A 72,089-nucleotide genomic window follows, 5' to 3' on the forward strand; every position below is an offset into this window, starting at 1 on the left:
GGCATTTGACTAGGTACTGTATGACATTCTGATTAAAAAATTAGAATGTTATAAAATTAACATGGCACACATTAAATGGATTAAAAGCTGGCTAACCGTTAGGTCTCAAAATTGTAATTTTAAATGGGGAATCACCATTGAATGGGTGTGTTTCTAGTGGGGTCCCACAAGGAGTGGTTCTTGGCCCTATGTTATTTAAAATTTTTATTAATGACCTGGAAGAAATCACTGATAAAGTTTGCAGATGACAGAAAAATTTGGGGATTGGTAAATAATGAGGATGGGTCACTGATACAGAATGATCTTGATCTCTTGGTCAGCTGCGCACAAGCAAATATGAATTTTAATCAGTTTAATCTAATTTTTCCCACCCATGTGCAGCATGAATTTTGTTATGTGCACCAATATGGAGGTGATGTGTGACACATCACCTCCATTTTGGTGCACATAACAAAATTCTTATGGCAGGAGTGGGGCTGAGGGGCTTGGAGTATGGGAGAGGGATCAGGGCTGGGGCAGGTGCTTGGGGTGTGGGGAGATGAGGGCTCTGGCTGGGGGTGCAGGCTCTGGGGTGGGGCTGGGAATGAGGGATTTGGGGTGCAGGCTACCCCAGGGCTGCGGCGGGAAGAGAGAACTCCTCCCAGCTCTCTCTCCCCACAGCAGCATCCTGGCTGAGACGGAGGGGCACCTCTCCCTTTTGCAGCAGGTACAGGCTGGGATTGGGTTGAGGCCATGGGAGAGGCGTCTCTCCCATGGCCACAGCAGGTCCGGGCCAAGCTGGGTTTGTGCCGGGGGAGGAGCGCGTCTCCCCCAGCCGTGGCAGGTCTGGGCCAGGCTGGGCTGGGGCCAAGGGAGGGGCATGTCTCCCCTGGCTACAGCAGGTCCATGGCTGGACTGGGCTGGGTCTAAGGCTGCGGGAAAGGAATCTCTTCCCACTGCGGCCCTGAGCGCCTGCGTGGTGCTTAATAGGCTGCTGCGAGGCCGCGCAGCTTAGAGGGAACTTAGATTTTAATAGGGCAAAATGTAAATGTGTACATCTAAGAACAAAGACTGAAGGCCATACTTACACAGTGGAAGACTCTAACCTGTATGCTGCAGATTTGGTGGTTGTGGTGGATAATCAGCTCAACCTGAATTCCCCAACGTGACTCTGTGGCTAAGAAGACTATTGCAATCCTTGGATGCATAAAAAGAGGATTCTTGAGTAGCAGCAGAGAGGTTATTTTACCTTTGTATTTGTCACAGGTGTGACCATTGCTGGAATATTGTGTCCAGTTCTGGTGCCCACAATTCAAGAGGGATATTGATAAATTGGCAAGGGTTCAGAGAAGAGCCACAAGAATGATTAAAGGATTAGAAAACATGCCTTATAGTGATAGACTCCAGGAGCTCAATATTTAGCTTAAAAGACAAAGTTAAGGGGCGACTTGATCACAATCTAGAAATACCTGCCTGAGGAATAAATATTAAAGAATGGTCTCTTCAGCCTGGCAAAGAAAGGTATAACACAACCTATTGGCTGGATGTAGAAGCTAGATTAATTCAGAGTGGAAATAAGATGTACATTTTTAACAGAGAGAGCAATTAACCACTGGCAAATTTTAAATCAAGACTGGAAATTTTTTTCAAAAGTTATTCTCTAGGAATTATTTTGGGGAATTTCTAAGGCCTGTGTTATACAGGAGGTCAGACTAGATCAGGGATCGGCAACCTTTGGCACGTGGCCCGTCAGGGAAATCCTCTGGTGGGCCGGGACAGTTTGTTTACCTGCAGCGTCCGCAGGTTCAGCCAGTCACAGCTCCCACTGGCCACAGTTTGCCGTTCCAGGTCAATGGGGGCCGCAGGAAGGATGTGTTGGCCACTGCTTCCAGCAGCTCCCATTGGAACAGTGAACCAGGGCCAGTGGGAGCTGCGATAGGCCGAACCTGCAGACGCTGCAGGTAAACAAACCGCCCCGGCCTGCCAGCGGGTTTCCCTGACGGGCTGCGTGCCAAAGGTTGCTGATTCCTGGACTAGATGATCACAATGGTCCCTACTGGCCTTGGAAACTATGAATGTATGAATTCTTCCGGAAAAAAAAATAGAGGTAGACAAGATTTAAATATCTAATGTTAAAATAAAAAGCAGAAAGCCCCATCCCCCGCAACATTTCATCCACCTTTATACATCATGAAGAAAAAGGGAACAAGCACAGTTTCTTCCCTTTTTGCAAGTCACCTTTAAAATAATTCTGATGGAGTCAAACTATTCAGTACTATAGCCAAGACCAAACATATGCCCAGTCATCACTCCTAACTGCACATAGGCAGCCTGAAATGGAGGAGGTGATGCAGTAAAATTATTGTAGCTGCTGTACACACCATTTCTTTGTCCTCTACTCCTTTATGGATTCCTAACAGATCTTCCTAATCTTTACCTTTCATCAACTTTTCCCACTTCAAATTTAAGACTGCATTGGCTTTTCCAGCCCTCTTAATCTGTTTCTAGCAATAAACTGTTGCTCAGCTAAATATAATACTACTCCACGTTGATTATATTCTTTCAGTAATGTTTTGTTACATAAACTGAGAAAAATCAAAGAAACTTCCTCGTGTTCCCTATCTCTTCTTTCAGGGTGAAGTCTGGTACCATAGGAGAAAATGAGAGCAGCCAGCATCACTGCTTCTTGAAACTTTCAGATTGTACAGTTCTCCCTAGACCGCAGCCTCATGTCAGTGAATTGTGACATTCCTGAGTGGGTCATCAGCAATCGAACACAAGACATTTGGATCTCAAAGCAGGAACCTCTCTTGCCTAAGCTAAAAGAGCCATCTCTTAACTCAAAGCCAGTAGCAGATTCAAACCTCTAGCTGGTGTAGGCACTAGAAGGAAACAGAGAGCCACACTGTATGTGTGGGTTACACAAGGAATGGTTGGGAAGAGAGCTTGTAATATGTCCTTGATCCAGTGTGGAAGCTGAGCTTGCACTTTGCTCTGTTATCCCTTGAGACCAGTTGTGCAGCTTCACTCTGAGATGCCTGCCAGCAGCTGTCCCCAAGTAAAATTATTCAGGATCCAATTCAGAAGTTCAATTAAAGGATATTTTTACTGGCAAATTTACAGAATTAGAGGGCAAACCATGAAATAAAACAATATGCTATAGAAAAATGCTCTATAACACACCACTATGTTAGAGTTTAAGATACATAGGAGGATTTAGGAGATACCTGAAAAATCCCACATGGCAGAACAGAATCTTTTTTCCAGCCTAAGGGATCTCTCTGTTCCCCTTGAGTTTGGTTTCCTGTCCCATGTTGTAGATTGGTGTATTGTCAATATAGCTCCATTTTCCTTATTTGCAATCAGATTGGGAAGGTGCACCATCCATGCAGAACTTTCTCTCCATTCCATGCATAGAGCATTTACAGGGTCAGGTCTTTCATTGGCAGATGAGAGAAGGGACTTGGTGGTAGGACTATAAATAGGATTATTTATGTAGGCCACACACAGACCCTGTATTCCCTTCTGGCTACCTGCATCTCCCAGACTAACTGTGCTGCCTAGTTTCATGACACAGGCCCTCCCTAAGTCCTTGCATCAACTAAGCTATCATGGAAGAAACTATTGACCATGATACAGGACTCACAGCAAACATCTTTTTCCATCCCACCAGACCTCCTTCAGATCCAGCAAGACACACATCCCATCACCTTCCAAAACCCATCCTCACAAGTCTATGCTCTGCTCACAGAGAAAGGGTGACTTCCCTTATTCCTCCTTATCTAGTTTAAAAGCTTTATGTCTGACTTTCACAGGTGCTGAGTACTTGCTACTTAAATGTAAATCAGTGGGAGCTGTGGGTGCTCAGAAATTCTAGAAATAAGGCCCTTAAGAAATGCCAAACAACATCTTTGAGACAGACCGTTTTTTGTCAGGTATCAGATAGTTCCTCCAAGATCAGTCATGAACAATTAACAGGGATTTCTCCCTCCCTCTTCCAGTAGTAAAACAGCCCTTTGAATACAAACTACACTGGTAAGAGATCTCAGGAATATTGAGGCAGGATGGGCTGGTGTGAAGGGTGCTGGCCTAGTTTCTATTCCCGGCTCTGTTGTTAACCTGGTGTAGGACTTTGGGAAAGTCAAGTCACCTCTCTGTACCATGTTTCCCTTCCAATGCATTGTTGGCCTTGTCTATGGAGATTGTAAGTCTGTGGGACAAGGACTGTCTCTCAGAGTGTGCTTGTACAGTATCTCGCACAAACCTTGAGCTGCCACATAATACAAATAATAACACGTAAAGATGATATTGGCTCATAAGTTTAGTCCAACATCAGAAGCGATCCAGTAAGAGTTATCTGTCACAGCCAGTGCTGACCTTCTGTCAGACTCCTGCTGATTAAACTCAGCAGGTGACTAAAGGGTGACCTGCTGATTTCTGCTAAAATAATATCTTCCGTAAATGTGTGTGACGGATCAATTCTAAAAGCTCTTACAGTAAGGAAAAGAAAAAGATAAAGCCCAAACCTTTTTCTTTTTAATGGAACAAATTTTATGATTTCCAATACTGTATTTAATTGGTAAATGTAGTTTAATAGGACATGGGGAGTTGTTAACTTTCATTTCACTTTCAGCATGACAGTCCAGTGTAATTTTCATTCGATGATCCTTTTGCATATTCAGAGGTGAATAGACCCCCTTTGGGCTAGATTATACTTGTTCAGTTCATTTCTAGGCATTTCTCTGATTCTGATCACCATAGTATCTGAGCACCCTAAAGTTATGTCTACACTGCAAAGAAAATCCTATGGTGCCCAGTCTCAGAGCCTAGGTCAATTTACTTGGTTTCATGGGGCTCAGGCTGCACGGATAAAAATAGCACTGACAATATTCCCACTGGGGCTGGAGCCCAGGCTCTGAAACCCAGCAAGTGTGCAATAGGAGATGAAGTCCAGCTGGGGAGACCCGCCCATAGAGAAGAATGCAAGCAGGGGGCAACCAATTAACAACTCCCATGAGATGCTGCAGTAATATTTCAGACTCAAAATATTTCTGGTTTAGGGCATTCCATTTTTTGACAAAAATATCAAAATTTTTCATAGAAAGCAAACACTTTTTATGGAAAATTTTGCTTAGTCAAATACCTAGTTTCCCAATGAAAAACAGTTCTGACAGACATTTTTTTACCAGCCCTATTTTTAAAAGCCCAGTTGGGGGAAAAAGAGAATTGGACCAAGTTTGAAAGATTCCATACATGGGCTGCCGTAAACCTTGGCATTACCATAGAAAACTAGTGGGTGTCAAAATGCTACCATATCAGAGTTCTTCCTTCACATTGGGGACATTTACATCCACTTTCAACTCTCTCTGCATAGGTGTAAGTGACTATGCAAGGTGCAAGACAATGTGGGATCAGAATCTGGGTTGTTGGAAAGATTTTGTGGGGATGCTGAAAGATAGGGAATCAAATGGGAGAAACTGAGATGCAAGACTGCCATGGAGGGCCAGATTCTAATCTTCATCCACAGTAATGGCACTGAAATCCAAGGCATTACTTTGGATTTACACCAGTGTAAACTAAATGAGAGACCGGCTGCTCCTCTCAAGGATGCACTTTTTACTCAAAATCACTTTGCTTTTTATTTTTTCATCTCAAATTGCATCTATTTTTCTGATTGCGCCAATCAGATTATTGACACTGGAGCAGATTTCGTTAGGACAGCATTCATAGCTGTGTTATAAAAACATAGTTCACACTGGTTTCTGAGTACTCATTGGCATCTATGTAAAACCTGTGTTAGGTTTCCATTCCAGGAGAATACTGCTTTACTAGCACACTTGCTAGTATATTCGGCTGATCTCCAAATATCTCTCTGCCTGTGATACATTCTTGCTGGATGCTGCCCTTCTGACACAAAGTGGATAATAAACTTTCAAACAAAAATCAGGATTTTGCTAGAATCCACATATTTACTGAGTCAACTGCCCTTTAATATCTCTCTCCTTTCTTTTAGCATTAAATACTGACACACAGGATCCTCCGGGTAATGAGAAGTAATGTAGTGTTGAATAACCTTTTACTCCTCAAGAATGGAGAGGAGGCAGTCAGGCAACTGAGTGCCTCCAATTCCTTTTTGCTTACTGAGGTGGGAAAAGGGTGTTATTTTTCTTCGGTGAAAGAAAACATCAGCAGGCATTAGCGCACTGAACAGCTGCTTTAGTTGAAACTGAACAATTCTTGCCTGCTAGAACACGTCAGTAGGCAGTTCTGAGCATTCTCTTAGCCTCCTACGGTTTTAATTAATTTACAAACAAATTAAATGTAGAGCTTTTGCTTGAGGTGGGCCAATAAGTGATGGCTGGAAGGGTGCATCACCCATCCTAAAGTCACATTATTATTGCTATGATATTGCCTCAGGGCCAGCTGAACTCCCTGTTGTGTTAAGCATTGTACAGACAGAGGGGGAGACGGTCTCTTCCCTAAAGATCTTACAATCTAAACAGGCCTGGAAGTCAGGGGGAAGGGATATAGCTAAGAGGCAGGAGTGGTGGCTGGCAAATGTTCCTAGTGCATATGGTGAAAAAAACGGTAATGCCGATGATGACAATGTAGTGCCAAATGTAAGTAGTGCCTATGATGGAAAAAAAATATGGGTGGGGGTTTGTTGAGAGGAAATTAGCTAGATGGAAAGACAAAGGGAGGGAAATGGGGAAAGGGTCAACAGCACAGGGGAGAGGAGAGGGAAAAGGAAGGGGGGAGCATGGCGGAGTGAGACTGAGGTGAAGAGAATGTGAGGAAGAGAGTGGGTGGGGCTTGAGGCAAACAGCCAATTAGCACAGGGGAGAGAGAATATACAGAGTCCAAACTACACAATGTTGCCTGAAGACATCAGTGAAAATGGTATCCGAGACATAAACATTGCTTACTATTTAGGCTGCCACTTGCTTTCATTGGGGAAAAGGGCCTATGATTTGGCCTGTTCTCAGAGATTAGGAATATAGAAACTGCCTCACTGGATCAGACTAATGTTCCATCTAGTCCAGGCTCATGTCTAGGCTATGTCTACACAGCCCACCTTACAGCGCTGCAGCCGCAGTGCTATAAGGTGTGCTGTGTAGTCGCTCTTTATCACTGAGAGAGAGCTCTCCCGGCGACAAACCAAAACCACCCCAAACGGGAGGTGGTAGCTTTATCGCCGGGAGATAATGCACTACCTAGACTGGTGCTTTTCAGCGCTAAAACTTTTGTCGCTCAGCGGTGTGTTTGTGCCAGTGTAGACATAGCCAGCACCAGATGCTTCAGAAGAAGATCAAGAACCGCCCCCCCCTTCCCGTAATGGACAAGTATGGACTAATCTGCACATAGGTGAAGTTTCTTTCTGGCCTCAGTCATTAACGTAGCTTTATGCCTTGAAGCCTGACAGTTTATATCCCTTACAAATATTTTTTACATTGTTTGAATGTTATTCCATCAAAATACAGTACCTGGTTCTTTTTGTCACTGGGGCATGAGGAAGAGTCTAGCTTTGGATGTGCTAATGTCTATGGCCATAATCCAAACTCCTTTGACCCCCCTTGCCTCCGTAACCTCAAGCCCTGCAGAGAGGGTTAAGTTTCAAACCCGAAGTTACTATAAGTGAAAGAGAGACACCCAAAACAGACTCTGTATAATATATGAGCTGTAAAATGAGAAAGATGAGTGAAATGATATATGTAAACTTCAGTGTTACAAACTGAACTTCACAGAAAGTTAGCTAGGTTAAGAATCGGGCCACTGTGATGCTAGAAAATTAAAGTGGTGAAAGAACATTCTGGAAGTGACCAGAGGAATGCAAAGTTATTATAAGCAGAGAGAGCTAAAAATTGGTCCTGGAGTTCCCTCCCCCTGTCTCTTTATAGTGGAGTAGTGTTTCTGCAGAGGCTTTCATCCCAAATGAATCAGAAAACATTCTGGAGACAACGCTGCAACAAGTCAGTATCCTGGAAATATCAGATGAAAAAGGGCATGGATAAACCACACCTTACTGTTTCACACTGGTGCATGAACAATGTGAAACTGTCAGCTGTGTCGCCACTTACAATATTCATAGCAACAGATTAGTTTACCTCTGAGCGAAAATGGGATCTCATCCTTCAAACCTTAATCAAAACTTCCACTGGTTTTTATCTGCTTCTGTAAGTGAATGTTGGGAAAATTCCACAAAACTGAGTTGCTATCAACTTCCTGTTTTAGCTTTTGCTGCAAATGTGTGGTCAGTTCTTCTGGCTGGAAATAAGTGCTCTACTGTAGATAGAAATGAATCCAATCTGGCCTCAGCTCTTCCACATCACACCTGTACTGCCTACTACTATCCACTACTGCATGTCTAACTGACTGTCTCTCTAGGAGGCTATCCTGGATAGTCTATTGCAGAGGTTTTCAGCCTGTGCTCCGTGGACCCGTGGGGTCTGCAGACTATGTCTAAGATTTCCAAAGGGGTCCGCACTTCCATTCAAAATTTTTTAGGGGTCTGCAAATGAAAATTTTTTTAAAACCACTGGTGCATTGCCAGCTCAAAATGAATATGGCTGACACCCGGCTTCTTATTTTCCCTCTCCTATCTTCTTTACCACCATTTTTCTCCACTTCTCTTTTCACCGCGATTATCCTTCCTATCACCAATGCTCATAATCTTGGGTCAGCTTGAACTCTTTCCTCCTCCTCTTCCCACATATCCTGGCAGTCACCAAATCTTACTGCTTCATCCTCCAAATCATAGTGACAATCTCTTCCATCTTTGGGGTCCTGCTTGCCAACAAACTTGCCCACACCCTATTCATACCATCGGTCAGTTGATGTAACCTCCTCTTCTTTAGCCTCTCTAATTCTCACATTCCTTCCTTACAGTATATTGTTACCAAAATAATCTTCCTTGGTGGACCACACCACTTGCCTGTTCAAACCCCACCACTAACTCCCCTTTGTCCTTAAGTTTCTTGTCCTCACTTCTATGGGCCTACTAATCTCCATCTTGGCCTAGATCTCTGAACTTGTTCTTGCTACATCCTAACTTCCCACCCTGTTTGTTTCTTTCTCCCGCTCCAATTGCCAAGGCCTTTTCTGTAGTGCCCCTGGTCCCAATTCCTAATGGGTCTGGCCCACATCCTCACCTCATTCAAATCACTTTTAAAGACACTTGTTCCACCATGCCCACAAACACTAACCCACACCAATTAATTATCCTCTCCATCCAATATATGAAAACAAAGGGCCAGATTCTCAGCAGGTTGAATCACATAGCTCCATTGGCTTCAATAGAGCTATGCTGATTTACGCTAGCAGAGGAACTGACAACATGCAAATTAATATTTTCCTACTGATCTCTTACTGTGTCTTGCTTTATCTATCTCTTATCTTCCGGAGGCTTTGTTGTCTTGAACAGCACAATGCACTCTGCCAGCGCTTACAAACTAATAACGAGACACTCATGAAATTCCTAGCGAGATCAGTGGAAATTGCATCTGAATATCTGAGGGCAGAACTGATTTCAGTGCGAGGTTTGCCTGACTAATGTCTTCAGGCAAAGCAGAATAATGTCTCCCTCTCACCCAGGCAAGAAATGGCAGAGTAATTTATCAATCTGTACTGTACAATTACATACTCCTTATATATTATCCACAACTGAAAGAATCTTACAATGGCAAGAACATTACATTCTGCTCTCCTTAGGCTGATCTAATTGAAAATTGACTTGAACCTATTGCAAATCTAGTCCACGTTTCATAAAAACAAACAAACATACAGGGCCAAATTCTGTCCTCATCAAATTTTAATAGTGCAATGCTCTTTCCAGTTGTCAGCTTCTGAACATGGTACCCCTGAACATCAGAAAGTTTCTTCTCCAATAACAAGCCTGTTCATAGAAAAGAGGCTTCCAGCTGAGATGATAGGAGCTCTGGAATGTGCAAATGTTAGGCCCGCGTATGCACTGAGATACGTAAGGGCAACATTGGGACTGTTTTATGTAGAAGCACATGGGCATTTATTTTCAACCACACAACCCATTTTTGGTGAGGGGTTGACAGTCTGACTCAGTAGGTGTAATTGGAATATGGGGATTGCCAAATGGGATAAATGCAGTGGTCCATCTAATCTGATATCCAGTTTCTAACAATGGCCATTACCAGATGTGTGAGAGGAAGGTGCAAGAAACCCATTTGGCACACAATTATGAACTAACCTGCCCACAGGAAAAGTGTCTTTCTAATCCCCATTCAGTTAGCAGTTGGTGTCACAGGCTGTCTGTCCCTTGAAGGCAATCTAAGCTCATCCTTGCCTGTGACCTAGCAACCCCAGTGGTAATCAGTGACTGCAGCTGAATGTGTTAGAGAGATTTAATTATATTAACTGGCCCTATCTGTGAGGAGGGAATTAGGAAGAAACATATACACAGAGCTGAGACTGTAGATGGACAGTAAAGGCCAGGAGCAGCAGGGGAGTACTGATGGAGGCAGCCAGGGTTGCTCCTGAGTTGTGCAGTCTGGCAAGCCTTCAAAGAGCATGACTCTAAAGAGGAGAGAGTGGGGAAACAGCCAGAAAGGCAGAGATTTTGTGTTTAGCTGGTGTGACCCAAGAACATCTTAATGCCAGCTGACAAGAGGGTCTGAAGGAGTAAAGGTACCTCCTGATTCTGGTATGTACATTCTGGTTCACCAAAGATCATCATGTGAGGTCTTAAACGAAAGCTGGTGTTATGCTAGCCATTAATATTGTTGTAAAATGTACGTCTGTATGCGATGCAAGGAGTTATGTGTATATATAAGAAAATATGTTTTAAAGGCACAGGTGGAAAAACAAAAGTTTTCTTCCAGACAGGAGGCAAGATTTGCAGATCTCTGTCCGGATTCTTGAAAGTGGGATCTCAGCCAACCTTAGGGTGAAATAGTCTCTGTCTAAAGAACCTTAACTACTTTGTTAAGTTTAGTGTCTAGAAAGCCCGTTATGACTTGTTTCACATGTAACCCTTCTGCCAGGCGAAGCCAGCAGCAACCAGGGCTGGGTTCAATATCTAGGGGTTCCTTTTCAACAGTATTACACAAAACCAGCTCAAGCCCCCACCCAGTAACCTGGGAAAATTACACACCATCCCGGGATGCCTCTGATAGGCAATACTTCCCCACTCGCAAGTATAGTATTGGAATGAAGAAAAGGAACTTTTAATTAAAGGAGGGAAGTAACTCTGTATTAATTTGGGAAAACACCGCAACCAGGGTTCATAAAAATAAACCATGAGTAAAAGACCCACCCCCAAGTAGGGTGGGCAGTGTCCTTTTCCCCTCAGGTTCTTAAATCCAGCAACACAAAAAGCCCTTTACTGTGCCCGTCCCTTCTCTGCACCCCACTCACAGTTTGTGTCCTTGTCAGTGCAGACCCAGAGTTCAAAGATGCATCTGCAGAGTTCACCTCCCACCCTGGGTGGAGGTAAGGAGGCACCTTACTCGTTGCGCCTCTCCGCCAGCCGTCCTGGTGTCTGCTTGCTGCACCTCTCCACCAGCCACTCTGGTCACTCGCTCTGCTCACTGCCTCACCAGACACTGGCTCATCAACTATCAGTCACCTTCTGCTGCCACCTGCTTCTCTCTGCAGTGACCTCTGCATATCAGTCTCTTAGTGATTTTTTTCAGCTCTTTATAGGCGGGCAGGAACACTGCCCCATCTCAAGCGATTTCAGCTCTGACTATTTAAAATAACAAAGAGGCTTCTAATGAAGCCTATTTAGCTCTACTCTTTGAACGGTGGTGAGGAACAGGTCAACCCAGTCTGAGACTGCTAGGGAGCATCTACACACCTCTTACTAGGGACATCTGTCCCCACCCATCTTACTTTCACAGGGATCTGGCATTTGAGCCCCTGGCTTAATGAGATCCTTTCAGCTGAAGATGACCCCCTCCTCAATTGGGACAGTTTAAGCACAGTCCTGCTTCCCTGTATTCCTACAATAATTACAACATTTTGGTAACAGCATTTCACTACCTCTGCATTCAGTACTAAGGTGATTTGTACCCAACGCCAGCCAAAATTTATTACTTTGACACTGCTCTATGTGCTGAATATCTAAGCAGAGCAGGAGCAAACTGTATTTACATAAACACACCCCAAGTCTATCCCCCTCCCAGGTAGCTGTCAGGGGAGCATTCATTCAGACCCTGCTTACACATATGTAACCATTTGTTTCCAATATCTGTACTCACTATCTCCAGTCTTCCATAATTAACTTACTCTTGCTTTCACTATAAATATCTCAGTGCTGTGATATTAAACAAGACGCTGATCTTGAGCTGAATCATATAATCTGGTGTGTGCTATTCCTTTGGGAACAACGGACTTGGTAATTTGGTGTGTAGCCAGTGACACGGACTGGATATCACAGGGAAATGCTTCAAAGGGACTCTGGAACCGGATGCAGCTATTACCTTGAAAGGCAAAGTAAGGGATGGCATTGCCCAGAGGAGAATATTGAATGGCTAACAGGTGGGTAAGGAGCTGACACCCAACCAATCATAGTGCTGGGTACCCTGTGAACGGTCCCAGCTGGGGACAACTGAAGACAGACCTCGGAACAAAGGAGGTATGCCTGGTGGGAGACTGGGTGAAAGACTGTAAAGCAGCCAGACCTCAGCAAGGAAGAAGCTGTGCCCCCCCAGAGAGAGACAGACATTTTAACTTATTGTACGCTCATAAAGTAGCCCCCAAAAGGGGTGCTATTAAATGACTCAAGCATTGGTCATGTGCTGCAGAGTCAGCAGAGAATGGAAACTGGGGACAGGTGCTGCAGAACTACCCGAGACGAGTAGGTCATGCTGCATATCCACAGTCAGGTTAAACACTGAAGCCATATTTTATGTGCCCTAACATAACTTTAAGTTGAGACTCAATGTCTTTCTAAAAGACATGATGAAGCTCAGTCAGGAGTCATGGGTTTGCTGTAGAATTCACTGAGTGAAATAATATGGCATGTGTTATGCAGGAGGTCAGATTAGGTGAATATAATAGTCCCTTCTGGCCTTAATCTGTGAAACAATGGATGTGTTTCTTATCTGTATAAACATCCAATCTATCTTTTTCATGACCTCAATGATACCTTGTGGCAATGAGTTCCACAGGTCAGTTGTGCATAGTGGCTCACACCCTGCCCCTTGATGGATTACTCACTATTTCTATACAAGAGCTATGGAGGATACTCTCCTAATCCCACAGAAAAATACTTTAGTTGCTGTTAGCCAACTGACATATAGAAAAATTCACCAAATATGTACAGAATGAGTCAGCTTGTGGTTCCTATTACAGAATATGCTACACCTGTTACTTTTCTTAGAATGCAACATGCATGATATCCATTATGCACTGATCTCCTTTTTTTTATCTGTATTCTTCATGCTTACTTGCTGTCTCTCCTTTATCCCGAGCAGTGGTGTTGAGTTTTGCTATGACATTAGTCAGATTTCAACCAGTCATTTAGGGGTAATTAGTCTGTGGATAATTTGAAGGCTGATTCATTTTTTTGTTACCTGTGATTACAAACAGATATTCTTAAATATTACTTTAACTCCAGCCATTTGTCTCTTGTCGAGAAAAATTTAGATACATGTTCTTGTAATTGAATGTAACCGTTGACTCTCATATAATCCGGTTGACAAATGGCCCTAATGCTCCGTCTCGTCATAGTAAATGGCACCAATGAACAATGGTGAAAGTGCACACTGCACTTTGTGACAAACCTTGTCAGTTCAATTAATTATGGTTTGTTGCCTAGTCGAGTATGTGCAGCCAGCACACTGTACCCTTTGACCTGTTAAATGTGTAATAATAGGTCGACAAGATGCACTGGCTGCTTCAATCCTTTGGATCTTGACAGAAGACACAGTTGGGCTTCTGATTTGCTTGTAGTTCAATCTGAATGGTGACTGAGTGAAAGGTGTAAGTGTCAAAGAGAACTTGAGTAACTTCTTTCAGGATCTGGTGATTGTCCACTGTGTCTTCTGTAGATAGTGAACAAAAATTATCACTGCAGAAATGCAATACTTTTAAGAAACCTAAGTGACTACTGAAACTATTTGCAAACATTTGGGATGGTTTACTTCTCTTTCCAAGTTACATCTTAATAACTATATTGCAACTAGCTGTTCAGTCTTGCTCAGCAAGCTTATACCCTATGTTGTTGTAGCTGATCAAAAATTTTCAATTTTTTTAATAACAGTGTTCTACAAAAATATTGGGGGGAAAGTTGTTGTTGCTTTTATTTGTTTTTAACAAAAAATACTACATTTGGTTTAACAAGCACCAGATACAGACAAGCAGTTGTATCCCAATCAGAAGAAATTGACTTTACTAGGCTTCAGCTGAATTATCATTTTTCTGTTTACAGAAATTTACTGACCTGTGACAACGTGAGCAGATAGAATAACTTGATTCATTGTTAGAGACCAGAGATGCAGGTTGTGGATAGACTCCACTTTGTTGACTGCTAGAATTCTCTCTCTCACTGCATCATAATTAAATCCCTTGGGTGTTCCTGTAGAGGAGGAAATATGCCTTTTGATTAAATAAGAACTATATTCAATTAAAGGACACACAGAGAGACCTCTGAATCTTTACTGAATTAGATTTGGGTTTTCTTATAAAAACAACATGGGCCATAGAGTACAGCTCTATTTTTCTGTTCACTGTGAAGTTAACATGCTTATACTTTTGGGCTTCACAACATCCTCCAGCAATGAGTTCCACAGGTTGATTGTATGTTGCATGAACAAATACTTGCTTATATTTGTTTTAAACCTGCTGTCTATTAATTTCATTGAGTGACCCCTGGTTCTTATGTGATGCAAAAGGTAATTCACACTTCCTATTCACTTCCTCCACACCATTCATGATTGTATAGACCTCGATCATATCCCCCACCCCCCTTAGCTGTTTCTTTAAGAAGATTGTTACTTTTCCATTTATAAATCTCTCTTCATATGGAAGCTGCTCCATCCCCCTAATAATTTTGGTTGCCCTTCTATGTATCTTTTCCAATTATAATTTATCTTTTTTTCAGCTGGCGTAACCAAAACTACATACCGTACTCAAGGTGTGGGCATACCATGGATTTATATAGTGGCATTATGATATTTTCTGTCTTATTATCTACCCCTTTACTAATGGTTCCTAATGTTGCTAAAACTGCCACTGCACATTGAACAGATGTTTTCAGAGAACTATCCAAGATGACTCCCAGACCTTTCTTGAGGGGTAACAGCTAATTTAGAACTGTTGTATTAATTTAGATGGAATATATGGGCTCCAGGTGTTAGCATAAGGCAGTCACTATCCAACATTAAACAGTGTTAAACAAAGTCCGGAGCTTGGTTTACAGAAGCCTCTGCCTGCTTAGCACCATGGCAAAGACACCATTAAAAATCCATTTTTATTAAAAATACAGAAAAGAAAAAAGTTTACTTTTCAGATGCTTTAAATAAGACTTTCATTTTAAGAACTTCCCTTGTTCCATTTCTCTTTAGCTGAAGAGAGTTTTTAAAAAGAGAAACTCTGGTTGTTTGACCATCTCTTGGATGGTATCAAAGACAGTAATAACTGTCCTTTTGGGAAAAAGAGAAAATGTTAGTTGAGATGGGCTGGAGATGTCAATGCTGCTGTTCTGTTGTTGTTAAAATCAAGTCCTAGAAGGAAAAGCCCCCTTGTTTGACAGTCTCTTAGATCAATGTTTCTCAAACTTTAGCAACCCGAGGACCTCTATTTTGATTTAAAAAACTTTTGTGGACCCCCAAGCCGCCCTCCTCAGCCCCAGGCCATGCCCCCACTCCACCCCTTCCCCCAAGGCTCCACCCTCATCCCACCTTTCTTGAGGCGCCACCCTCATCCCACCTCTTCCCGCCCCTGCTCCACCCCCTTCCCCGAGCACACCCTGTCCCCACTCCTCCCCGTGCCTCCTGCATGCTGGGGAAGTTCCGCAGTGTGCAGGAGGCACTGTGAGGGAGCAGGAGGAGCTGATCAGTGGGGCCAGTGGTGCCGGACATGATTCCACCTCCTCTCCTTAGTGCGCTCTGTCCCCACTCCTCCCCTCCCTCCCAGCGCCTCCTGCACGCCAGGGACAACTGTTCCCTGGCATGCAGGAGGCACTGGGAGAGAAGGGGAAGGGTTGATCAGCAGGGCCTGTGGACCCCCTGGAATACCATCACGGACCCCCAGGGGTCCATAGACCCCAGTTTGAGAAATGCTGTCTTACATGGTATCAAAGATGATAAAAACTGTCATCTCAGGTGATGTTTGGGATTCAGCAGGAGCCAGTAGGGGTGGCAATGTCATCTGTCTCTGTTCCATTCTGGTCAGGACATCCCACTGGATGAAGGCCCATATCCCAGGAAACAGTGAGGGCGGCAGCCAGGATGGTGACGCTCATTCCAGTAGTCTATCTGTTCTTTCTGAGTGTTTGATTTTTGTTGTTGTTTTCAACTTTCCACACACAAATTTCTTTCTTATAAGGGCTCAAAAAGGGAGTGAGAGGTGGACTAGCCCATTCCCTCATTATTTTGTCCACCAATTAGGCCTAATATCTGATATACCAAATTTTGGCTCATTAACTTCAAGCTGCACCTCTCTTGTTTTTAACAAGCTTAATTTCAACACAGTCCTTAAATCATAACAACTTGGTCTTTTTGTTTAGATTAATGCAGTTATTCTGTCTCCCTTTCATTCCTTTCTCGCATCAACATTTGTTATTAGAGTTTATTTTAACATTTTTGAACATTTACATACTTTTTACAGTTGAGCTCACAATTCAGGCAAATTTGTAGGCTTCGTTGTCGGAAAAGAACCCATCATTTTGTATGTAAAGTTGGGACTATTTTTCCAATGTGCGTTACTTTGCACTTAACACTGAATGTCATCTGTCATTTTGTTGCCCAGTCACCCAGTTTTGTGAGATCCTTTTGTAACTCTTCACTATTGGATTTGGACTTAACTGTCTTGAGTAGTTTTTTTTACTGCTTTCCATTGAGAAAACTGACCATTTATTCCTACTCTTTGTTTCCTATCTTTTAAACAGTTACTTGTCCATGACAGGACCTTCCCTCTTCCTAGGACTGCCTGCTTTGCTTAAGAGCCTTTGGTGAGGGACATTGGCAAAGGCTTTCTAAAAGTCCAAGTACACTATAACAACTAGATCACCCTTGTCCACATGCTTGTTGACAACCTCAAAGAATTCCCTTTATAAAAGCTATGTCATCATGTAGTATAATAATATGGCCAATTCAACTCAGTTGTGCCTTTCTTACAATAGCTCCAATGCCAGTTATTTGTGCTTACACAAGAACCTCAGTGTCTTGTGTTTTGTTCTGTCAGTTTATCACAAGAATACTATACTGTAGGGAGCACAGACTCAGCACAGTATGGTGCTGAAAGGAAAGGTCTTCATCAGAGCTGATCACAAACTCTCTGAAGGAATCGTTTCCTGTGGGGAGAATGCAGATTCCTTGGAATAGTAACGTTTCACAGAGACTGTTCAATTTGAATGAAGGTCAAATGGAATGCAGGCAGTGGTCTGATGGAACCCTATCTGCCAGCTGACCAACCCAGTTCCTCAGCAGCCTGCCTGGCAGGTTGATGGGGAACCAGAAGCCCTGGGAGCATCAGCTCAGGTGACAATCCCAGGGCTTCCAGGCTCCTGACTCCCCTTCAGCCCACTGATTTGAGTGGAATTAACCTCCAAAGAATTTAGCCCAAAGTTCTTAGCAGAAATACATGGGATGGAATGGGTTAAACGGAGGTTAAGACTTGCCTAATGTCACATACTGAGAAGGCAGCAGAGCTAGAAACGAAACCCAAAGTTCTAACTCCCAGGCCTTTGGGATAACCAACAAACCATGCGTCCTCCACTTTCATTACCTAATGTAAGAGAGATGACCTGCTAGGTGCGGTATTCTGGCTAGACACATTTGACACTTTAAGCACCTAAATTCCCAAATCTGGCCCCACTCAGTTGCTGCTGAACCCTGTAGGCACCTAAAGTCAGCTGGCACCTATGTTTTCACAGTATCACTTCCTTAGGCGCCTATGTTTCTGCCTGTGTGCATGTGCGCTTCAGCCTCACTCTCGGTGTTCGGATGCCTAAGCCTTAGAGCGTTGCAGAAACCAGAGAAAGATAGGTGTTGCTCTACCTTATTCACCTGGGAGGCCCAATCTGATGTGTGCGCTCAGAGCTCGCCTGCCAGATCAGGCCTCTCTAGGTGAGCTTACACAAAATGGAGGAGAAGCTCCCCCTTCATAATATAACTTTTTAATACAGTGGTTGGGGTACTTACCTGGGATGTGGGAGACCCTTGATTCAAGTCCCTCCCTTTGCCTGAGAGGGAGACAGGATTTAAACAGAGCTTTGCCACCTCTCGGGTGAGTGCACTAACTGCTGGGCTGTGGGATATTCTGATGTGGGGCTTCCTCACCCTCTCCTGTAGGAGCTGTTCCACTGTGGGTTGATAATTTTAAAAAGCCATTGGGGCAGGGGGACTGAATACTGGGTCTTCCATGCAAGTGTCCTAACCACCAGGCTACAGAGTCAGTTTCTTGAACACTCTCACTGGCCCAGTGATTCTTTCATTATTTATTCACCCTAACCCCTGGGCTAACAGGTGTGAGGGAGGTCCTCCTCTTTCCCCACCCCCCTCATCTCTTGCAAAAAATGGCATGGGTACCTAACCCCAAGGGAAGGTTTGCAGCTAAGTATCCCAAACAGAGGGAGGCACCTTCCTCCAGCCTGGATTTAGGCACCAAATTCACTGAGAGGGTAAGGATTAAGACATCCTTGCTTTGGCATCGCCCATTGGCTAGTTTAGGCAAGGAGCTGCCTAGCGTGGTGGTTTCTGTGAATTCCATTTTTAGGCACCTATCTCCTTCCATTCATTGTATAGGGAGTCTAGGCTCTGAACTCGGGCTTTGTGAAACCCACTGATTTTCTAGGAGCCTAAAATTTAGGCTTTGCAACTGCCATGCCTACATTTTTGTGACTCCCACTCTGGATTTCTACCCCATGACAGGTGAACACAGAGGCAACCTCTAGGAAAGCTTTATACTATGACTATACTGATACATTTCTTTACTGAAACAAAGACGTACACAAAAAGGAAGAGATAATAAAGACATATGCTGCAAAAAGCTATGCAGAGAGTCAGGTTGGTTAAACCATAGCAATCCAAAAAGCTACATAACAACAGTTCCTCATCCCTTTAAGGCCTATGTCTTCTGTAGTAGAGGTAATAGCTGCCTCATATCGGTTAGCCCCAAGAAAGCAAAAACTTGTATCTGTGACTGCTACTGTGACTTTCAGCCTTGGCAAATCAAACATCAGGCTCACATCTAGGCAGTCTCACTACGTTAATGAAAAGGTTCTTAGAACTGTCCATTTTACCTTGAACTCTAACCTGACTTTGAAAGATGCTTGGATTTGGTCTTTCAGATCAATGTAACCAAAACTGTAGCAATGTTTTATACTTCCGTTGCTTGATAAAATGGCTAACCTGCAACATAGTTTTTATTTATATTTATTTTTGGCACAAACTTGGTTGTGGTCATGATTCATAATGGAAATACACAATGCACAAAACAAAGAATTCACAAATGCCATAGGGGTTATGGGAAGCAATGGTATACATGTGAAAAACAAAGAGTTGTAGGAATTCATCATGGTTTCACTAACAAAACAGCAACATACAGATTCTTGGAGAAGATTCAATGGAACACTGGAATATACATAACTCTGTCATTATATCATCTAAAATAGTTCTAATTAGAATTATGATTAGCGTATGCTTAGAATTATGAAAATACTGAAAATGACATCACTGCACTGCTATGTTTGGAAAACTATTGTTTGTTGTTTAGCTTGCTGCGGGTATTATGCTGCTGTGTTAAGAAAGGACTATGCTCATATCCTTTAAGGAGGCAGAGCGCAAGGGATTTTGGATCTCAAAAGAACTAGAAGCACACTGGGGGGGTATGCAAGATCAGACGACGTGTTAAAGCATTTCTGTGTTTCTGACTGCAGCTGTCGATGGTAGCCCACATCTGATACCCTAAGAGAATTATACTAGCATCAAAATATTCTAGTCCTGAAATCTAGAGACCAAATTATGTTCTCCAGTATGTTCACATAACTCCCACTGCAGAATTGTATGTAAATATCTGAGAAATTGAAATTGAAGAGGGTCACATGAAGAGCAGAATTTGGCAATTATTTTCTAGGTATTTTCACAGACATGCTTTTTCCTTTGCTGGAGTAAAATATACCATCTAGTATCCATTTGAAGTGCTCTAAGTGTTTATTTTAAAATACTTTGAGTTCAATTCAGATTTTGTTGTACAACGTCTAATACACGAAGGGTCTGTTTTGTTTGTTTTTTTTTCAAAAAGTCAGATGTCCATTTGCACTTCTAATCTGTGTGCACAGTTGCCATGAATGCATGTACTGATTGGCTGTTTGAGCACGCAGATGGACAGTTAATGTGTAAATGGGCATTTTGAACATGTGAATTCCTAATTTCTGCACACAACTGTAGTAACTTCTTGCAAGATTGTAATTTAGGGATTGATTTTCAAAGAGTCAGGCATACAATTTCAACAATTAACATTTTTGAGATTTCTACACAATGTACATGTAGAAAGAATGTATTTCTTCCATGAAGAGTGGTGAAGATTTTTTTAAATAACGAGTGCCTAAAGTTAGTCTCCTAAATGCATTTAGGCACCTGGGCTGAAATCAATGGGAGACATTCTCTGTCCAACACTTCTGAAGATCAGGGCAGTTATTTAGGGGACTAAACATGGATTTAAGAGCCTAACTTGAGGGACCCATTTTTTAAACCCCAAACCAGTTTTGGTAAGTGCAATAGAGAGAGACAGAGAGAACAGAATAATATTGATTCTAGAAATAACTACTGTACATTCAGAAGTTCTTACCTTCCATTAACACAAGCAAAATGTCCCTTAAAATGGTGATGGTTGTTGCCAGAACAAAGATAGAGAACACAAATGTGCAGACTGGGTCAGCTATTTTGTATTCTGGCTAAAAAAATATAAGCACATCACTTGATTAAATCCATCACTTTCAGTTTCTGGCTGACATTTTTAATGAGCTAATCAAAAAACAGTATAATCAAGTTATCTAACATAGTAACCATTGCTGATCTTCTCGATCAGTACAGCCAAGTTAACAGACAATTTTCTGATTGCATTAGTCTTTAAGACCTCGAGCCACTAAAGATGAAGGAGAGAGAGACACAGAACAATAGAGTCCTTCTGGCTTAAACCCTAAGGGAAACCTGTTGTGCTCTCAGCCATTTTATTCCCAGAAATGAACATAACTGTCCTGGACTAAATTACAATATATCATTAAGACAGAGAAAATATGTACATAGCATCTAACGACGGTGTTATGAAAATACCTGCATCATTAATTGCTATGAAGGTGAGTAAACCCAATAAAACTGACCTTAAAGAATATTATAAGTGCACTAATTAGCACACTAATGCTCTGAACTAGATCTCCAATGGCATGTACAAAAGCTGCCCTCACACTGGCATTGGCCAAAGCTGGCTTCTGTTGAAGAGCTGGTATATGTTCATTGGCTTGTGCTCTGTGACTATGTCCAGGCCCAGTCTGGTGCAGAGTCAGACTTAATCTGAAAGAGATACAATGCTGCAAATATCAGCGAGATCATACTGTCTGAAAGAACAACAACAAACACTTCAGCATTGCACTTCTTAAAGCAAAAGGTAAGCAATAGCAAGCGTATGTGTAAATATATGTAGATATTGTCCACTCCAGGGAATCTCAAAATGATTAAGTATTTAATATACAAAAAAGACAACTTACATGACATTGGCTATCACTGCACAACCAGAAGTAATGAGCATCACTGTAGCTTCAATCTCAAAATCTGGGTGCAGCAGTCTCATGCTCGCCAAATATGTCAACACGCCAGTCACCACCCAAATGATTAGCATCGACATCAAAGCACCCAGAATTTCTAGGGGTTAAAACAATTGAATTTTAGGGGCATTTTAAATAAAGTGCAAGGAATTGGCTAATGGATGAGCACTAACACTTTCCCCATTAGAAAGCAGTTCTTATGTGTTTGCAGGTCCTAATATTCAAATCATGTTGGGGTGACAAATCTGGTTTCCCCAGGGTTGACTCTTGTTGCAGACTTATGGGCATGGTTTGGAATGATGGATTCATACATGTTCCCATGAGCTTGCAGAGTGTCTTCTGGTTCACGAAACAGGAAGGTGACCTGCACCTTGGGATTTGTACCCAATTGCTCCAGAAAACACCATGTGAAACTGAAATGCACTGTAGAATTGAAGCCTCAAGATGTTTGCAGATATCCAAATGGAGCACACAATTGCACAAACCTTTAGTAGACTGTTCATGAATGCAAGTCTGTTTCTGGACAATAGTGAGTGCCCGTGTGGGGGCAGGGTGAGGCAGTGGGGAAGAAAGAGGGATGGGATAGGGCAGGGGGAAGAGAAGGGGATGGGGGAATGAGGCAGGAGGGAGGGGGCAGGGGACAGTGTGGAGAAAGAAAGGGGATGGGGCAGGGGGAAGAGATGAGGACGACTGTGAGTACCACCTCCTCACTTCTGGGCATCCATGCCAGAGGTGTCTGGAGAAATGGGGGCGGGGACATGTGCCCCCCACTAGCCACAGATACGTGTCACCTCTGGGGAGGATGATCATGCTCCAGGCTGCAGCTTGACCTGGACTGCCTGCAGCAGACAGCGCCTCCCTGCTTGTTCATTGGCTTGTGCTCTGACTGTCTAGTCCCCTGCTGGCCATGTCCAGACACGAAGCTCTCTGCCAAAGCAGGAGGCTGCCATGTGAGGCCCATCTCTGGGGGGAGAACTGGTGTGGGGTGGAAATTTGTCCACCGGGTGGCTTCCCAGCTACGGTCCTCCATGGCTTGATGGTTGGGATCACCTCTGCCCCTGAATGTCTGGGAGCAGGTGTCAATGAACGGGTGCCTGACTGGGCACCACAGCAGGCAGGGTGGTATATATATTGCATGGATGCAGCCCACATAACACAGAGCTGCATACGCAGCCCACAATGGTAAATAGGTTGAGAACCACTGATCTAATAACTTTGGCTGTAACATTCTCCAGTATTACATTTTCTTCTTTGAGGTTCCATGACTTGCTGTTTTCCATTTTCTGATGTATCCTGGGAGCTTTGAGAATATTAATAGATTAGCCTCATGAACCTGCAGACCTGTGCCTGATCTCAGAATACTTTCCAGTGTACTTGCTAGGACAAATTGCCTTTTCTATTTCACATGGTCATATGACAGTACATTTGGTACCTGCTCTGTGCCATCCAAAAGTTAACCTTTTAGTGGAAGGTTTAGATGATAACCACAGTGAGAAAAGGCTAATCAGGAAACTTGTCAAGTCAACCAAGATATGTGCTGCATCGGTTATCACAGCAAGACTTCCTGAAATTTGTCCACCTGTGTAAAACAAATACATGTATATAATAGGACATGTATCCAAGACTTTATTTGTTGTAAAGCTAAGGAAAACGTTATTTACAATGATAATGTAAGGCATAACTTTAAACTCTTTACAGACTAGAAGAAGTTTTTATCCCATTCATGCATTCAAATCTTCCTAGTCCTGAAAAGAGTTGTATCTTAGTTTTACTAAAGCATCCAGGGGCTGGTAAATCTTAAACAGCAAAAAGGCTTCAGGACCAGACTTCAAAGAGAAACTGCTGAGCTTCAGTTCATTTGCAAATTTGACGCCATCAGCTCAGGATTAAACAAAGCCTGTGAATGGCTAGCCAACTACAAAAGCAGTTTCTCCTCCCTTGGTGTTCACACCTCAACTGCTAGAAGAGGGCCTCATCCTCCCTGCTTGAACTAACCTCGTTATCCCTACCCTGATTCTTGCTTGCATATTTATACCTGTCTCTGGAAATTTCCACTACATGCATCTGACGAAGTGGATATTCACCCATGAAAGCTGATGCTCCAATACGTCTGTTAGTCTATAAGGTGCCACAGGACTCTTTGCGGCTTTTACAGATCCAGACTAACATGGCTATGCCTCTGATACTTAAACATGTTGTAACTCATTAGAAATGTGGTTTAATTGCTATTATAAAGTGGCAGAACAATTGCAGTCTCAAACATCCTGAATTACAATACTATTATCCCCCTAATATCTCCTCACAAATCACTGACATTTTTGTCAACACAGTATGACCCCAATCAAACTTAGCAACACTCATGACCCAAAAATGGGTAAAGATGGCTTTGTTTGTTTCCTGACCCCGGGATGGCTGGTTCTCTGGCATAATTTAGAGCAACCTAAATGTAAGCAGGGGAATGGTCCCGCTATTGTGAGAAACTTTCCTGGCTTATGCACTACCCTAGTGAAGTGGGCTAGCGAAAGGATTTCAGTCCTCACTCCCACTTCCTTTACCCAGAGGCCTGCTTGACCTCAAGGGCTCTCCTTCCACTCTCCTGTGTGGCAGAGTCCTGGTAGCCCAAACAAGGCTGGGTCACTTGTTGTGGTCACTTAGGGCAGGGGCTAGGGTGTCCCCACTCCGGGGTGTTCTCTCTGCACTGGATGCTTCCCGGACCCACTGATCATTACATACAGTTCAAAGCAAATACAATTTATTAAACAGCAATCAATTTTTAAAAAGAAGGAAAAAATGGGAAAGGTGAAAGGAAAACACATCAGCCCGCTCTGTGGCATGGGAACATCACAATCAGCGTCTCTGGAATGTAAGGGAAGTTAAGTCTGTTCCTCACAAGTCCCAGGCCCCTTCTCAGGCCCTGGCTGTGCTGCATGGATGCTGCGGGTCAGACACTTGCTCTGGTGGTGGCCGCACGCTCTCAGGATCTAGGTGGCTGGACCCTTCTTCTCAGCGTCGCCCGCGCCCCGTCTGGTTGCTGCAGCTCTCCTCCCAGCACAGGTCTGCTCTGTGGGCTGCTTCTGTGACTCTGCTCCCAGCACTACCTGCTTCCTGGGCTGCTTTTCTGGACCCTCTGGATCTGGCACAGCTCTACTCCCCAGTTCAGCTTGGGCCCCTGCTTTCTCCTTAGCTCAGCTCCATGCTGTCTGACCCAGGCAATTCCAGCACACAGGGAGGACAGGACCCCTCCTGGCCTCCTGACTCCCTGATTAGCCTGCCCATCCTGTCAATCAGGCTGACCTGGAGCATTTGGCCACTCCCCCATTGTTCCTGGGGACTGTCAGTCTCATGCTCCTGATTTCCCATCAACCCTTCGCCTTTCTTTTAGTACTGGGAGCTAGCCAACCAAAACACCCCCACTGAGTTTTAGTAAAGGAACAAGAGTCCCCTTTCATAAAGGCAGTGAACAACAGTAAATGGGATTTAAGGAAGAATCTAATAGAAAGACAGTATGTTCTGTGCCCTATTTATGTGATATACAGTATAGTATTTTTGGTAGGGGAAAGAAGTGTTACATTTGCCATATTAACCCTATCATTTTTTATATATAGGACATGCTTTAAGCTAGTCATTCTATGGACTATAGGCTGATCTAAATTATAGATTCATAGATATTTAGGTCAGAAGGGACCATTATGATCATCTAGTCTGACCTCCTGCACAACGCAGGCCACAGAATTTCACCCACCACTTGCACCTATATCTGTGCTATTGAAGTCCTCAAATCGTAGTTTAAAGATTTCAAGGAGCAGAGAATCCTCCAGCAAGTGACCCATGCCCCATGCTACAGAGGAAGGCGAGAAACCTCCAGGGCCTCTTCCAATCTGCCCAGGAGGAAAATTCCTTCCCGACCCCAAATATGGCGATCAGCTAAACCCTGAGCATATGGGCAAAATTCATCAGCCAGATACTACAGAAAATTCTTTCCTGGGTAACTCGGATCCCACGCCATCTAATATCCCATCACAGGCCATTGGGCCTATTTACCATGAATATTTAATTACCAAAACCATGTTATCCCATCATACCATCTCCTCCATAAACTTATCGAGTTTAATCTTAAAGCCAGATAGATCTTTTGCCCCCACTGCTTCCCTTGGAAGGCTATTCCAAAACATCACTCCTCTGATGGTTAGAAACCTTCGTCTAATTTCTAGTCTAAATTTCCTGGTGGCCAGTTTATATCCATTTGTTCTTGTGTCCACATGGTACTGAGCTTAAATAATTCCTCTCCCTCTCTGGTATTTATCCCTCTGATATATTTATAGAGAGCAATCATATCTCCCCTCAACCTTCTTTTAGTTAGGCTAAACAAGCCAAGCTCCTTGAGTCTCCTTTCATAAGACAAGTTTTCCATTCCTCGGATCATCCTAGTAGTCCTTCTCTGTACTTGTTCCAGTTTGAATTCATCCTTCTTAAACATGGGAGACCAGAACTGCACACAGTGTTCCAGGTGAGGTCTCACCAGTTCCTTGTATAACGGTACTAAAACCTCCTTATCCCTACTGGAAATACCTCTCCTGATGCATCCCAAGACCGCATTAGCTTTTTTCATGGTTATATCACATTGGCAGCTCATAGTCATCCTGCGGTCAACCAATACTCCGAGGTCCTTCTCCTCCTCCGTTACTTCTAATTGATGCATCCCTAGCTTATAACTAAAATTCTTGTTATTAATCCCTAAATGAATGGCCTTTCATGTCTCACTATTAAATTTCATCCTATTACTATTACTCCAGTTTACAAGGTCATCCAGATCCTCCTGTAGGATATCCCTGTCCTTCTCTAAATTGGCAATACCTCCCAGCTTTGTATCATCCGCAAACTTTATTAGCACACTTCCACTTTTTTGTGCCAAGGTCAGTAATAAAAAGATTGGTCCCAAAACCAATCCTTGAGGAACTCCACTGGTAACCTCCTGCCAGCCTGACAGTTCAGCTTTCAGTAGGACCCATTGTAGTCTCCCCTTTAACCAATTCCTTATCCATTTTTCAATTTTCCTATTGATCCCCATCTTATCCAATTTAACTAATAATTCCCCATGTGGCACGGTATCAAACGCCTTACTAAATTTCTAGGTAAATTAGATCCACTGCATTTCCTTTGTCTAAAAAATCTGTTACTTTATCAAAGAAGGAGATCAGGTTGGTTTGGCACGATCTACCTTTTCTAAAACCATGTTGTATTTTGTCCCATTTACCATTGACTTCAATGTCCTTAATTACCTTCTCCTTCAAATATTTTTCCAAGACCTTGCATACTACAGATGTCAAACTAACAGGCCTATAATTACCCGGATCACTTTTTTTTTTCCCTTTCTTAAAAATAGGAACTGTGTTAGCAATTCTCCAATCATATGGTACAACCCCAGAGTTTACAGATTCATTAAAAATTCTTGCTAATGGGCTTGCAATTTCATGTGCCAATTCCTTTAATATTCTTAGATGAAGATTATCTGGGCCCCCCGATTCAGTCCCATTAAGCTGTTTGAGTTTTGCTTCTACCTCAAATATGGTAATGTCTACCTCCATATCCTCATTCCCATTTGTCATGCTACCATTATCCCTAAGATCCTCTTTAGTCTTATTAAAGACTTGAGGCAAAGTATTTGTTTAGATATTGGGCCATGCCTAGATTATCCTTGACCTCCACTCCATCCTCAGTGTTTAGCGGTCCCACTTCTTCTTTCTTTGTTTTCTTCTTATTTATATGGCTATAGAACCTTTTACTATTGGTTTTAATTCCCTTTGCAAGGTCCAACTCTACTTGACTTTTAGCCTGTCTCACTTTATCCCTGCATGTTCTGACCTCAATAAGGTAGCTTTCCTTGCTGATCCCTCCCTTCTTCCACTCCCTGTATGCTTTCTGCGAGAGAACCCAAAGGTTGATCTAAATTACACCAACTGCCAATGGTCACATGGGGCAAATATGGCAACCAGGGATCATTATGTCAGCTCTAAAATTGATGTTTTAGTAGCATAGAGCTCTGTGTGGCATAAAACACAGTGTAGGGTGGCCATAGTGCTGCAAAGACTCAGTGCCTATTATGTCAATCACATCACACTTTTTTTACCCTTTCTGAATCAACTGATTAATTCAGCCATGCCCGACTCACCTATTGATCTTAACTACACCCTGATATGAATACCAGTAAAAATTCTGGAAAATGTTACAAAAAGCAACATACCACTTTCAGACCATATACTTAGGGGTCAGATTTCCTCATATCTCCTGATTGTCTGTCTGTGGATCTCTTTATACCCACAAGGTTGCAGATACCGGTTCAAATTCCTCTCCACGTGAATCTTGTTGATCTGAATGCATGGACAAAGTTTCAAGTGCTATGTGGCTCGACAACATAGTTACTGTTCAGAAAATAGCTTGCTCCACAGGTGGTGCCAGACTTAAGCCTCTGTAGCCCCACAGGTGTGGCTAGGTTAGACTGATGCAAAATATGTTTCATTTGGCAATCAATGTTTTCTCCAACAAGATCCTTTCCAAATAATTATATTGTAAGTCACACATATAGGACACAGAACATTCTTCTATTCCTTATAAGTGCCATCTACTGCTGCCTACAGGTTACTTCCCAAAATGAAGCAGCAGAGATTCATTGCAGTGAAATGAAAGAACACAACAGAACAGAGATTATCCAAAATGTGAGGGGGCTCTGCAGGACAGCTGGTCCGCAAATGGATTTTTCCATCTGGCAAAAACACCAAGAAAGAGGGTTTTTTTTTTTTTTTTTTTTTGAAGAAACAAAATCATCCTGAATAGGAACAAGAAGCCAGAATCTGAAGTTTGCCACAAAACAAAATTTCCCAAAAAACAAAGCAAAAAAACCCCACATTCATTTCAGTCAATCAAAATATGTTGTTTTGATAAAACCAGAATGAAATGTTTTGAATCTGACTATTTTTACATAAAGTAAATTTCAAAATGAAACTTTTCCACACTGAGATGTTTCAACATTTTCAAAATGTTTTTCCATTTTTTCCCATAAGCAACATTTTGTCAAAATGGATATTATTGCACAAAACATTAGGTGTAATCTAAACAGCATTTTCTGACCAAAAACTGTTATGATAATTTTTGATCAGTTTTACTCTGCAGCACTTTGAGGTATGTATTAAGGCTGAAGCAAAAAGCATGCATCACCAGAGTAGCAAAAAGATGGGCACCTGAAGGCAAGCAAAAACACGGCTGCCCGAAAACAACATGGCGAAGAGCTGTGGAAGCCAGGCTGAAAAACTTGGGGCAGAGCTGGGGAACCATTGAAAGACTTGCCAGAAACAGACAGGAGTGGAGGAGCCTCATCACTGCCCTAAACCCCAGAGGCGTAATAGGAACATGATGATGATGAAAAAGCAATGCAACACACCAACTTTTCAGTTGTGATACATCATCTAAAGCTGCACTATAGACATTTTCTAGGTAGATATCTATTTAACACAGTGACATGCAATATCCTTATGCAACATGTTTCAATCATAAGAAGCTGGAATATGAGATGTTTTTCTCTTAACTTGGCATACAGACCGCAAAATACTGCAACATGTTTTTACATTTTGGATACTTTACTTCCATTCTGTTGTGTTTTTTATCATACGGAATTACAAGACACCCACTCTGCTCAGCTTGAAATTCTGAAAGATGCTGCCAAAGGACTATTAGATATATTGCCCAAGTTGATGCATGCCAAGAGGTGTCTCTTTGAAATCTCCTTGTGCTGGTCCCAGCAATGCAGGCAAGGCTTTCTTTTTAATTACATGATATAGTTAGGCTTATATCTACCTCAAGGTGCCAAAATGGAACTGAAATCTTCCAGGCATTGTCCCAAATCCACATTTTTGTCATTAATTGCAAATATCCCCATTTGAGCACTCTTACCTTCATAGATTCTAAGGGCAGAAGGGACAATTGTGATCATCCATGCTGACCTCCTGTATAGCACAGGTAACGGAACTTCCCCCAAATAATTTATAGAACATAACTTTTAGAAAAACATCCAATCTTGATTATAAAATTGTCAGTGATGGAGAACCCATCATGACCCTTGGTAAATTGTTCTGATGGTTAATTAGTCTCCCTCTAAAAAAATGTACACCTTATTTCCATTTTAAATTTGTTTAGCTACAACTTCCAGCCATTGGATTGTGTTAATACCTTTCTCTGCTAGACTGAAGAACCCATTTAAAATATATGTTCTACACTGTGATGGGGTATACCTGCCTTGCACTGGACAAGAAGGGGTTAACCCCCCATATTGTGGGCTGAGGAAGCCACACCCCGTCACCACTGCTGGCCATGCTCCAGCTGAAGCTTCAGTATAAAAGGGAGCAGCCCAGCTCAGTCTGGACTGATCACTAAGGGGAAAGGACACATTGCAGATTCACGCTCAGGAGCTGGTGGAGCCCCAGACCATGGAGGCCAGGCGCACTGAGACCCAGGTGGATACCCAGCTGCCCATGGAAGCCAAAGAGTGGATGGAGCCATTGGGAGCTTCACCGGCTGATGACCCCAGAAGACCAGTGGACAACTGCACAGGAAAACTGGGTAGGAAGTAGCCCAGGGGAATTAGATGTTTTCCGGTTGTAGAACTGGGGCAAAGTCAGCTGTTTCAGATGGATCTCTGCTGACCTAGTGGTGAATACAGTCATTGCTGACAGGACCCTGGGCTGGGATCTGGTGGAGTAGGGACCCAGGCCATCCTCCTACCCTAGCTGCAGCCCACTTTCCCCCAGCCACTGGGCTGCACAGCCCTGCATAGGAGGGCCACCATATTGACTCCGGTTACTGGGACACATAGCCCTGCATAGGAGGGCCATCTTATTGACTCTGGACATTAGGCCATACTGCCCTGAGGCTAAGGGCAGTTTTTTGGATTCAGCTGTGGGGCTGAAACACCCCTTCCCCCTCCTCCCCCACCCCACAACACCCATGTAGGTACTTATAGACTGCAATCAAGTCACCCCTTAACCATCTCTTTTTTTAGATTCAAGGGGATCAATCTATTTATTTTATCACTACAAGGCATGTTTTCTAATCCTTTAATCATTCTTCTGGCTCTTCTTTCAACCCTCTCCAATTTATCAGCACCTCTCTTGCATTGTGGGCACCAGAACTGGACACAGTATTTTAGCAGCGGTCACTCCAGTTCCAAATGCAGATGTAAAATAACCTCTCTACTACTCCTCAAGATTTCCATTTATGCCTCCCAGGATCACATTAGCTCTTTTTGTGACAGCATCACACTGGGAGCTCCTGTTCAGCTGATTGTCCACTATGACCCCCAATTCTTTTTCAGAGCCATGACTTCTTCTGTGGAGAAAGAAGTGGTTTGGGACTATTTAGAAAAGCTGGATGAGCACAAGTCCATGGGGCCGGATGCACTGCATCCGAGAGTGCTAAAGGAGCTGGCGGATATGATTGCACAGTCATTAGCCATTATCTTTGAAAACTCATGGCGATCAGGGGAAGTCCCAGATGACTGGAAAAAGGCTAATGTAGTGCCCATCTTTAAAAAAGGGAAGAAGGAGGATCCTGGGAACTACAGGCCAGTCAGCCTCACCTCAGTCCCTGGAAAAATCATGGAGCAGGTCCTCAAGGAATCAATTCTGAAGCACTTAGAGGAGAGGAAAGTGATCAGGAACAGTCAGCATGGATTCACCAAGGGCAAGTCATGCCTGACTAATCTAATTGCCTTCTATGACGAGATAACTGGCTCTATGGATGAGGGGAAAGCAGTGGACAGCAGGACCAATCCCCAACTAAATCATCCCAGCCAGGGCTCTGTCAAGCCTGACCTTAAAAACTTCGAAGGAAGGAGATTCCACCGCCTCCCTAGGTAACACATTCCAGTGTTTCACCACTCTCCTAGTGAAAAAGTTTTTCCTAATATCCAACCTAAACCTCCCCCACTGCAACTTGAGACCATTACTCCTTGTTCTCTCATCTGCTACCACTGAACAGTCTAGATCCATCCTCTTTGGAACCCCCTTTCAGGTAGTTGAAAGCAGCTATCAAATCCCCCCTCATTCTTCTCTTCCGCAGACTAAACAATCCCAGTTCCTCAACCTCTCCTCATAAGTCATGTGTTCCTGTCGCCTAATCATTTTTGTAGCCCTCCGCTGGAGACTTTCCAATTTTTCCACATTGTTCTTGTAGTGTGGGGCCCAAAACTGGACACAGTACTCCAGATGAGGCCTCACCAATGTCAAATAGAGGGGAATGATCACGTCCCTCAATCTGCTGGCAATGCCCCTACTTATACATCCCAAAATGCCATTGGCCTTCTTGGCAACAAGGGCACACTGTTGTCTCATATCCAGCTTCTCGTCCACTGTAACCCCTAGGTCCTTTTCTGCAGAACTGCTGCCTAATAATTCAGTCCCTAGTCTGTAGCGGTGCATGGGATTCTTCCATCCTAAGTGCAGGACTCTCCACTCTCCACAGCCTGATGCTGTGTCTTGGGCTTGTGTGGAGTTTCCTGCACACCGCCTCCTTCCTTCAGGATATGCCAGGAACTGCAGCTGCTGAAAACCCTCCAGCTCCTCCTCCTACTTCTCTGGAAGTGTTTTTTCTATTTGCGAGCTGGGCTCTGCTGCTGGGTCCAGTAGCCCCTAGTGGCAGCCAGCAGCTTTACAGCCCATTACTGTGGGGTGGGGGAGAAAATCCTGCACAGAACATTGATTTCTGTTCAAACTTTGTATTGTGCAGTGGTGCAGAATTCCCCCAGCAGTAATCCTCATTTCAGCTGCTTATCTCAGTTTTGCCTACAGGAGTATTTTGCCTTTTAAGAGGGGATGGGAGGATAAAATGTTCTTTACTTTCAAGAGTAAGGCTTGTATTATAGCTATAAGGTTTATATCTTTGTAGCAATACTCCCAACAAATGGCTTTGTGACTGATTATTACTCACAGTGGTTGTTTATTGCTTTGTGTACTACAAAGCAATAGAAATTGTCAGTTACTCAGTGGTCAATCATCTAGCACATGCTGTCTAGCCTAATGAAGAAAAAAATTAAATATATGGGTCATAATTGCAATAATCCCCATAGACTGCTGTCTGTAACTGCAGTTAATAACTGGTTTGTCAGAGTTTAATGGTCTGAAACAAAATGGTTTTCAAGACTGTTACTTAGCTGTCACTGAAAAAATCTGAATGATTCATTAAGCAAAAAAGAAACATTTTGTTAACATATCATCTGTCCTTCCAATTATCCTCTAACAATGCTGTATTCACCAAATTTAAGCCTGCTGATTACATAGCTTTGTTAATAAAGCATTACTTCTGTCACTGGAAATTACTGCATGGAGATAAATAGCATGCACCAAATTTCACCCAGTGAAATTCACCTGACGCACAAGCAATTTATGCAGGGAAAGTGCAGGGGAGGGGGAGGGCGGGGAGGAGGCGGTCAAGAAGTTGGGGAGGAAAATTCTCCCTCTAATGGACAATAAAAGTAGAAGGCAGCAGTGCGGTCTCTCAGTGACCACAGCTCCAGCCAGTACTGTAGTCAGAGGTAAACAGAGTTAACCAACTTCTCATTTGGGGAATATGGGGTGTGGTTTAGGTTAGTTTACATACTATTTTTTTTACCACTAAACCATTGGCTTCAGCCTATAGGCAAGAGGGCTCAAGAAGCAGACAAGCCCCGTACTTTCGTGGGGTTTAAGGAGTACTAGGTCTACACATGCATGGATCCCATAGTCCTTCACTGGCTGTCCTCTACAATACTATGTGGGGTTGGTGTGGAAAAATCCCTTTCAGGTGCACAGGTCTCCCTCCATGCTTCCTCACGCTACTACAAGACAAGGCTGATGTGGCATGTATGGCCTTGTACTGACCCCACACACTGCATCTCTAATGCACAACACCACATCTCCAAAATCTCTCGCTGACATAGGAGATGAAGCTTTCCCAGGATTTAGAAAAAATAATTACCTCCACAGCTGTGAGATACATATATAGGGTATGACACTAAACTGGGAGGAGAGGTAGATACAGTGGAGGGTAGGGTTAGGATACAGAGGGAGCTAGACAGATTAGAGGATTGGGCCATAAGAAATCTGATGAGGTTCAACAAGGACAAGTGCAGAGTCCTGCACTTAGGACGGAAGAATCCCATGCACCGCTACAGATTAGGGACCGAATTGCTAGGCAGCAGTTCTGCAGAAAAGGACCTAGGGGTTACAGTGGACGAGAAGCTGGATATGAGTCAACAGTGTGCCCTTGCTACCAAGAAGGCCAATGCCATTTTGGGCTGTATAAGTAGGGGCATTGCCAGCAGATCGAGGGACATGATCATTCCCCTCTATTCAACATTGGTGAGGTCTCATCTGGAGTACTGTGTCCAGTTTTGGGCCCCACACTACAAGAAGGATGTGGAAAAATTGGAAAACATCCAGCGGAGGGCAACAAAAATGATTAGGGGACTGGAACACATGACTTACGAGGAGAAGCTGAGTGAACTGGGATTGTTTAGTCTGCGGAAGAGAAGAATGAGGGGGGATTTGATAGCTGCTTTCAACTACCTGAAAGGGGGTTCCAAAGAGGATGGATCCAGACTGTTCTCAGTAGTAGCAGATGACAGAACAAGGAGTAATGGTCTCAAGTTGCAGTGGGGGAGTTTTAGGTTGGATATTAGGAAAACTTTTTCACTAGGAGGTTGGTGAAGCACTGGAATGCGTTACCTAGGGAGGTGGTGGAATCTCCTTCCTTCGAAGTTTTTAAGGTCAGGCTTGACAAAGCCCTGGCTGGGATGATTTAGTTGGGGATTGGTCCTGCTTTGAGCAGGGGCTTGGACTAGATGACCTCCTGAGGTCCCTTCCAACCCCGATATTCTATGATTCTATGGAGAAAGATCTGGGATTTGTTTTCCAGGGGAAAATTCAAAGCAGCTTCATAAAACTATTTAAGGGCTGGAAGGACAGATTTCTGAGGAAAGATTTAAGGAAATAAATATGTTTAACTTGGCTAAATGAACAGCTAAATAGAAGGAGGTGAAGGAGGGATGAAAACATAACTGCTCACAAGTATCAGAGGAGTATAAATATCAAGGAGGGAGAGGCATTGTTTAGAGTGATTCTAGGGGTTTCAACTGCTATGGGAGAGAGCAAAGGAAAAGGTAGGCTGACTATCAGGAGACAGGTCCTAGGAACAAGGCCTCCTAGACTGTGGAATAATTTATTGCCAGCTGGATCCATTTTAGAGAACTGAGAATCCATTTGGTTGGAACATTTTCGACAAAATGAAACTTTGCCAAAAAATGCTATTTCGTCAAAACTGAAATGTTGGGTGGAGACCTACCAGTTTAGACAATGTTTTCACTGAAGGGGGCGAGGGATCAGCTCTCCCACTCTATAGCCTGGTGGTTAGGGCTCGTGGGAGGGTGGCAGACCCAGGCTCAATTCTCTGCTTTGCCTAATTCAGAGTGATCTGGCTCTCCCACAAGCCAGGCCTGTGCTCTAACAACCAGGCAACATGCACGCCCCTTCCCAAATTGAATAGCTTAGGTTTCGATCTGAATATGGACTGTCAACCTAACTCCATTTTCATGAAAACCTTCAAACGGGTTTATTTCATTTCCAATGCAGAACAAAAACAACATTTAAAAACCTTCAAAAGCTGCCACAAAATGGAATTGTTGTCCTCTGGCCACCTCCAATCCACTCATCCAAAGACAAACCAACAGTCAAATCTGAAGCTTTTAAATCCATCCTGGTGTAACTCCATTGATTTCAGTGGTGAGACACAGATGATGAATATGCTCATGGAATTTACTCAGAATGCTTTAAGATTGTCGTATAACACTCATTTTATATCAAATCATACTGATGGGTGACCCTCAAATGTTGGCAGACCTGCCAGGCTTGGATAAACATATGAAATCTCTGAATCTTATCCAAAGTTGATAAGGTTTGGAAATAGGACAGGAGGTTCTCTCATAAGAATTCCAGAGCTTCCTGGTTTGAGCCAGGCTTAAACTGTCAGACCAGTCTATTATATGGATTATTCCCTCCATTCCGGATCCAGCCTTAATCCTTAAATGACAGTCACACAAAAGTTTTGAGAAATTCACTAAAAAAGTTTACAGATTTTTTTTAATTGGAAAAGATTGGGTGTCTGGGATTAGTTATTTTATCCCAGCTGGTACGCCCCTCTATAATGAAGATCACAATAGGTGCAGAGAGAGTGGCAGCAAAAGGATTCAAACATCACTGACCTTGAGAACAATATGAAATTTCCTTGATGTCAAAACACCGAGCTGTACTCACCTATAATTTCAGCAATCATGAAGATGAGACAAATTATCGATGCTGCATAGAGCTTCCGCTTGGCTTGACACTGTTCTATTTTTCTGCTCTCGTAGGCCGTTGAGTGGCTATGGCAGTGGTTCAGTGGATTATCTTCAGCATCCTCTGATTCCTCCTGGCATTCTTCTTTGTTTAAATTATTCTGCTGCAATCCCATCCTAGGAGATTGAAAGAACCAGAAGATTACAAAGCTATTACTATTCAGGGGTACACTCCTGCAATCCCATACCTCTGTGCTTAATCACTGAAGTCAAAAGCACCATTGAACCTCAGTTGGACTATTCACGAGAGATTTACTCACATGAGTAAAAAGAAAAGGAGTACTTGTGGCACCTTAGAGACTAACCAATTTATTTGAGCATAAGCTTTCGTGAGCTACAGCTCACTTCATCGGAATCATCTAGTTTCTAAGATGCCACAAGTACTCCTTTTCTTTTTGCGAATACAGACTAACATGGCTGTTACTCTGAAATCTGTCACATGAGTAAGGGGTGTGCAGGGTGAGGTTTAAAGAAATCGTGGCTCTTCAGGTTGTTCTGCATGGGATTTCCATTTTTATGCCCTGATTCAGTGCTCTTTTCATTACACACCTAAGTTAGCCATGCACAGTGCAGACTTCCTAAGATGCGCACATTATGAGCTGAGCAAAAACAAAACAAAAAGCTCCATGCAAATGTACAGCATGACTTGCAGAAAGTCAGAACTCAGGCAAATCCAAATCAAATTCAATGGAACATTTAAAGGCACTCCTCCTCAACAAGGGCTAGTTCCATAGAAAATTTCAATTTTCTACTCCCAGCAATTTTGATAGGACTATTATTTTAAAAGGGCCACAATTCCTTTTTTTTATAATTGAAAAACATCATTTATCCCACTCTCCTCATACTCAAAAATGGCTGAACTGTTTCTCATGTGTGCGCACCCAAAAAAATCCAGCTTCAGGCAGAGACTAAGGATGGAAATTGTCAGCCCAACAGATGAAAAAGGATGTGTGACTATAAGCAGGGGACGCAGGGTAGTCTGGACCCCATCTATGCTACTCAAGTGGCATAAAAGGGGCAAACATTCAGCAGAACCTGCCCCTAAAATCCCCCCAACATAAGGCAGCTTCCTAGTAAATTTAGAGCTGCCAGAACACCTCAATCCTGACCCCTCTCAAAGCCTCCAGCATAGGGGATACCAGGGGATGGAAGGAAAGGGGTATGGCTGGGGTGTACTGTACTGCAGCTGTCCTCAGCTGCTGAATGGCCCCTGTGGCCCTTGTGCCAAGCATATACTAGAGCAGTCCTGAGACTGCTCTAATTTATGGTAGGGGCCAGGTGGCTCCAAGATGGTTTTGTAAGGGCCTTTTTTCTCTATTCCTTTATTCCTGCACTAAGCAAAGCTTGGGTGGAATAGACACAGGCCCACAGGGGTTAGAATAGAAACCACAATGTAACTTCAACTACAGTATTTACTGCTGCAGCAGCTGCTTCTGGTGTAATAAATCCAACAATAAAACTCCCCTGCCATACTTCCTGAATTGCTACTTGTAGGAGTGCAGTATGATAACCAACTATTTCTTCCCAATGCTACATATATAAAGTTTATAAAATCATATGTTCTACCCATCTACAGTCTATGAATGTTGTTGTGCAGCATTACCGTCTTGGAATGTAATGTAATGAAAGTCTTGACATGTAATGAACTGCCCTATTGTTTTGAGACTGAAATTAGCTCAGAGACGTGATGCAGACCTGGGTTTAACTGCACTCTGGTAATAACAGACTGTTTTCACATTCTCTGCACTGAAGGATTTGTCGCTGGGATTAATATGTGTCTTGTAGATTGAGTTAAAGGGCCCCTAACTTCAGGAGGTACATAGATCTTACTGACTTTATACAGCTTTTCCTGTGCTGTTTGTGAACCAGTAAAAAGCCCTGAAACTAATTGTACTCATCACATGGATTACTTGATCAAATAACTTTTCCAGTAACAAGTGAACAAAGTAGAGGGACAGATTCTTTGCCCTCGTTCTGCCCCCTTAGTGTTGGGTGAGTGGTGCAGAGGGGCTGGAAACTGGCCATACCTACCCAAGAGAGAACTTCTCAGCGGGAGGAAATCAACTGGTGTAAAGCCAGTGGAATCTATGCTCACTGCCTGCACCCACCCTAGCATAGGGGGCAAGTCTGGGTGTGAAGTGAAACAGGGAGGCAGGGCACAGCTCTGTCAATTCACAGCTGGCATCTGGTCCCCTAGGGAACAAACTAGCTGTAAGTTACTGCAGCCCCTAGGCTGCTCTATCTTACATCAGGGCTGGGATGCTTTGAAAGTCAAGGAGCTGTAACCCCAACAACTTCCCCCTTCCCTGCCTTCACCAAGTGGATTTAGGCAAAGAAGGGGAGACTCTGGTGTAGAGTACCTGTCAATCCATTTACCAGGAAAGTGGCAGAAATTTTCCTTGCTTTCTAAGTCCAGTAATTATCAGCATGGGTTTGATTTTCTAAATATTCTATGCTCCCCAAAGTCAGGTTCTTTTCCCAGCAGGGCTTTCTGAGGTGGGCACTTACCTGGTCCATCAGTCTCTTTGGTTGCCTAGCCTAGACAACCTATTCCCTGTACATGTTTCCACAGAGATTATTTGGCAGAACAAATGGTCAGATTTATTGCCCACTGAGTGGAGATGCTTTTTCTTTGTTTTCTTCTCCTCTTCTCTATTTTCTCAGAACAGCAAATAAATTGTGGGTGAACCATCTGGGAACAGGACTCACATCTGGCGACGTGTTGCCCTGCCAGCCGGCACCCTGAGGGCCAGCCCTCTACAAGAATCTGCCATTATTTTGTGTTTATATTCATCTGCTTTCTCATGTTCAACTGTGTCACTCGAAACACAGTGTTTTGCTGATGAATTAGACCCAGAAGGTACCACAAATTGATTAATTCCAGATGGTTGAGTTGAACAATTTACTCACTTTCCCCTATTGCTCACAGCATGGAATTTTCTCTCTCTCTGGAGTTAAATCCCAGCACTCTTCTGTCAGGAACTGGGTCACTCTTTGTGCTTTTTTTTTTTTTCTTTTAAATCTTCAAAGCACCTTACAAACATCAGCTAACACAACCTCAGACAATCACTATGAGGATGGTAAGCACTGTGTTGTAGATCTTGTTGATTAGATCAGTAAATTGAGTCACAGAGAGTAAAGCCAAACATTCTCACATTTACCTGTCTTAACTTAGACCCCTAAATTAATGGCCTTGTTTTGAGAGGCACTGAGCATGCAACATTCCCACTGAAGTCAGCCAGAGTAAGAGAGAACATAATCTGGCCAAATGTATTAGGAAGACCCCTGCCAACTGCAGTGAGTAACAGATTCTTCAGTAGCAGCTCCCTGCTAATTAAAATAATCTAACACACACATTTTTAGATGTAGAGAACAAGAGCTAACAGTGCACAGATCAGTGCAGGCAAACCATAAACCTCCTATATGTGCTCGAGTGAGACATAACCTTTGAGCTTTAGCTCCCTGCATTGACACATTGCAAACAGAGTCCTAAATTAAAACAATCTATTTTCCATTTCAAATTCTTTTTTCTTTGTAGGAAAGGCAATAAGGGTACATGTCATGGAGGGCACCTACTGAGTTACGCCAGGAAACAGTGAATAAGAATATATTAATACATAGCGCAGAACCGCTACAAATCATTAACAAGTGTGATTACGGCTTCCTTTTCTTTGTTTTCATGGGATGTGTGCAGTGACTTGCTCTACAAGCTGATGGGTACAGCTGCCTTCCTCACAGGTCTACATTAGAACTCCAGTGAGGGGAATGAAACCAGAACCAGCAAACTTCCCAGAGAAGGAACACCTACCCCACAAAGGAAAATCACTCTTTATCTGTGTCTGAAATAATAATGAAACTACCTTCAGAAATAATACATCAGAACTATATTCATCTCCTTTATGTAGGTACCATGCTGATCTTAACTGATGTCATTCTAAACTTGGATGGTTTTAAAGAGACGAGGTGGGTGAGGTAATATCTTGTCTCTCTAATATCCTGGGACCAACATGGCTACAACTGCACTGCATACAACTGTAACCCTTCTGCCCATCAGAGTTGGCAGCAACAAGGGCTGGGTTCAGTATCTAGGGGTTCCGTTCCAATAACACAATGCAAAACCGGCTTGAGCCCCCACCCCCGCTGGGCGCCTCTAAGAGACAATACTTCCCCTCTCGCAAGCACAGAGTCTGAGTGTAGCAAAAGCCTTTTAATAACAGAGAGAAACAATGTGGCATTATGTTGGGGAAACACCACCAACAGGATTCATAACACAGCCCATGAGCAAAAACCCACCCCAAGCAAATTGGGCCATGTCCTTTCCCTTTGGTTCTTGAGTCCAGCAACCCAAAAGTCACCCAAAGTCCCAAAAGTCCAACAACCCCAAAGTCTCTGTCTCTGGTCAGTGCAGCCCCCAAGTTCAAAAGTTTATCTGCAGAATTTTACCTCCCAACCTGGGTAGAAATGGGGGAGGGGGGGTAAGGGGCACCTTACATGGTCTGAAGCCAATTGCCCCACCTCTTCGTGGGGCTCTGCTCCGCTCCACCAGCCGTCCCACGAATCGCTCTGCTCCGCCAGCCGCTCCGCTCCACTCCACCAGCCGTCCCATGAGCTACTCCCCCATCCCACAAACTGCTCCACAATATATCTTCAGGCCCCCCCACTACTTAACACAATGCTCAGTGATTTCAGCTCTTAGTAATTTTAGGTCTTTAGTGATTTTAGCTTGTAGTAGGGGAAGCTTCAGTGCTGGTGCACCGTTGGCCCAAAGTGCATTCAGCTTAGCAGCCTGTAACTCCTAGTAGAATCAAAACTAGCTCTGATCTTTCACAGGGGAGAGGGAGAGGGAGCTATTGGCATGTAGGGCCCTCACCAGGGGCCCATACCACCAGGTATTAATACCTGTCCCCAGCCTCTTAATTCACTGGGTTTTGGAACCCATGTCCCTTGCCTAGCGAGTGCTGCTTAGTTGATGATCAGTCATAACAAAAGGCCAAGTACAGTTCCACTGTCCTTGATTCACATAATCAGGATAATAACACTTTATTCTTCCTGCCCCAATAACAGAGAATCTTGGGCTCCTACAGCAGCCAAAGTGACCATCTAGGCGGGGTGGGTGTGCCTATGCAAATGAGATCAGCCCCTGAAGTTCTTTTCCACAACCCACCACGACTCGCCACCAGATGTCAAGGTAGAGTTCATCCTGACTCTGCTTACACAACCTTGGATGTTTTTAAGTCATTTGGGGTCATATTTTCAGGCTATCCACAGGTCTCTTCTTGCTTCCTCAACAGCATAGGTGCAAAACAAAGCAGGTAAATATTTGCAAGCTAGATATAAACCAGCTGGCGAACAGTTGTACTAGACATCTAATTGACAATCATATGCCTGCAATTATTTTGTTTAGTTAGATTTTGTGGGCTGGCCACATATGAAACTTAACTACTCAGCTCATAAAATCCACCAGGACCAGGATCTTATTGTGCTACGCGCTGTACATAGACAGAACAAAAAGACTGTTCCTGTTCCCACAGACAGATGAACTTGTGTTGGCCCTTTCTGGTTGCTGTAGCGAGCTGTTGTCTCCTGTTGTGTACTTGGATAGTAAATTCTTCGGAACAGAGGCTGTCTTTTCATTATATGTCTGCACAGTGCCTAGGCACAATGGGGCCACGATCCCTAATTGGGGCCTCTAAATGGTACCTCAATACTACTAATAATAATTAATGATAATAAATTAACTGCCAAGATTATAATCATAGACTTTACACCCACTAATAAAAAAAATAAACTTCTCAAACTCTCGCCTCCCCAAAGCCAAGGAAAAGAGATGGGCTCTGCAGTAGTCCCTGATATCTGATTTTGGCCCAAAGAGGGAATGAGTTCCACGTTCAAGAGCACCTGTAGAAGATGCACAATCACCAACAGTGCTGCCTACTGGTTAGGCAGGTCTTTGGCAGGGTGTCTCCCTATTGAAAAGCACAGCCTGGTCCTTCACTGCCTCCATCCCAAAGGGTTCCATTTCTCCCCTTTAGTGCAGAGGTTTTACTGGGGGCTGAGCCCTCGAACAGTCAAGGCCTTTTCCAGCTGGTCTGCTGCTAGCTGAACACTCTAGGTGTTGTAACGTCCTCTCCGAGTGGGTACGGGAACTCTGGCCCACTCTCTCCACCAGGCTCCAGTCCAAGGCCCGGTGATGGGAAGCTACGCTGGACACCTTGTGGTGCTGAGACTCGCCCACTTCCTACCACAGCTCCCTTTAGCTTCCCAGAGTAAATCACTCCAATCCAGTCTCTGACCTGCACACTCAGTCACTGTTTCTCCTTTGTGGGTTTGCACCGGTGTTGTCCCGTCTCAGGCAATGAGCTTTGGGGCAGCCCTCTGCTCCCTTCCTTTGCCCCCTTCTGAACTGCTCTACTTCCATTTCTAAAGCCCTGCCTCCATCTGGTGCAGGCTTTGCAGATGTGTCCGGGCTGCGTGGGCCTAGAGCTGTTCTGTAACCCCTTGCTCTCCAGTGTGGGGTTTGTATATCCCATCACAGCCCCTCACAGAGAGAGCCCTACGGCAGTCCTCTCCTTTTAAATGAGGAGACTTGCTATGATTGCAACTGCCGAAGACACAGAATCACCTTCTTGGAGAGGAAGTCTGTAGGCATAAAGAGGGAAGTCACATTATGAACATCTCTCTCTTTATCTGTGTGGGTTTTATTGTAAAGTGTCAGGTGCTACAGATACTAAGCATGATCTAGATAAAGGGTTTGTTGCAAGGAAAGTGGAAGTGTAACCAGCTCTTGCCATTTTACCAAGAGTCTTATGATATTTTAGTGTTTTTCTTAAAGCCCGAGCTCCTGGAATCAGGGGATTACATGAGAATCACAGCTTCCATGTAACAAAAAGACATTTCTAGTCCTCACAGTTAAAAAAGAAATCTTGAAAATGTGCACCCTTAAGGCTCCAAAATCAAGGGACAAATCTATAGGAATCCAACATTCATTACTTTTGAAATTTCAGGCATTTTAAGGCTCTCATGATTCTTGGGACCTGACATGATTTTTGCATGATTGGGGTTGGCATGCTGGTGCTGTCTTCATGACCACCCAAACCCATCCGTAAACTGGGGTGCTCAGTAGACATGGTCTTTAGTAAGAGTTGGATACAGTAGTTTTGAAAGTTTCAGGGGTAATTTTGAGAGGTAATTTAAGATTAAATTAACCCACCAAATGAGTGCTAAAGCATGGTCGATGTCCCCATTCCCTCCTCTTCCCACCCCCCACAACAGAACAGCTGCATGGGGTGAGGATCCCTGTGATGCCAGAGTACAGGGGAATTCCTGCCCCCTTACACATAGAAGGGTCATACATAGGACACTACAGAAGAAGGCTGGGAGCCAGATCAGAGAGCTGGCAATCAAACACATCCACTCAACACAAGATCCACTTAAAGGGTGTACGGAGGCTGTGGCCACTGATGAGGAGAAAGGGTCTGGCACAAACCCCTCGTTTGAAGAGAAGCCCTTGATTCTGTGAGAGCTTTCATTGAGCTTCACTTCCACAGAAGAAAGCTAGGATAGGAGGAACTAAACATCCCCCACATCTTTGTTATGTAAAATGAATCCATGTCTAAGAGTTGTCTCACTAACTCTCCCCAGAATCCTTAGGCCAGACCTTTACACAGTGGTGTGAGCAAGGTGGGCAGGAATCAGTGACAAGCCTAAGGCCTTGTCTACCTCTGGTGTTATTCAGGAATAGCTATAGCACTTTAAATTCACACTCCATTTTAATCCAAAACAACTTTCAAGTGTCAAGAAGCCCTAAGCTTTCTTCTCAGATCACCTGTTCTTAGGGTTGTCCCTCTTGTCACTACTTCCAGTATCCCCTGCCTCTGAGAGCCACTTAACTCCTTTTATATTCCTTGGGTTGGCATCAATAGGATTCAGTTGCCTTGACAGGAAGATGAGTCAGCCAAAGCAACTCTGCAGCTCTGTGCAAAGTTCTAGCACCTGATATCAGGGCAACTCAGCAGAAGACTTCCGCATTTCCACAGAGGATCTTAAAATTTACCTTCCATCACACACATTTTGTATTAGTGTACCCCGTAGGGGTGGATTTGCTCTTACAACGCTAAATTTCAGACTTTCTCAGGGCAATCAAAACTTAGCTTAATGTTGTCTCTTTATTTACTGTTCTTTGTATTTTAACAATAGTAAGATTGATGAAGCCTTGAGTCAAACTGCTAGAATGCTATCTGAAATCCCATTTTAATCAATAGGATTTTGCACAGTGCAATAACTCTAATAAGCATATAAAATACATAACAGGAAACACATTCATCAGCACTGGATTGGGTCAACAAGTCATTGATATAACGAAAGTGTAACTGTTACACTCAAGCACAAATGACAGTATTACCAAGTAGGATATCAAATTGGTCATGCCAATATTGCATTGATCTGGTGTCCGTATGTGACTCATGTGGCCAATATTTTCAAGTGACTAGCAATTGTGTGTGCTTAACTTGAGATACTTTAAAGGAACCTGATTTTCAGAGGGTGGATGCTCAGCACTTTGTAAAAACCATCTCCCCTTTGAAGTGTCTCAAGTTGGACAAACAAAACTCAAGGCACCTGGGATCACTATCTGTTGAAAACCTGGGCTGACAGCAGCAGTTCTCAACCTGCAGCCCACAGGCTACATGCGGCCCAGTTCGCACAGAGCTGTAGCCCAGGATCCCTGGCCCCGCACAGCAAGGGTCAGGGGTTGGGGCTGCCGGCCGGTCCCGTGGGGTTGGGGTCCAGGCTGCCACCCAGCTGCCCTGCCACCTGGCCCCACGTGGCTGGGTCCAGGATTGGGACTGCCATCCGGCCCCACATGGTGGGGTTCAGGGTCCCTGCTGCCTGGCCCCCCACCCAGGGTTCTGTTCCTGGCCCCACTCTGTGGAAGGGTCTCTAGAAGGGGGGCATTGGGTATAGGGGTCTGGGGGAGGGGTCTGGGGGACGTGCTGTGGTTCTCAGCCTGCAGTCCAGGTAACACACTGTGGGCCGCATATGTGGCTCCCAGTGATAAATAGGTTGAGAACCACTGGCCTGTAGCAATGAGTTCTTTCCAAAACTCTGTGGAGAGAGAGGTTCAGGTAGCCAGACTTCCTGTTAACACGAGTACGATGACCAGGATTTTGTCATCAACATAATATAATAATGGTGCTTAATAAAAAAAATAAAAGTGTTGTAAAGAAGTAGCCAATTTGTCTGCAAAATAAATGCTTTTGAAAGCAATACAGCTGGGTTGTTTTTGCTAAACGTACACACAAAGAATTGAAAAATACAGTAATTTATCCCCAGGACTAAACTGAGATTACTACTACTGATCAGTTTATTACACCTAGAAACTGTGCACACAGCCAGCCTTTGCAAATATGTGCTCATAATATTGTTACCCCATCCTCCCTACACCTACATGTGTTTCTTTCCTCCACCCGTTGTATGGTGTCACAGATCCCAATAGTAGACAGAGCTGAGTGTAGGCAGACCTCTGGGCCTCTGCTGAGCCCCACTGATTTCAGTACTTTGCCGGATTAGGGTCAAAGATTGTAAACACTTCAGGATATGGATTTTTTTCCACTATAATAACAACAAATTCATATCTAGAGCTATTCAGCAGTTGATCTCAAAGGAAATCGGCATCATTATCCTCATTTTATACATGAGGAAACTGAGGCACAAAGCAATGAAGTGATTTGTCCAAGGTCACCCAGCAGGTTAGTGACAAAGCTAGGAACATCTTCTGAGTCACAGTATACTGCTTTATCCAGTAGGCTACGTTGCCTTTCATAGCAGATCTGGGAGTCATCGTGGATAGTTCTCTGAAAATATCTACTCAATATGCAACAGTCGTTATAAAGCTAAAAGAATGTTAGGAAAGTGATAGATACTAAGACAGAAAATATCAGAATGCCACTGTATACGCCCACATCTTGAATACTGTGTGCAGTTCTGGTTGCCCCCATCACAAAAAAAGATATTACAATTAGAAAAGGTACCTAGAAGGCTAATGAAGATTATTAGGGGCATTGAAAAGCTTCCATACAAGGAGAGATTAGAAAGACTGAGACTGTTCTGCTTAGAAAAGAGATAACTAAGGGGGGATATAATAGCGGTCTATCAAATCATGAACAGTGTGGCAAAAGTGAATAGGGAAGTGTTATTTATCCCTTCACATCACACAAGAGGTAAGGGTCACCCAACGAAATTAACAGGCAGCAGGTTTAAAACAAATATAAGGAAGTACTTCACACAATTCACAGTCAACCTGTGGAACTCATTGCCATGTGATGTTGTGAAGGTCAAAAGTATAACTGGTTCAAAAAAGAATCAGATAAATTCAGGGAGAATAAGTCCACCAATGGCTATTAGCTAAGGTGGTCAGGGATACCCAGGCTCTGGGTATCTCTAAAACTCCAACTGCCAGAAGCTGGGACTAGATGACATAGGATGGATCACACAAAATTGCCGTGTTCTGTTCATTCCCTCTGAAGCATCTGGTACTGGCTACCCTCAGAGTAAGGATACTTGGCTAGATGGACCATTGGTCTGACTCAGTATGATCGTTCTTATGGGTTGATACAGTGTCTAGCAGAATGCGGTCCCCAAGCTGGTGGAGGTTTCTTGTTACTACTCTAGTATAAGTAATAAGCACTTGTCCATTGAGCATTTCACAGATTAAAAAACAAGAGGCGCAGCACAGAACTTGCAGCCCAGGAGGGGAGGGGCTAAAATTGCTTTAAACCGCTTCTGCATTGTCCTAATCCTGCGCTGTTCTGCAACCCTGGCACAATTTAAATAGCCCCGAAGACCTACGTCAATCTCCCAAGACTGTGTGCTTTGGCCCCATCCCCAAATGCACCATCTATCCCCCAGCCCTGTCCTGGCACACACCCTAACACCAGGCCTTGTGAGGGGGTGATCAGAAGGCAGCCTTATGGCTGTCTTCAGCAGTTCCTTTGCCAGAAAAATATTCCCCCAATCAGATTCAGGGCTTTTAGAGCCCCGATATGAAGCAGCCAGAGGGAGGGTGAAGATCTCCCCTAAGCTGTTTTAGCTCAATTGTAAACCACCATTGAGATTCCTCTGTAACTGATCATGAGTCACATAACAAATGGGGAGTTGAATTTAATAGAAATATTATTGCTAACATACATGTTCTTTTGGACAGCATCATATACATTTATGCAGCCATGTAAATAATAAATATTAAAGCAATAATCAAATATTTGAAGCATTAAGATACTGTGGTGGTGGGCACAGTGGAAAAACACAGAGCTAGATTTTCATTAGAGCGGACAGGTTTCCTACCAAATTTCTGCCTCACACATTTTAAGAGAGCGAAGCAACAAATAACCTGAAAAGCAGTGAGATAATAAAAATGTCAAGAGGTGCTAAGCTGTAGCAGGGCTGCTGTTTTACTTAAAATATTTGCTGCTCCTAAGCATGAGGCAGAATGAAAATAAGTTTCAAGATAAAGGTATTTCCTAGTAGTCATTTGTACTCATTTTTTTAAAAATTCCAAACTAAAAAAGATTACTATTTAATTCACACAATTAAATACATTTAAGAATAAATACCTTTCAATTCTCAACTAATATATAGGCCAGTCCTTCATTCCTTGCCCACCAGAGCTTTGGGAGGGCAGAGAATACAGGATATGGCCCTCAATCCATTTATAAGGATTACAAAGTAAAAGCTTGCTCACACAAACCCTTACTCCCATGAGTAATCCTCAATCACAGTTGGTTAGTCATGTGAGTAAGGTTTTGCAGGATCAAGCCCTTAATGCCATCACATTTCTTTAACACCTAATAGATTATTTAGACATTCAGGCATGAAGGAGCCTGGACTCAAACCCAGTGTCAATAGCGCTATTATGATTCAGCCTAAAAGTACATTATAATCAGTGGGATTTTGCATACTACCATAAATCTACTAAGCATATAAAATACATTGTAGGAGACATTGGCTTCAATGTAGATTGGGTCAATCCAGCACAGATGCAGATGCATTAGACTAATCTTTAGTATCTTAAACCAACATTTAATAAGAAAGTTTGGAAGGGGAAAAAACCTCACCAAACCCCAAACAATACCATAGTGTAATGTGCATCCCTATAGAGAGTCCGAGACTCAGAGAAGTGAGTGCTTCAAATTCAGTAGTAATATCTGCAGATTAACTGGCTCATTGTACTTTCAAGGGCAAAGCAATATAAAGTGAAATAGACACAGACAGCTGTGTTACCTGTCTAGAGCTAAGGAATACTTCTTGGTGCCTCTGTCAGCCACAAGACAAGTTCTTTCAAGACCCTTTGTGGTGGCCATGATGAAAACTTTTTTCCTCAAATGCTCCTTCCCTTTTTGGAAGCAGGCAGGGGTAAAAATGCTCTCAGAATTAAGGAGAAATCTCCGCCAAAGGTTTAAAAACAACACGTTTGAATAATCTTGTTGATAAATCCACTACAAGGGGAGCTGCTGTCTTACGGCTGCTGGTGTCACTAATTCACCCAACAGTGACTTGCTGGGTTTCTGATATTGGAGGTTTTGTGGCACTTTTTTCCCCCCTGACGATATGATGCAATCCTTGTTGCACACATGATGAGAAGCCTACCACTTTGCCCTAGATTGCTGACTCAGCCTGGAGCATGCAAACACACACACACACACACAAGAAAAGTGATTAAAACAGCCTGATTTGCCTGAAACAGTCAAACCACTGTTTACCACCCTGCCTGCTCAGCCTGGAAAGAAAAAGAAAAAACCCTCCTTTTGCCCAGGTTGGCGCAAGCCTCCGTAATCTAACTGATTGCTGTAAACATCTCTTTCTCCCCTCCGTCTCCCCCACTGGAATTTTGCTACAAATGTTTTTAAAAAATTAGGTGACAAGAACTATTAATTATTGCAGTTAACAACCTGAAACAGATTACTGAGATCTATATGTGAACAATACACAGCTGCATTCCCTTTCTCCTGAGGATTTATTATTTCTATTACAGTAAGGCCAACAGGCCTCAACCATAGACTGGGGGCCCATTTTGCTAGATACTGTACACATAAGATATCTAAAAGACAGTCCCCTGCCCCTAAGACATTACCTCTTTCCTCGGGCTACTTCCATAGCTATAATGCAGCTATCAATGCTGTATTTAGGTATCATCAAGAGTCAGCATATCTAGTCACAGAAGATTTTCCTTTAAAAATAGACAAGATTTTTATAATCTAGATAGATATATGATCCCAGAGCCTGTCACGAGATGAACTCAGCAATAAATTCCCCCTTCTGTGCCTGCAAAACAGTGCCCGGAGCAGGAGAAAATGTTCTGGAAAGCAATAAACCTTTAAGGAGGTATTTTCCCCCATTCCATTAGCATCATTCCTGTCTATTGACAGGAGACAAACATCATCATTATTTATTATTTGCATTACCATAGCTCCTAGGAGACTCAAATCAAGGACAGGATCCCCTTGTGCCAGATGATGTACAAACACAAAACAAAAAGACAGCCCCTGCCCCAAAGAATTGAGATTCTAAGTAACAAGTATTTCATCTTCACTATCACTCTCCCATCATTCACTGCTGTTAACAAATGTATTCCCCCCTCCCCCAATACAATGAAATGGATGGAGACGTCATGATAATAATCAAAAAGTACATGAAGGATGCAAAGTGAAGCACTCAGAAGTGAGAAAGGGGCAACCTGCACTCTGCCTCTCATGCGTATGTATTACGACCTACTCTTTATTTATAAAATCTCTGGTTATTAGCCCCACAGAATTGGTGCATTATTCAGCATGCGGGCTGCATCAATTGATGTCAGCCCTGACCTGAAGGGGGATCACTTATATCCTCAACCTAAAAGTGATACCTAGGACCCTACCAAATTCACAGTCCATTTTGGTCAATTTCACGGTCATAGGATTTAAAAAATCGTCAATGTCACAATTTCAGCTATTTAAATCTGAAATTTCACAGTGTTGTAATTGTAGGGGTCCTGACCCAAAAAGGAGTTGCGGGATGGGTCGCAAAGTTTATTGTAGAGGGTCATGGTATTGCTACCCTTACTTCTGCGCTGCTGCTGGCAGCTGCCTTGAGAGCTGGACAACTGGAGAGTGGTGGCTGCTGGCCAAGAGCCCAGCTCTGAAGGCTGAGCAGCCGCCAGCAGCAGCGCAGAAGTAAGGATGGCATGATACGGTATTGCCACCCTTACTTCTGTGCTGCTGTCTGCAGAGCTGGGCCCTCAGTCAGCAGCCACCGCTCTCCAACCACTCAGCTCTGAAGGCAGTGCAGAAGTAAGGGTGGAAATACCGCAGCCGCCCTAAAATAACCTTGCAACCCCCCTGCAACTCCCTTTTGGGTCAGAATCCCCTATTTGAAAAATGCTGGTCTCCCCCATGAAATCTGTATAGTGTAGGGTAAATGCATGCAAAAGATCAGATTTCACAGTGGGAGACCAGATTTCATGGTCTGTGATGCGTTTTTCATGACCATGAATTTGGTAGGGCCCTAGTGATACCACAGGTCAGGGCTGACACACATTGGTGGGGGAGAGTGGGAAAGTTTGCACCATTGTTCTGCAGAGAAATGAAGAAATTTTGCCTTTGGGGTTGGCAGTCTACATTTTTACACATGCACTAAAATCCCACACAACACCTAGAGAGAGAAATCGAGCACCTGCCAGATGCTCTCTTTCAGATAAGAGCAGGACAACTCATCATTTCCAGCCTAACTGCCATCCTCATACTGGGATTTCCCCCAGAACCCAGTACACACTCTATGGGATGGTGGTGTCATGCATGCTGTACAAGTCTCAACTGATTTTTACGGAGCCAGAGATCCACAAATTACCTACATAGTGTACTGTCAGCTGTCCCAGTGTGTCTCCAATAAATAAGGCAGCACTTGAGCCTGAGAAAAAGGAGATCTGATTAATAATGGGTTGGCCATGTTTCTTAACACCTGCTGGCAAATAGAGTGAATAAGTGAACATTGTACCATGCCAGCCCCCTCCTGCAAATGTACTCTTCCTCCAAGTCCCTTTCCCCGACGAACTCCCCCCTGCATGGTCCACTCCAACATTACACACACACAGACTTTCAATGCTGATTGTCTCCTCAAGCAGCCATCCCCAGACGTTAAGGATATGGTCTTAATCTACCCCATGTATATACAAATCAGATGAAGTGGCCTTTCAGTGTTTTCCCCCTTTTACTCTTTCTGGTCCTTCAGATGATAAATCTTCTAAACTAAGAATTCATTTTCTTGTCTATGGGAAATCTTGGAGCCCTGCACCTTTCAGTGCCCCCATTTAGCTCTTCCCTGGATCAGACCAAGCACAAAATCTACGTGCTTGTGTAATTCACTGGTCAGTGTGTAATCACTTCAAGAGAAACACAAGTCTTTCATTCTGAACTTGGTGTGCTTCCTCCACGGTAGGCGTAGCCCCTGATAACACCAATAGCGGAGAGTTGCATTTAAATATTTTAAAAGAAAATTATTATTAATTATTATTATTAGAAGACACTATTAGAATAATGTCCTGCAATATCTGGATCAATGCAGATGGCTGTGTGTGACATTTTATTTCATGACCACCATGTGCAACGAGTGTTCACATGCCATTACCGATGGTGGGCTAGAGGCTGCGAATCAGGCGTCTCTGCAGGAGTCCTACGAAATGAAAATGCCAAGTTTCTCACCACCTGGGAATGACAGTGAAATACCAGTTTTATCCTCATAGCTCAGTTAGGAAGGGTCTAAAGCATACGAGAGGAAGAGTTTATTGTCTACTGGAGGGAAGAGTGACATTTGAAGATGTCCAGCTGTTGCTATGCTATTGTCTGCCTCTCATAAACATGTTTTCCTTTAAGTAGAAAGGACCACAGAGCAAAATACCCTCAAAGATCAGGGGTTTGGCATATAAGCCTGGATCTGGACCCCACAACCATCCCTTATATCTGTAAAGGGCTGAATCAAAATGTCAGATCCAAGACCGTACACTTAAAGGAAATTTAAAATCCATTTTGGAGGGCTACAGCTCAGGCCCATTTCTGAATCAGAGCACTGGATGCTTGTAACTTTTGTTTCCATCATTTTGCAAAGGGGTCTCAGGCCTCAGATGGATGCCAGGAAAACAGCCATAGATTATTCACTCTATTTAATCTAGACCTTTGTTTTATGTCTACTAGTGTTTGTGCTGATTGGCATACCTCTTAGGAAGTGGGTTGAAAAGCATGTTATAAAGAAATCTTTTCCGATTTTTTTCACATAGGCAGGGGTGTTCCTCTTTGTACAGAATCCAAAGTTCAAGAGACAGACAGCAGCTGCCTGTGGAATTTCTGCTTCAGAGAAATTATTCAGACCATCTCGATAAATTCATCTCCCTCTTTCAGTAATAGTGCATTTTGTTTTTCTGAGTCTATATTAGAAGTGTCACAAATCCAATCATAGCAATTCTAATGACCCCAGTCAAGGACATTTCTCCAAATTTGCATCCAACGGAGATAAGTGAGACATCACACTGGCTTTTGCAAATGAAAGTCCCCTATCATTATCATCATCCAAAATCTCAGGCAGTAAAAGAAGCATATTCTTGATCTCATTTCAACTCCAATCGAGCATGCTTTAAAATACAAAACTTTCATCCTGTCATGATGCGGGGAGATATTGACAGCTTAAATGTACAGTGGGAAATTCAGTGCATCTATTAACAGAAAATGCCAGGAAAGTCAGTCAATTTTACTAGACATGAGACATCTTACAGATCATCTGCAAGTTTTTCTTTGCCATTCTATGTCAGCAATTCATGTGGCTCTATTCAGGATTGCCTTTAATGTGGTGATCCAGGCATTTTCCAGCTTGATTATTGTGATTCTCTTTACCTACTGTGAGTATGGAACTACCTGTTAACCTATATGGAGCTCTAGTGACTTCAGCTGTCTCTCCATGTAGCTGTCATTATAGGACTGGGGTCTTAGACAGAACAAATCGATAGAAATAGGGGTGACATTTTTGTGTGGCATTGGCAATAAAGGGGCCCAAAGTATGGGACAATCAGAGAGAATGTCTCCATCCTGATTTTGTGCCAATTTAAAAATCATTAACAGGGTGCTAATGTTTAATATTTTAAAGTACTGAATTTTTAAATATTAACATTTTTCTTCTGATTTTTTTTTAGTCAGTGCTCAGAGGATGAAAACTTTTGACAGACTTTTCCACTGAGTTCCCGCATTGCCAGGGCCACCAATGACCCCTCACTTCCGCAAAGGCGACTGCCATCATCAGCAAGCTATGAAGTACCTATTTTAATTAAAACTAGAGATCAACTTGAATCTCAAAGTTGGAACACATATCGGAACTTCGCCAAAGCCATGGTTGAATTTCAGGTTCTACAGATCAGTGATAGCGAGCGGCACTCTTTTACCTTTCAGATTGTGGGCTGAGAACATGGCACCCTTCTTTGTAACCACAATCTGATACCAGGATGGTATGTTACCAAAACAAACTATGGCCACATATAGATACCATGGTAGTCAGTGACCTGACACCTTAAGCAGCAAGAGCACATGCTCCTAAAGAAGCAAGTTTGCTGGCAGTTTTGAAGTAGCAGGCTCTTATGCCTGGTGGGGCCAGTGAATATCAGGACATACAATCCCATACACAGATGCTGGAGACTTGCGTTTGGGAGTGACCTCAGACACCTGCTTCCAGCACTAGTGGACATCAGCTGTGTTGTTCAGGGTTGCTGAAGAGAAGTGGTTTAGCTATTACCAGCAGGACAGTGGGGTGGGAGGAGGTATTGTTTCATATTCTCTGTGTATATATAAAGTCTGCTGCAGTTTCCACGGTATGCATCTGATGAAGTGAGCTGTAGCTCACGAAAGCTCATGCTCAAATAAATTGGTTAGTCTCTAAGGTGCCACAAGTACTCCTTTTCTTTTTGCGAATACAGACTAACACGGCTGTTACTCTGAAACCTGGTTTAGTACAGTGGTTCTTAAACTTTTTTTTTCGTGGACCACCTGAAAATTGCTGAGGGTCTCAGTGGACCACTTAATAATCTTTCCAAATGTTGTTTGTACCATTAGCGAACTATTGTAAAGCACTTTGGATAAAAGCGCTATATAAAAAAACCCTTAATAATAATTAACATTTTTGTTCTACAAATAAAAGCACAGAACTCATATTTTAATATCAGTAATCTTACCTTTCTAATGTGATGGATGTGCCCTCTCTCCCCCGCCATGGCAGCCCCCAAGCTGGGGCTGGGAAGGAGAGAGGGTCTCTTCCCCGCCATAGAGCTGAGGCTGGGAAGGGGGCCATCTCTCCCCAGCAGCCACAGCTCTGGAGCTGGGGAAAGTCGCCTCTTTCTCTGGCCGCTGCAGGTGCAGTCCTGCACAACCCAAATTCCCCCCACCCCCTTTTCTCACTCCACTGCCCCCTCTTACCTACCCCCTATTCCCCCCAAGGCCACTACTTCACCTTACGTGTGCCTCTTCTCCAGGGTCCAGGCACCTAATTTGTGGAGCCCCGCGTGCGCGGCTCCACTAATTAGGTAGGTGGCCCTTCTTTGTCTTGTGCGCGTGCGCCCAGCATGCACCTTAGAGGGAATTATCTGCGGACCACCTGAATGGAGTTCACAGACCACTTGTGGTCCATGGACCACAGTTTGAGAACCACTGGTTTAGCATATTGAGCTGGACACTTAGGGTGAAATTTTCAAAGGGCCTCAGAGCCAGGCATCCAGGTTCTCAACACCCACCATTGAGGCCAGATTTTCAAGAGATCAACTTCCATTTAGGCAGCTAAATAAACACCCAGTTGTTCTCACTGTGATGCTGACACTCAGATTAGCCTCAATGTGCTCAGCTCTTTTGACAATCTGCCCAGTTCTTTTAGTGCCTAAATGGAAGCTGAGCAGTTTTGAAGATCTGGTCATTACGCAGGGGTGTCATCACCCCCAGCCAGGTATTTCAGGGTGTTGGCTAGAAGAAAGAGACAGAGATGTGTCTGAAAAATAAATGATAATGGTTCTTTCAAATGCTATTGCCATATTGTGTGTCAGCATTTCTTATTAAAATCTATTATTTTTTTCTAAACACTTAATCAGTCAGTCTCTCTCTTCCCCTCTCCCCCTTCATTTTGCATTGTTATTGCAATGGGATTTTTTTGCTTGTTTTTGTTTTTATTGTGTCTGAAGTTGGTTGGGGAATTAAGCCTGTAATTGCATTGCTAACAAATATTTCTTAGATACGTTTATTTTTCCCTTTGGGAAAGGGACTGTTAGGAAAAGAGTACACATGTTTTGGCAGCAGAAGAGATAATTATGACATTTGGTAGATAAGTTATTACCTGGATCTTGTTTTAATTGTTTTCTTCTTCTAATAAAATACGGAAACTTTATTGCATTATTTCTTTCATTACCACTTGCAGAATACATTTTGTTCTCATGCTACTTAAATTTGTAAGTACATTTGGGTAGTGAAGATATATTTTACACTAGATGTTGAGAGCCAGCTTGTTAAAGATACATCGAGCTGTGCATTATTTCTACTGGTGCAAAACTAATTGGCTTTTCCCAGCCATTGCACAAATATTTATTTTCCATTTTATCATCCATATAGTTGCAATTTGAATTAGGAAAGGACACAGCAACCCGTCGAAAGCCTACACAGGTAGCATTGTACTTTAAGGTTTCTCAGCAACCAGGGTTCCTCAAGCCAGTCAAGCTGCTGTTGATGTTTAAACTGTGTCCATTTCACACTTGTCCATACCAGTCACATTGTCCATTTTCCAAAGCATGTTTCCATTCACATTAAACTTCTTGTAAACTTTCCTTTTCAATTACATCTAATGCCTAGGGCCCAAGACTGCTCTTGGTTAAAACCAGTGTAAGTTGAGGAGTATCTCCACTGAAATCAATGACATTTGCTATAGCATAACAGAGCAGAATTCAGCTTCTAATGCATATACTTGAATGGCCCAAGATCCACTGGGGAAGTTAGAGCCAGAGCCATGAGCCAATACTAAAGGAGCCAGCCTAAGTTGCCATGGGGCTCAGAGAGACTACTCCACACTAGCTTTAGGCACTGGTGGTTCCACCCTCCTCTGGCTGGCTATCTTCATTTGCCTCTTCCTCTAATGATTTCACCAGCAAATGCTATAAAATCCCAACAAAACAGCTACAATATAAAGTAAGTGAGGCAGTGGTCCCATAGCAATAACAGCATAGATTTACACAATGAAAGACTATATTGCATTGTATATGTACACGGGGCAGAGTCATGCCTAAAGAGGTAACTTTAACCTCTGCCTTTCCTGATTTTTGAGTGCTTCACTTTCCAAAATTAACATTCTTTTACCACAGTTTTTTAAAATGTAATTTCTTAGATTTTTCAAAAAGGAAACATAATAGACAAAATAAATGTCATTCTGTGGAACTATTTACTGGACAGCACTAGACCGCTCTGCCCTACATGAAATGCACAGACTGGTCCTGATCCAATGCTCACTGACCTCCGTGTGTTCCAGACTGACTCCAATGAGCTTTGGATCAGGATGTCATTGAGGCGAGCCTTGCTTCATTGAGTGCACACTTTGTGCACTGAATGAGACAGGCGCCCTCTCAATACATTCCCTTAAAGATTGCCTGTGCACGTCTTCACATATGCACCTCACTGATCTTTTGTTCCTAGTTATGTTCTGGCCCTATCCTGACGGCAGGCAGAGTAAGACTATGATGTCATTCTCATCAGTGTTATGGGAAGACAAGCTACAGCAGATGTGGGTGTTGGATTGTGCCCTGAATATGATCAGGTTATCTGATGATCCTCTTGATCTTGTGGGAGATCCTTAGCCATAGGCCAGCAGCCAAACAGACTGGGTTTCCGGCTTACTATTCTAACCTATCATCTGGGAATGTCATTACCCGTGAAAGATCATCGCTTCATCGGGAAATCTTGCTTGCAGTGGGAGAGGTGATCTCAGGCAGTGTGGAGAGCACTGAAAAGCAAAAGAAGAATTTTAAACTTGTTCCAAGATTCAATAGGTAACCAGTGCAATGATGGCAGAACTGAAATAACGTGCTTCTTCTGTACCATATGGAATATTGATGACTGTGGATCACCCCCAGGTGTAGTGCGTTTTAACAATCAAAGCTTGGAAGTCATAGATACAGCATTGCCAACCCCAAGCCTTCAATAATCATGAGATTTGTTTAAAATCAGGAAGTTTTATAAAATACATTTTTGGTTTCTTTTTATTTGTTTTCTGGTTTCTAAGCCTTGCATGGTGCACTCAGGTCACATTCACAAGCTTTTCTCTGCAACCACGAGGGCTAGAAATGTGGAGGAGGAGTGTTTAAATGAAAGCTGAGGTTCTGACGTGTTCAGATGACTTCAGGAGCTGGGGCTTTATGAAAACCACCAAATATCATGAGAATTGGCAGCACTTGCATGCATTGATGTAGCTAGGTCTTCATTCCATAGGATGGTATGCAATCTCCTAGCCAGACAGAGGAACAATGGTGAGTTTTGCTGCTGTTATTGGGTGTCTAGCATCAAGGAGCAGTCCAGGAGGACAACTCTGTGATATGTTGCACACCACAAGCAATAAGCCTAGATCACCCTGCCTTTCCTGCTGCTGGTGCGGCTGGTTCTGGAGGCCCATGGGAGATAGTGAGATTCCTTGGTACCCTGCCACCATGAAAGAAATGGTGCACTGTAAACTGGAGCTATCAGGTTGTGACAATAGTTAATGAATTCTAGTTTGGAGAAGCCACCACACACACACAGTACAAGTTCTAATTTTAATTGTGTTTTCCATAGACATATAAGTCATAGCTGCCTACCATATGCCTGTTTCCTGCCTGCATTCTCTGGGCACCCTTTACATTGTGCATATATAGCACCTGGAAATTAAATGAAGAGTTAAATAATGAGTCTCTCATGGCTGGGGCATAGTAAAAATTATACAATGAGTTTTTATAACTTTTTAACACAATAAGGTTAAAAGAGACTGAATGCTGGTCTTATGATACGATCTTTTCAGATTGTTCCCAAGTCAGCAACAAGCAATTCATAATCCTTTATTATAGCATTGTCATGATGACTGTAATCAAGTCCCTCGGCTGTCTGATGATACCATAGATAGTATGAAACTGGTAAATACCGATATGTTTCTATTTAATATGACATTTGAAGAGTCTATCAAAAGCCTGTTGATAAATTTGGCACCAGCTTCCTGTTTTCAATGTATTAAGTTTCTGCAGTTATCGATATAGCATTAAATAAGAGCTAGTGTCTCTGTAACAAGGGTACATGGTCTTCCACTGATATTGACAGGGAGGAACCACCTGGTGGGTGAAACCAGGAAGGCCATGCCTGCCACATGAGAAGCAGAGGGATGGGACAGGAAGTACAAAAGGCAGGCCCTGCAGCTCAGTTGGGCTGGAGCTGCCAAGGGAGGCAGATGTCCCCACCCGCTGCTGGAATGGGAACCCAAAGAAGACCTCTGCTGCACCGAGGACTCACCAGACCTACGAAAGCTGCCAGACACCCCAGATACTGAGGAGCTGCTGAGACTGTCACTGGGGATGTACCCCAGGGAGACATACCCCAGGATCCAGGCACACCATGAGGGGAGGGGAGGAAGTAGCCCAGGGACAACTGATTCTAGTCCGGCTGCATTGCTCCCTGGATCCAGGTCATCATGTTGAGGCTGGATTCCCTGCTGACCCAGTGGTTGAACCCTCTGCCCCTGTCAGGGCCCTGGGCTGGGACCCGATGAAGCAGGGTGGGCCCGGGTCCCCTTACCCCCTGCTGTCAACCCCATCCCTGAGGTGGCAGCTTCCCATAGTTGCCTGATTTTATGGGAGATTAATAATATTGTTTAGATAATAGGGGTTATAGGCTCACCAATTAATCTGATCAAAAGAATTTGCAGAGACCCTCAGGATGTATGACAAGGAAACTCACACTGAGAAGAAAAGGCAGCTCTAAGCCTTTTATTGGGATAAATGGCACAGTAATGGAGTAGCGATCAAATAATCAACCAATTACAAAAGCAATGATATTGTTCGAGCCGTACATGTGGTATTATATGTTATAAAAGATTCTCGATTAATATACTTACCCCCTTCCTTGATTAGAGACATAGGACTAGCCTTGCCTCTGGCATGCCAAGTGAGTTTGGTAGTCCAGGTTCTTCAAGTCTTGAGTGGGAGGTGAAGAACATAGAAGAAGCTAGAGCTAAAAGCTATAGAAAGCCTATAAATGCTAACTTAGAATTTACTTAAAACTAACAATTAAGAATGAGCAATGACGAACTAACAATAAACAAGCTGAACCTGCCCAGCATGGTGGGTTGCCCTAGTATAGGGTCTGAGCTCTAAGTGCCCTTCTTCCATGTCCAAACTTTACTTCCTCACCCACGAAATGTTAGGGTGCATTTACTCTATAGGCTGTCATGTTCATGCATATTCATGACATAGTCGTAACTATTAGAAACCATTAGCTCATCCTCACTTCTGTTATTTCTGTCCTAACTGGTTATTTCCATGTTCTTTGTGGTGTACTTGTTAAGTCTGAAAACGGCCATGAACTTGGGTGGTCTTACCTAGCAACTTGCTTTAACTGCCCACTTATCTATGTGAAAGGTCACAAATATATATACTGTATGTTTTAGCTCATCACCATGTATCTAAGGTAAAGGTCTTGAACAGATATATGTTAACTTGCCTTAGCTTAATATACAGTATGTTGCTTGTAGGTTCTTTGCATTACAGCTAAAATACTCTAATACAAATTGATAAACCTATTATAATAACAAACCTATAATGTAAAAAAGGATTACACTCATAAGAAAAGATATATATGCAAGCAAGCTAGCTCTATAGGCTATACCACCTAAGGCCAGGAGGCCTGTGTTTGTCTACAGTCTGCCAGAGCTAGTACATTAGACTCTAGACTCTTTGCTGCTCTGCTCTGCCAGAGGGCCAGAGTCCCCTAGACTGTTTGGCACCCTGAGAGCCTGGGCCCCTACCTGAGAGCCTGGGCCCCTAGACTGATTACTGCTCTGCCCTGCCTGAGGGCTAGAGCCCCCTAAACTGTTCGGTGTCCCGCCTGCCTGAGGGCTTGGCTCCTAGACTATTTACTGCTCTGCCCTGCTTGAGGGCCAGAGCCCTAAACGGTCTGGGGGTTCATCCTGCCTGAGGGCTTGAGCCCAAAAGCCTGATTACTGCCCAGCCCAGCTCAGAGGGCCTGGTTGCCAGAGACAGCTAATTTCCCCCTTTTCAGATTGCCTTTCTAGGAACAGGATAGCAAGGGGGCATGGCCTCCATCCGAGACTGACAGGGAGAGATGACCACACACTCCTACAGTCTCTGTGATAAAAATAACATTGCCCCCTCCCCCATTAGGAGTTTTCAAATCTAGATTTAAAAAAAAGTCATTGTAGGCTGACATTGGGTGGGGGGGGGGGTCTCAAGGTAGCAATACATGCGTTATTACAATAGTCAGATGCACCCTGCAGCCCAGAGCCTGTGCACCACATAAATCCACTTAAACACTAGAATTAGGGCTTTAAATGCTGTGTGGCCCTTAGGCTGGCCTTCCATCTAGGAAGGAATGCTATCCAGTTGAAGTAGGTGCCAAAGTACAGATTTAAGTGCCAAGCTGGTGAAACACTTTGTTCCTTCTACTAATTAACCCTCAGCTCTTATCACAGGCTAAAGGGCAGTTGCAAGTAGGGTCCCATGAGACTACTTGTCCTGAGGGAGCCATATTCTGATTGGTATAAGGGAAGGCATACAGGAAGTAGCCCTCAGCTTTTTCCTCCATACCTGTGTATGAAAACATGGGAGCATTTTCAGAATGCCTCCATCCAATTGCCTTCTGAAACTCTACCCTTTGCACATTTCAGGTGGGAGGTGCATTCGATATATGCCATCACAGAGTTCGCAATCCCCTCTGTGGGGTTTTCCTGCAGAGGGATTTATTTGATGCCAAAGGACATAGCTGTAAAAGGTCAAAAGATCCCAATTATTTTTCATGGGAAATTTAAAATAATGAATCATGTCCTGTAATTCTTTTTTAATTTTTTGACATTCGTGAAACCCAAACCCAGGAATTGTTTTTTGTTTTCCCAAAAAGCTTTCATTTTCCAGTGTTGGTCAAAAAACCGGAAAATTATAATTAAAATGAAAATTTGCTATGAAATGTTTTGTTATGGTCAAAAAGCCATTTTTCATTGGAAAAACAAGGTTTTGATGAAAAATTTGCACCCCATTCTGATTACATCATCCACCAGTGCAATGTAATCACCTCTGCTGTGACAGATTTGAACAGCCACCGAAACATTTAGTTTAAGATGGGAACTGAAGCAGTATCAAACTCAGACAGTAGTAAATTTTGGAAGGCAAAATGTTCTTATGTCAAATACGATAGACCATGACAGTGCTTTTAACTTCCACTTTGAATTTCCTAGTCTGCACTGTTCTGCATCACAAAGAATTTATCTTTATTTTTTGTTGTAATAATGTCAGTATGGCTAAGCAGTGCACCATTGCATCCTGTGACATTGCAAATAATAATGGCTCAAGCCTGCTATATTAAAGGGCAGCATATAGTGAATTCTAAGGATAAATCTGCAATTGGAATAGTTGTTCTTTAATATGGTGGTTATATAAGGAACAGGCATAAAATATCGATTTTCCGAACACCAAATTTGCAGTAGTTTTATGTTGTTATAAACTTTTAAGTGCAGCGAGAGACAATTTATATGATCTATATGATACAGTTAGAAAATTCTGTGATAAAAATGAGCTATTGATCTCAGGAGATTCTAATTTAGGTTAGCTCACTTAAAAGCGTTAAAGAACTAAATTAAACTAAAAGAACACTTAAAAGAACTAAAACGCTCTGCAGAGCTCATATTTTGAATGACTTATCAAGGAGTTAAAAAAAAAACCAGCCATCTTTGCCAGCAATAACTAACTGTAGTAGTAGCCAACGTCCCATACTTTTGCTGAGCAGGGCTTTCACAAATAATTCAAGCAAGTATTTAACAATTATTTTTATTTATTATTTGTATTATGGTAGCACCCAGAGATACGAGATAGGAACACTACAATGGGGGCCAATCCTAACACAGACACATAATAGAAGAGAGTCTGAAGAGCTCAGGATCTAACTGTGATGGCAGCTTTGAACAATCGTTGTTTGGAATGTTGCATCAAAGATGCACAGTCAAGTTAGAAGACAGAACATTTTTCCTGTTAGCAGCATGTAGTGATAGACATTTACAAACTGAAGGATCCCGAATCTTCCTACTGGTACAAGATGTTTGTATATAGCTGTGATTAAGTAAGCATGAAGTAATAAATCCTGTCCCCCTTTAGCCCTCTGTGAGCAAGTATGGCACAAAAGATAGCAGAACCAGCAGAGTTCTGCTGTACACAAGTGGAGGCTGGGATCTGAGCGGGAACCAGAGGAGGACTGTGCAACCTCAGAGTATCATGGAGCTGTGTTCTGTAGGGACTGCATTTGTACCAGAAGTGCGGGGGTTTTGTGAGGGGAGTAGAGGAGAGGAAGTGGTGTGGTCAGTGGATTTGTGACTTCATAGATCCAACCAACTAAATCCTTCTATGTAAAGGGGATGCAGATGGCAGACTACTGCAGCCGTAAGGTTTAGAGCAGTTCCACTGATACTTTGCAGCCTGGCATGGAGAATTTCCTCCTTCTCAACTGCCATGGTCCACCCTTTCTCAAAACCCAGGGATAAGGGAGAGAAGCTGGGTAATTTCTAAGGGGACAGGAGTCAGCTGGGGGAGGGAGTATCTTTGCCACTAGGGAAGCCAGAGGTGAGTCAGAAAGGAGGTAGGCAGACAAACACAAGCAGAGGGATCTAGAGTGCAAGCACACCCAGAGAGTCTCCCTGCCAGCCTCGGTAACTATATTGGCCAATAGAGGGGAGCAGCCACCACTCCATGCAACAGGTTAAATGACGTATGGCAATACTGTAGGGTTGCCAAACGTTCAGGATTGTCCTGGAGTCTCCAGGAATTAAAGATTCATCTTTAATGAAAGATTATGTCATGTGTTGAAACCTCCAGAAATACATCCAACCAAAACTGGCAACCCCCCAATAGTGTCACTGCTTCAGTCATTTAATCAAAGACACTGTTCCTAAAGTGTCATTTTCGGGTGGGAGATACTTTGGAATTAACAGATTAAAATGACACCATTCATATGACAACAGATTTTAGAAACTTACAATGACCATAAAATTAATTGCATTCTTATACAGCACTCTGCATTCCTACATCTGAAAGCACTTCAAAGGAGGTCAGTATTACCTGTAGAAGGAGAAGCAGAGATGTGAAGTCCTTTGCCCATGGTCACACAGCCCGCCCATGCCAGAGCCAGGAATAGAATGGAGCTCTTCTGCACCCCAGTCCATTGCCTTACCCACCAGATCATCCTTCCCTCTTTTCCCTCTGGAGAATCCATTTAAAGGATTGTGGAATTCAGGGGGCCTCGATGGCTCAGAATATGCAGAATGAGATACAGAGTTGTAAGTTAAGGCATATTTGTGCATACAGATCAGGTACAGAAACCTTTAAAGATCTCAACTATGTCCACAAATAACTGTGAATGCAAAATTGCAGGTGGAAAAAGGGAGGCCCAGTCAAGAGCAGGCTGAAAATTTTGTACCAATATAACTAGTCCAGTTAGGGATGCGATTTTCTTTACCTGAAATAGTTATATTGTACAACCTGTGGTGAGAATGCAGCTATGCCCAGATAAAGGTGCCTTATACTGGTATAGCTTATTCCCCTGGTATTATAAATCAGAGCCATGACTTTCCCAAGTCATTAGTAGATGCCTCACCTGAGACCACTTAAAGGGGCCTGATTTACAGAGGGTGGGTTCTTGACACTTGACCAGGGCCTTTTACAATGACTCAGAAGTTGGGCGCCCAAAATCACTAGTCACTTCTAAAAATCTTGGTGCCATGTATTTATAACAGTCATAAAAATGCAGTTTTGTTTAGTACTAAGTAAACATGAAAACCTTTGTAGAGCTTACTGCAATACAGACATGCCTGCTTGACAGACAGACAATCCCATTACAAGTCCAAAATATGGTGTTTTAGAAAATATAATTCAGCAAACTCATAAGGGATGCATGATAACGGATTTGGAAATAAAAACACTGAAGGGTTCATGTTTAGCTATTCCACCTGGAAGCAGGCAGGGCACACCCTGACTGTTTTGTAGAAGCAATGCACACATTGCTCTATCCAAGGACAAGGGCTAGATATGAACCATGAGAACTTGATTGTTGGGACAGCGACTGTGGGAAGCTTTCTTAGCCTGGGCTCAAGGCCTGAGAACCAGGATTGTAGTAGATAAAGGATGGTAAATAAGTATATTAATCAACGTCATACATTCCTTTGTGTATCTTTTTGCGGTAGCAGTGTGTAATGCTTAGGGGGGAGAAATATAATAAAAGGAGAAGGTGGAAGGCGGGGGGCAGAACAGCCCATCTCAGCTGACCAGCCTGCTTGCTTGCATAAAGCTGTGTTCTGTCTCATCATTGAACTGCCACAAAACACTCTAATTTCATTTCAGAATTGTGATAAAAACTACTGTTTGCAGATCAAAATAAGAACTATTAATTAGCATTGACATATCATTAACACGATTACTTTATTGTGACACAGTTAACTTATGCTAAAAACTTCCTGTTATTTTTGTTACCTCGTCTTGCCTTACTGTTCCATTCTTCTGCTAATCTGTCCATCTCATCTACCTGTTAACTATTAGCTTACAGTCTAAATAGATATTTGGGGCAAGGACTATCAGTTGATCTATATATCTATAGCTGTACAGTGCCTATCACAACAGGGTCCTGGCCTGGTGGGGGACACTACTGCAACATGACTGTTGAACACCTCTTCAACATCATCCATATGCCATGTCATATTCCCATGTTATGGGACTGTGTCATGAAAACCCTATGTGAAAGTAATACATCCCATAAAAAGGGGAGGAGTTCAGGTACCATAGGTGCTTTGGGCCTGATGCTCTTCTCACTCACACCAGTTTTGGCATCATGGGCCACATCTTCAGCTGGTATTCCAGCTGGAACAGACTTCAGCAGAGTTACTCCAGATTTACGCCAGAACAAGTTAGAACAGAATAGGAGCCTGAACTCCGGAGCTCTTCTCTTTTGTATGTTTCATTTACCACGTTAACAATGAATTAACATGGGAGGATTTGCACTGAATTTACCATGGGTTTCTTTAGACTCCACAGCCTGGTATGTTAACGTTATCTTTGCTATACTGGCTTAACACTGTGAGCCAGATACATTCAAAGAAAGAGCTGTTCCTGAATCTCCAGAGGATAAATGATTGGAAGAGATGAAACTTTAGGTTTTGTCAAAGATGTGGGGAGGTTTAGTAGAAGAAAAATAATCTTGAGTAATTATTTTTATTGTTAAAAATCTGAACAGCAAAGTAGCTATGGCAGCCAGTTTCCCCTGCCCACAGATCAGTTCTAATCTCCTACCTGCCTATTGCACAGTTCTTCATTTTAAATTGAACATATATGTTATGTTCTTGATGGAAAGGTCCTTTACAGGTTCCTTTGCCCTCTTTACAGGTAGCAGCAAAAGGCAACACAGTAGCTGATCAAATGCTGTAGGAAAAGGAAAATGAGGTTACAGGAGCTATAAGAACCCTGTATGCCACAGAGCAGCCTTTGGGAATCCAGTGAAGTCATCTCAAGGCTGGAACTTTCTTTCCTCCCTACCTCCAATTATTATTAAAAACAGTAAAAGTAAATGATTGGTCTAACGTGTAAGTGAAATGTAAGCACTCATGTCCATAAAATCATATAGATTATTACATTATATCAACAAAGGGCACAAGCTTCCATGTCACAAAGATAAATGGAGCGAGACCTCTAGGGCAAAATGTTCATAAACATTTATGAGTCTAAATCATTTTTAAGACTTACAAGCAAGTGCCTAAGGACTGACCGGCATAGCTATAGAAGAATAATTATACCATTATAATTATAAAGCTAAACCGATACAATACACTATCTCAACACTCTATTCTCGAATAAATGTGACTTCATCCCAGTATAATTAATCTGCGTTAGGGTAATTGTTGAACTATGGAAGTGGACTAATCATACTGGAATAAAATATATAATATAAGGGATGGCCACAGTAAAGAAGATCAGAACTTCTGGTCTCCCTGAACATAAGAACAAGGCGGCATTCAATGAAATTAAAAGATGGGAAAATTCAAAACTGATAAAAGAAATTCCTTCACACAGTACATAGACTGTGGAACTCACTGCCATAGGAAGTCACTGAGGCCAAGAACTTTGCAAGATTCAAAAAAGGTTTGGACATTCCTGTGGATACTAAGAATATCCAGAACTATCATAATTAATCATAAGAAACATTTTGGAAGAGTTATTAAATCTCATGCTTCTGGGCTTAAGCCAATTTGAAACCAGAATGAAATCTAACATTAGGTGTGGGGAAGGCAGATTATCCCACATCTGCCTATTATGGGGTTCTTACACCTTCCCTCTGCAGCATCTGGTACTGTCAGAGACAGGATACTGGATTAGATGGATATGATGGTTGATCCAGCATGGCAGTACCAATGTTCAAACAACGAGCAGAGGCAGAGAATTCCAAATTCAAGAGATCTCCATTGAGAACCTTTGGCCACCAGGTGCACAATGATGAAAATCAAGGAAACACTAGTCCCAGCTGAATTCAGCTGCCGTGCTGCTCACAGGGAGATGCTACACACAGCTAGGGTCCAAACCAATTATAACATACTTCAAAGTCAACACTTGAATTGCACCTGGAAGCAAATAGAAACCCAGAGCAGCTGTCACAGAATAGGCCCAATATGTCCCCTACTGTGAACAGTGCTATGCAGTCAGGCAGCCACATTCTGCACCAGCTGTAACTTCCATCTCGTTTTCAAGCGTGTCCCAATGTGGAACATATTAGATTGATCCAATGCAGAAGCTACAAAAACATGGATAATAGTAGCATGATGTCCAAGAGGAAGGGCTTTAGATGTCCAGCAGAGAGAGAGAAACTTAAAGGAACTTACCATCACCACTGCTATGTGTAATTCCAGGATGAACTGAGAATCCAAAACCACCCTGAATTAAAAATTCTTGAATGAATCCTTTCTTGAATCCTCCAAAGAAGGAGACGTGTTCAATTGCCACTAAAGAGTTTAGCAATGATAAAACAAAGATATAAAGATAAATCAATTTCTGCAGTAACTGCAGCGTTACTCTGGAATAATTCCACTAACTTCATTAAAAAGAAAAGGAGTACTTGTGGCACCTTAGAGACTAACAAATTTATTTGAGCATAAGCTTTCGTGAGCTACAGCTCACTTCACAAAAGCTTATGCTCAAATAAATTTGTTAGTCTCTAAGGTGCCACAAGTACTCCTTTTCTTTTTGCGAATACAGACTAACACGGCTGCTACTCTGAAAACTAACTTCATTGGAATTAAGCAAGGGTAACAGAGCAGAATTTCACTCATCCATGTTATTAGTATGGAAATGGATAGTCCCAGGTTTGAAGTGAATGTGCAGATTGCCCACAAGGTGTAAAGGTAAACCACACTCTCAGACAACAATATATCTGGAGTCATTCCATTTCCATTGTGTCATTCCAGCCACATATGTTGTGTTCAGTGAAAAAGGTGACATATTGCAAAAGAACTGTGAGTGCAATTGCATACTGGCACTCCTGGTATTAACCTGTTCAGGGCTTTCCTGTCAGCCTGGCCTTTGAGCATATGGGACCAAAGTCTGCTTTCATTTACCCCTGTGAGATCCTACTGACACACTGGGTGTCAGAGGAGAACTCTCCCCTCTTGGGATTGTGTGAGTGTGCATGACAACAGAACTTGGCTCACTGTGTGTAGCTTTCTCTCCAGTGCTTTTTCTTTTGCATGATCCTGGGAGTTTTTCCTGAGTAAAAACTGTGTGTAATATTTGTCTTGGATTCTGAGGGTTAGATGATAGATTACCCTATGCGAATATACAAGGGGGAAAAGGCTACAAAGATCATTCACGTCTTTGTACTCCATACCAAGGCCAATCACAGTCCTAGCCTTGATGCTCGGAACATCCAAGAACAGAGAGAGGCTAGCATGCTGCTGGCACTGGAAACCCCAAAGGAACTGCAAACGGGAACACTGATGATGAGCCCATGGCTTTGTTCCCTTTCTGCATTAACCAGAGGAGCCGATCCTGGGCAGGGGGAACCACACATTTTACCTTGTTAGAAGGTTGATCAGTGGCTGCTGCCATGAATATTCTATTAGTGCTCCCAGATGCATTGTACCTGATTCTGGGGTGATCCAAACGGCACACCCATACACACAAAATGGAGCCTCAAAAGAGCTGTCCAGGCTTTGTAGTGGAGCTGTTCCCTTATTAGTTTCCGTGATGGTGCTTTTACTATTACATTTCTTCCTCCAAAGAATTCCTTTGTGCTTTCAGTATTTGTCATCATGGAACTGAGGCTCTTTGTTAGGGGCTTAGCTTGCTAGACAAAACTAAGACGCATATAAGCCTGATGAGACAGCAATTTTTCCACTTAATTATGGCATGCCTGCACCAGACAGTAATAGAGATGTTCTAGTTTAAAATGAGTATTTCAGGGCTGGGAGATAAAGGACTGCTCATCTCACACAAGGATGTAAACTAAACTTCCTAACCTAAATAGAGGGCTGGTTATTGCAAATATAAAGGCCTGTCTGTATTTTACTAATAATTTTCTTTTATATGCAACTCTCAGACTCCTAGGATGGATTGTATATCTCCCCCACCCCCGCTGCCTCTGAGGATGCTATTCATGCAGCTGCTGATCTCTCCAGACTTTCTCCGAGACCTACTAACATATTTAATGTTATACTTAATGGAAAAACATAAAAATGGTTCACAATATTTCGGATCCTACCTTATATCCCCTTCCACCGGCCTTTAGAAGACCTTCAGTTATACCTTTTATCTTTATCTATGTAACTAGGTGAAGCTAATGTCTATGCCATGGGGTGTCAACATGGTGGGGATGTAAAAAGTTTCAGGACATCCTGCCCATCCATGTTTCTAAATGGAAGGAGGGTCCTGGCGAGATGGAAGGGGAGGTCTAGGTATGAAAAAGGGGGTTATGCTACCCTTTGAAAGCAGAATAGACTGGTGCCAGTCTTCTCACTCACCTTTCCTAACCAGAGACCAAACTAAAAACCACTGTAACCTTACTAGAGTGCATGCTGATTTCACTTACACTGATGCAACTCCCATTGGCCCTAGTGTGAACCAACTCAATGCATACACGTACTCTCTGTTTACCTGACAACTCATATCCTATGGCTATCACCAGCTGCTCATCTGGAATGACAAAATTCCTCAAGTAGACTTATTTTAGATCCCGCTTGTTGGAAACTTAATGAGACAGGGGTGTGAGGATCGAGAACTCTTTTCAAATTTAAATTGTATTGGTCAGGGGAAAATATCTGTAATAAAGCTTTGAAAGATTTGGTTTCCCCATCTGTAAAATGGGAATAATGATGCTGACCTCCTTTCTAACGTGCTCATAGATCTGCTGATTAAAAGTGCTATAACAGCCAGATACTATATTAATTTATGATTAATTATTTTTATTATTATTAAAACAAAAAATATAGGAAACAGTCTGGTACAGTAAGGCAACTCCTATCTGTCAATCTATCTAAATATCTACTCATTGACTGTCATCTGACGACTTATAATAGCTGGTCAAAAAAGTTCAAATTTCAAAATCTTTGTAAATTAAAAACAAAGGACAAATTTTGTGCAAGATCTTTTGTTATTTTTCCCCTTTTCCTACACAGCTCTACTATTTAGCTATCAGGATATTCATGCTGTACTCATCAGCATGGTACCTGAATTGAGAATTTAGTCTGTAGCTGCATGACTACAAAGAACTTCCTGTGTTACCATCCTGCAAACTGTGTCCACTCAAGACTTCATGGCAACAGCAGGGACAGAGCTTGTGTCTTCCAGCTCCAAGAACTGGATCTAAAGCCTGTTGAAGACAGTGAGAGTCTTTCGAATGACTTCAGTGAGGTTTGGATCTGCCTCAACAACAGAGGTCATTTGAACTAAAAGTGAATCTTTTTCAGCTGCCTCAGTATTAGGACCTCTTATTTAATCATGGAAAACAATGGAAGCTGACAGTGTTCAGCAATAGAGGTGGGTGAATAACTGATTTTTTTGGTTGGGTGGCAGTTACAAAAAAAATTAAAATACATTGATTTGGGTTGAACTTGAAAATTTAGAATTTTGTGTGACTCAAGAATTGAAAAAGTCTATTCTGGGTCCGTTCCGGGGTGGGTGGGGTTGAATCGGGGTGTCTCACGTTCCTGGGAGTGGGCTAAAGTTTACCAGGGGATGTTGGGGGTGGGGAGACAGCAGCATCTGCTACTTCACTGCCTCCTCCACCACTCTCCTCCTTCTTCTCTCTCTCCCTCCACCCATTTTTTAAAAAATAACCAAACCTATTAGTGTCAAATTCACAAATATAGTAGTTTCAGGTCAACTAAAAATGCATTTTTAATTAAAAAAAAAAAGAACTATCTATTTGTCCAAAAAATTTTCCCCGGTTTTACTCAGCACCTTTTAAGAATATATTAGAGACATAAAATGCACAAAGAAACAGCAGAAATTGTTTTGGGCTCTTACTCCACAATATTGCAGTCTTACTACAGTAATATTGTAAATACTACTATAGTACTATTATAATACTAAAGTGATACTTCATGGCCTCTGGGACTTAGCCCTGGTCTACACTGGGGGGTGGGAGGGGAGAAATTGATCTAAGTTACACAACTTCAGCTACGTGAATAAAGTAGCTGAAGTTGACGTACTTAGGTCAACTTACCATGGTGTCTCCACCGTGGTGAGTCGACTGCTGCCACTCCCCCGTTGACTCTGTCTGCACCTCTCACGGTGCTGGAGTACAGGAGTCGATGGGAGAGCACTCGGTGGTCAATTTATTGCGTCTAGACTAGATGCGATAAATCGATCCCCGCTGGATTGATTGCTGCCTGCCAATCCGGCGGGTAGTGAATACATATCCTGAGTAAGTGCATAAAGTTCCAATAAGCCAATCAGTAGTTACCAAACTCATTGCTATCTGATGTCAGAAGCCTATATGAAATAGGTTGATGGCCACAGAGAAGTGCCTAGTCATCCAGATTCCAAAGCCATCATTCTAACTGGCAGTCTCAGCAGAGTATGGAGGATTGAATGCGCATGGAGACTGAAACACACAAGGCGGTCCCTGCTGATTAATATGGATAAACATTCTATTGTCTCTTTTGCAGCTCAGAGTATTTTAGACTCCAGTGTGGTGAATCCAGCATTTTTTGTGCACACGCAAAAAAAAGGGGTTATAATTTTGTAAGGATAAGGGTAAAAACACTAATAAAAACAATATTTGCCTGACCGAAAACATCACTGGTGCTTGTAGTGTTGTTGTAGCTGTGTTGGTCCCAGGATATTAGAGGGACAAAGTGGATGAGGTAATATCTTTTATTGGACCAACTTCTGTTGGGGAGAGAGACAAGCTTTCGAGCTAACATCCTCGTTTCCAGATTTAA

General features: G+C 42.9%; 1 protein-coding gene across 1 annotated transcript; it reads right to left on the reverse strand.

The window, feature by feature from the left end:
* Positions 1-13,851: 13,851 nt before the first annotated feature.
* Positions 13,852-36,466, reverse strand: SLC30A8 (solute carrier family 30 member 8). The gene is made up of 7 exons (XM_077808663.1): positions 36,271-36,466; positions 23,370-23,516; positions 21,881-22,034; positions 21,497-21,686; positions 20,965-21,070; positions 14,396-14,530; positions 13,852-13,997 (listed from the first exon to the last, which is right to left on the reverse strand). Exons 1-7 carry the CDS (start codon positions 36,464-36,466, stop codon positions 13,852-13,854), a joined length of 1,074 nt encoding a protein of 357 aa, XP_077664789.1.
* Positions 36,467-72,089: the final 35,623 nt, after the last annotated feature.

This window comes from Eretmochelys imbricata, chromosome 2, assembly GCF_965152235.1.
Source record: "Eretmochelys imbricata isolate rEreImb1 chromosome 2, rEreImb1.hap1, whole genome shotgun sequence".
NCBI classification, from domain to species: Eukaryota; Metazoa; Chordata; order Testudines; family Cheloniidae; genus Eretmochelys; species Eretmochelys imbricata.

Coding starts and splice junctions, on each gene's coding strand:
- SLC30A8 (XM_077808663.1), bottom strand. CDS start 36,466: ATGGGATTGCAGCAGAATAATTTAAACAAAGAAGAATGCCAGGAGGAA. Junction 23,517..36,270: donor CATGATTGCTGAAATTATAG/GTGAGTACAGCT, acceptor TGTTTTACACAG/GTGGACAAATTTCAGGAAGT. Junction 14,531..20,964: donor TTTGCTTGTGTTAATGGAAG/GTAAGAACTTCT, acceptor CCTCCTCTACAG/GAACACCCAAGGGATTTAAT.